At 39.1% G+C, this 72,089-nt stretch overlaps 1 protein-coding gene across 2 annotated transcripts; it reads right to left on the bottom strand.

Annotated features, from left to right (window-relative positions):
• Nucleotides 1-26,967: 26,967 nt before the first annotated feature.
• On the bottom strand, nt 26,968-65,803 carry LOC308487840 (mitochondrial adenyl nucleotide antiporter SLC25A24). 2 transcript variants are annotated; one of them, XM_081026609.1, is made up of 10 exons: nt 65,460-65,803; nt 55,291-55,417; nt 51,870-51,957; nt 45,004-45,115; nt 42,685-42,843; nt 39,960-40,112; nt 38,635-38,742; nt 36,850-37,017; nt 33,524-33,674; nt 26,968-31,182 (listed from the first exon to the last, which is right to left on the bottom strand). In XM_081026609.1, exons 1-10 carry the CDS (start codon nt 65,640-65,642, stop codon nt 30,998-31,000), a joined length of 1,434 nt encoding a protein of 477 aa, XP_080882735.1. In that variant the 5' UTR covers nt 65,643-65,803; the 3' UTR covers nt 26,968-30,997. The 2 variants fall into 2 exon arrangements, with proteins under 2 accessions (XP_080882735.1, XP_080882736.1); XM_081026610.1 differs by having other exon boundaries at nt 65,298-65,793.
• Nucleotides 65,804-72,089: the final 6,286 nt, after the last annotated feature.

The following is a 72,089-nucleotide window of genomic DNA, read 5'->3' as shown; positions in this document are numbered from 1 at the left end:
TGGGTCAACAAATGAGACTCCAAGGAATTGTTTGAGAGCAGTGCAAGGTCAGGGCCTGAAGACCACAAGCCATCATCTGTATGTTGCACTTGGAAGTGTAGTATGTCAGCCAGCGTGAGTCCCAGTTCCCTTGCCTAGTAGTACTACACGCTCCTCCCCTGCTAATCTGGATTCCTCTGCATCCATTTGAATATCAAATTCAGGAAGTTTAAAAAAAAATCAAAAATTTAGACAAAATAAATCAATAGATAAATGATCTGTATTTGATTGTATTCAATGCCTACTACAAACATTTCACCTTAAGGAAATGAGAGCACATTCCTCTAGGAAGAGAATACAAGACTGGAATGAAATCAAAGCTATTTTCAGGGATAGTGAATGGCAGGGTACACTTTCCTTTCATTAGATAGATGAGCAGTGACCCAGAGAGACAGCAGGAAAGATGGGGGAACCAAAATATTTTTATGTTTATGTGTGAATTAATTTTAAGCTACCTCTCTATCTGAAGTTTGTTTCCTTCTTTCTTCCCCACCCTCTGCATGATACATCCACCAATGTAAAACGGGACAGTGGAAAGAAGAATTAATCTTTACTGTACACTGACTAAGTGCCAGAAATTCTAATAAGTGCTTCATTCATTTATTCAAAAATATTTTGGACAGCCAGATGGCTCAATTGGTTAGAGCACGAGCTCTTATCAACAAGGTTGCCGATTCCATTCCCGCATGGTATGGTGGGCTGCACCCCCTGCAATTAATGATTGAAAATGGTGACTGGACTTGGAGCTGAGCTGCGCCCTCCACAACTAGATTGAAGGACAACGACTTGGAGCTGATGGGCCCTGGAGAAACACACTGTCCCCCAACATTCCCCCAATAAAAATTTAAAAAGAAAATTTAAGGCATATTCTCCATAGGCAAAAAAAAAAAAATATAGATGCACAAAGATGTTCACAGCAAAATTTTAAATAATGGGAGGGAAAGTCCAGACAGCCAAAATGTCTAACTGTAAGCATGGGTCTCAATCAAGCAAACATTTATTAAGCATCTACTCTGTAGTAAAAGACAAATAGGATGTGGTCCCTGTTATGGGTTGAATTGTATCCTCCAAAAAGATACGTTGAAGTAAGAAGTCCCAGTACCTCAGAATATGACCTTATTTGGAACTAGGTTTGTTGTAGATGTAATTAATCAAGATGAGGTCGTACTAGAGTAGAGTGGGGTTCCAATCCAAAATGACTGGTGCCCCTATAAGAAGAGGGGAGAGAAGGCCATGTAACTATAGAGGCAAAGATTAGAGTGATACAGCTACAAACCAAAAAACACTTAGGATTGACAGCCACTACCAGAAGCTAAGAAGAAGCAAGGAAGGATTTCCCTACAGATTTCAGAGGGAATATGGCTCTGCTAACACCTTGATTTCAGACTCCTAGCTCCAGAACTGAAAATTTCTGTTGTTTTCCAGCCACCCAATTTGTAGTATTTTATTACTGCAGCCTTAGAAAACTAATAGAGTCCCTATCACCAGAAACCCATAGTAAAAGAAAAACACACAAACAAATATTTACAACATGTAGTAATAAGACCAAAAACTAAAATTATGCAAAACATTCAAGAGTAGTAACAAGTCGTGGTTAACACAACTGAGGATCCAGATTGGGGAGAAATCAGATAAGACTTCACAGATACAGCGATGTTGATTTTGGGCATGAGTGGCAGCTACATGAAGGGCATTGAACAAGATGGGATGGCTAATTAGAGGATATTTTTCCAAGCACAGGCACCAACTTGTGCAAAGTCTGGAAGGTGTGAAATGGCATTGTGGGTCCAAGAATTTCAAATACTTCACTATTGCAAGTGGAATGGGGAGAGAAAACGTTGACCAAAAAAAAACAATTGCAAGAAGCAAACACCCTCTTCTGCAGCACCTTCTACGTCTCTTCAAGGAATCTGGAAGTTATCCATTCCATGATGGGAAGCACTGAAGTTTTGAAGGGAATAAAAAGGTAAGATTAGAAAGGTCCTTTGAGGGGGCAAAGTGAAGAAGGAATTGGGCCAGAATGTGGAGTGTCACAAGCCCAACAGAAATATTAATACAAATTTACAAGCTGACTCTCTTTTTTTGTCCCTCTTGATGCCCTCTCTATCCACCTTCTCCCCCTCACCAACTCCCCATCTTGAGTGGCCCACTGTAGATTAGATTTTTATGTGGAAAGGTGATTGCTAATTTTTCTGTGGCTCCAGGTTAGAATTAAGAATAATTGGTACTGGGCCGGCCCGGTGGCTCAGGTGGTTGGAGCTCCGTGCTCCTAATGCTGAAGGCTGCCGGTTTGATTCCCACATGGGCCAATGCCAGATGGCTCAGTTGGTTGGAGCACAGGCTCTCAACCACAAGGTTGCCAGTTCCACTCCCGCAAGGGATGGTGGGCTATGCCCCCTGCAACTAACAACGGCGACTGGACCTGGAGCTGAGCTGTGCCCTCTATAACTAAGATTGAAAGGACAACAACTTGACTTGGAAAAAGTCCTGGAAGTACACACTGTTCCCCAATAAAGTCCTGTTCCCCTTAAAAAAATGAATAATTGGTGTAAGTGTGAGAGAAGATACAAAAACAAAAATGTCTCATTATAAAGAGCTTTAAAATCATTGCAGGATTTTTCCAAATATGTCTTCAAATCACTTCTGTGAAGACGGGGAAAAGTTCCATGGCCAAATATTTGGGAAATTCTGGGTTAAATGAAATATAAAATTGACTCCTCCTGATTTTTTGCAGAGCTCTTACTATGAGAATTTATATGATGGCTTTTCAAGAAGGGACACCTTTGTAAAATATCTCCCTAATATATTTGATCTCAGAACCTTTTTGTGCAAATTATCACTTCTGCAAATGGAACACACTTTGGGAAATGTTGAGTTGAGTTCAAATTTTCTAATGATGTAGTGATCTCCCCATTTGCTGGCATGTTTCATGAGAGATCAGCCCTCTTGAGGATGATGTAAAAGGAGATTTTTTTCATTGAGTGGGACATTAGATTAAACTACTTCTGAGGTCACTTTCAACTCAACATGTCATTATTCTGTGGCCATTGATGATTTCCTCATGCCTGAAATCTGAATTGTTCTATCTTTAATATTTCATTTTATTATTGATTTTTTAAAGGGGAGGCAGTTTCACCCATTAATTAAATGGTCAGCATAACTGGGAATTGATGCCTGGATTTTTTTCCCCTCAACCTATATAAGGTCATTCACTCCCAGCATCAGACTTCACGATGTTTCAGTCATGAAACCCAATCCTTTTCCCCTTAGAGAGCCGCTCAGCTCCAACACCACACCCAATTGTGTGGCTTCTCTTCAGACATGTAACTATGAGACTCATAATAGCTTAAACTACTCCTGATTTTTTTCCACAGAAAATGAGAATCAAATACTTTACTGTCACAAAAAATAATGTGAGGAGGGCTGGAAAGGGACAAAGACAGTCACCGTCTAAGGGCATGCTGAGAGGACATACCTGCTGCCACCAGAGTAACCAGAGAGGCTGTGTGGAATGGAAACATTCAGAGCCGAGTATCAGGGTCAGGAAACACTGAGGAAGTTTTGGTATAACAAAGGCCAATTAAAACTCAGCTTCGACACAGCAGACCAAGTAAATATTGATAAAGGAACAGGAAAATCTTAACTGAAAATCTTGTCATGAGAAAGGTATGTGCAAAAGTGGTCCCGAAGGAGCTCTTGCATCATGACAATGCATCAGCTCACACAGCACTGTCCGTGAGGGAGTTTTTAAGCCAGTAGACAAATAACTGTATTGGAAAATCTTCCCTACTCACCTGATCTGGCCTCCAATGACTTATTTCTTTACCTGAAGATTAGGGAAATATTGAAAGGAAGACAATCGGAAGGCATTCAGGACATCAAGGGTAATGCAATGAGAGCTCTGATGGCCATTCCGGAAAAAGAGTTCCAAAATTGCTTTGAAGGGTGGACTAGGCACTGGCGTCAGTGCATAGCTTCCTAGGGGGATACTTCGAAGGTGACCGTAGTGATATTCAACACTGAGGTATGTAACACGTTTTTAGGATGAGTTCCTGAACTTAATTATCAGACCTCCTTTTCATGGGATGCGGTTTATGTGGTTGGAATTGCCCTTTGGTGCCATATGGAGAATTTGCTATTTCATATCAACTTTGCTGGAGATGAGCTGAAGAAGGAGAGCAAATAGAGGGACTTGAAAGATATCAGTGGTCAAATATTAATACTGGAGTCAGACTATTACACTAACATATTATTTTTTTGACAAAAAATAACAAAAACAAAAAACTCAGCTTCGAGGCAAATATCTGGTCAAGGCATGGACATCTAAATTCAGAGATCAATACCTTCAAAATGATGAAGTTGGCTGGGAGTGGAGATTGAATTAGTAGTATAGTATCCAATAAATCTATGGGAAAATGGCTCAGGGAAAATATATTGTGTTTACTGGGATTTGCGGGCTGTATTTTTAAAACACAGGAACTGAAAAAAGGATATGATGATTTTTTTTTGTAAATTTGAAAATCAGATGAAACATATCAATCCCTAAGGGTAGGGGAAGTCTGTACCAACAATAACTGAAGAAATACAAAATCTGAATATTTCTATAACCATTAAATTTAATCAATGTGTAAAAGCCTTCCCACAAAGAAAAGTAGATCCAGAGAGCTTCAGAGGCAAACATTTAAGTAAAAAAAAAAAAAAACTCTAAGCTTGATTGGATAAAAAAGATGTGTGTATATACACAATGGAATGCTACTCCGCCATAAGAAAAGACGAAATACTGCCATTTGCAACAACATGGATGGATCTTGAAATTATTATGCTAAGCAAAATAAGTCAGACAGAAAAAGTCACGAACCACATGACTTCACTCATATATGGGATATAAAACTGAAAGCAATAAAGGGACAAGAAAAACAAACAAACAAAAACTCATAGACACAGACAACAGTTTAGTGGTTACCAGAGGGTAAGGGGTGGGTGGTAGAAGAGGGGAAAGAGGGTCAAATATATGGTAATGGGAAGAGAACCGACTCGGTGGTAAGCACACAATGTGACATATAGATGATGTATTATAGAAATGTACACTTGAAACCTATGTAATTTTACTAACCATTGTCACCCCAATAAATTTAATTTAAAAAATAAAATAACTCTAATCGTATATAAACTCTTTCAGATAATATAAAAAGAAGTAACATTCCCCAACTCACATCCTCAGGCTACCATAATTCCATACCCAACCCAGACAAACACAGCAGGAGAAAGGAAATTGATCAGCCAAGTTGGACTCTCATGAACACAAATGTATATATCCTAAGGAAAATACTATAACCTTGAATCCCAAAATGCATAAAATGATAATGTAACATGATCACATTGGTTTTTCTTCTCAGGAATAAAAGTTTGACTTAAAATTAAACATCAATTAATCTAAATGATTATTTCAATAGATATAAAAAAAAGCATTCAGGCCAGCCGGGTGGTTCCGGTGGTTGGAGTGCAGGGCTCCTAATGCTGAGGTCGCGGGTTCCATTCCCACATGGGCCAGTGAGCTGCGCCCTCTATAGCTAAGATTGTGAACAACAGCTCTTCCTGGAGCTGGGCTGCCATGAGGAGGCAGAGGTTGGCATGAGCTGCCGAGTGCTGCGTGGGCCACTGTGTGCTACTGTGAGTGGCCGAATAGGGGTACAGGAAGGGGGGAAGGGACGGTGGAAAAAGTGGGGGGGAAGGAAAAGCGTTCAATAAAATTCAATGTCCACTCATGATTTTAAAAGAACTTTAAGAAACTAGAAATACAAAGTCTCTAACTTATTGAAGTGGATCTAAAAATAACCAATAGCAAACCATATTTAAATGTAGTGCTTTCAGCATTTCACTGTCAGACACTGTTTGGCACAAGAAATGGATACCTAATTACCACTTATTCTATTTAACACTGTACTAGAAATCTTAGCCTGTACAGTAAGATAAGAAAACTATACCCAAAAAAAAAGATTTGAAAGAGATATATATGTCAATATTTGCATATCATATGACTATCTCCATATAAATCCAAAACAGCCACAAATTATTAGAGTTAGTAACAGTTTAGCCGTTGCTGTTTACAAAGTCCATATGACAATGTCAATTGCAATGCTCTACCCCCTCAACAGTCAGAAATCATACTTTTTTTGAAGACACATTTTAAGGTACGTAAAAAAAAAAGAGACATATTTAGTTAGGGAAAGAAAACTAACAAAAAATGTAAAACCTTTTACAGAAAGAAAATAAAACTTTATTGTGAGACCGTGAAAGACCTAAGCAAATGGAGAGATCCACCATATTCTTGGATGGAAAGATTTAACATAATGAAGTCAATTCTCACTGAAATGATCTTTAGATTCACTTACATACTTTTCAGATTTCCAAAAGGAACATAACTAGGAACAAAACAGTTAACACAAATTTCAGGTTAGTTACCTTTGGGTGGGGCTGAGAAGAGAATTAAATGGGGAAGGTGTTCTGAGGTTTTAGTAACATTCTGGTCCTTAAACTGGGTCATAGCCATGCAGGAATCTGTTTTACGATGTTTCATTAAATTGTACATTTGCATTTTATGTGCTTTTGACTGTATGTTTGAAAAGAGATTTTTAAAATACAAATATTGGTAAATAATTTGCCCAAATTGTCCACTAGCCTATAATCGTCTAAAAAAATTCCTGGTAATGTTAACCCACTAGATTTTGTTAAGTACCAAGATGGTCGGCACTAGTGGTCTTGATCTTCATCCCATTTTTCCATTGTCTAGTGCAGTATCTGGGATGGAAAAGTAGCTCCATAAATATTTTTTTAATGAGCGAATTAAAAAGCCTCATGAATTCTCTATAATGGCATGCATCCGTGCCAAAGCCAATTACGCTCATCAGCAGAACTCTGCTCGGTGTTCACGTATCTCTGATCCCTGCTGGTGTTCCTATTATTGCCTGCCCACTGTCTACTGGATTTCCTCTCCGCTAAAATGCTTGACTCACTTCCTCATATATGTTTAATAAAGTTGTCAGCAAAGCCCTTTCTGATCAGACAGCCTGGCTTGTGTTTCACATAAGGTCTTATTAGCATGCCTAATTCTATTTCCAGAAAACACAGTTAATTAAACTACCAAATCTGTGAGTGTGGCCTGGCATTTAGTTTGCATGCCACAAGAAATTCGAGAACCCAACCCCTTTCCTGGGACTTGAGGAGCATAACTGGAGCTTTCTTGGGGGGGAGGGTCCATGAAGAAGAAACTGAGGTGGTAGTCAGAGCACCGTAGAATATTAGGCTCAGACATGAGCAGCAACAGCTCCAGGAGCCCATCTGCTTCAGCCCCTGGCAACACACTCCTGAGCCCACCCTGAGACTTGGGGCTCTGAGCTCAGTCCCCTTGAAAAGCTGCCATTGCACAGATTATTTCTCCCCAGGAGGCTCCTTCATGCTTCCCAGGGGCTCATGATCATAAGTGGCTTTGGGATGGGGTGTGTTCCAATGACCTGGACACAGCAACACCAAGCAACTTGGGGATTTCCCTGCCATTTTGGGAGAAACTAGGGGACTTGGGAAGACAAGGCAAAGCTGACATATATCCAGACTAGCTCACTCTCAGGCAGCCAGAGAGACCACCGGACTCTATCAAAGGCTCCCACTCCTGCAGCTACTCTTCCCCACCCTCCCATTAAAACTGAGTCCCCAAAAAAAAAAAAAAAAAAAAAACTGAGTCCCTGCCATAGACCCAAAACTCCCCAGGAAAGATATTCACATTAAACCCTAAGTGTGATTCTGGGCTAATTACATACAGAACTACAACAAATGCAGTGTAGGAAAATAAACTTAATAGAACTCTAGTTCTTGTATCTCAATTACTTCTCAAGGTGGATTATGCCAGAATCATGAAGTTGAGGCTACTTCCTGCCGATAACAGCATGTCCTTCTCTAAACAGGACCAGGTTTCTCTAACCATAAGCACATTTATGGCCCTGGTAATGGAATTCAGGTGGGATCATTTTGCCTAGCAATCTAAGCAGCTTTCTGGACCCTGAAAATGTGTAACTTGGAGCATATCCTGCAACCTCTCTTAGCCTCCATCTTCTTATCTGTAAAAGGGGGATCACCCATGCTTCATTCTAGGGTTGTCGAGAGGGTCAGTGACGTTACATGTATAAGATGGGTTGCACAGAGTGGGTACCCCATAAACTGTAGCTACCTGTATTAATATTATCATTAGTATTCCATTTCCCTCTCACACTACCTTCTGGCCAGCCAGAGACACACTCTCACTTCTTCCCAGAAGTGCTCAGTGAGATGAAAGCCTTGACTCTGAAGTCAGAATGTCCTATTAAATTCCAATCCTGACTGCCAATTATAGGGGTACAACCTTGAGCAAGTATTTACCTTCTTGAAACCCACTGGACTAATAATACTAACCTCAAAAGATCCTAATCAAATAATTGGTGGAAATCAGTTGGTTCAGTTCTCAGTAAACAATAATTATTATTATTACTTCTTCAATTTCTCAACTCCAATTCCTGGTATCCCAATGCATATTATCTTAATGTATACTAAGAAATAAATTACTGACAGATTTAACCCTAAGAGTAGGTTATTTGTCAACCAAGAAAAGTTTCTAATTAGTGGGAATATTGGAAAGATACTTTTGAACAGGAGGGTCTCCCTATCTCCTTGACCTCTCTCTCCATATCCCCATGTTGTAGAGCTCAGCCTTTAGAACTGCTCCTGACTTTGGAGGGGAGGCCCAGGGCGCCTGCTCTGACTCCTCAGAAACAAAAAGAGTGTTCCTATTCATATTCTTAAAAGAGTAGAGCAGCATGGGGTTATTAAGCAATTATTTCCTTAATGCAATCCTCTCTTCAACTTTTTTTTTTTTTTGGCAGTTGTTCCCTCTTCTCTTAATTTGGCAATTTAACATCTCTAATTAAAGAGACTTCTGTAACCCAGAACCACTGTGAGTGCAGCTTGCCTATCTACCCTGGAGACACATAAGGGTGTTGTCAGGGCTCACTTTGCATCATGCCCCTGTGCCTTGTGGGAAACGGGATGTGGGAGGGCATCTCTGAGGCTATTTAAGGGCGGACTGATCTGGCTGAGCATCAACAGGAGGAAAAGCAGCACTTCCTCTTCATACTAAAATTTCTTAACATTTATAATAAATTGGCGAATTATCTGTTTACTGACTCTTCCACCACACACACACACACACACACACACACACACACACACACACACACGGTGCTGGATTTAGTCACCACATGTCCCACCCCTAGCATCATTCTGTCCACTTAGTATGTGCTTAATAAATGTGTTGAATAAATGAGCAAATTTCAAGTTTCCCATGGAAAGAGATTTTTTTATGTCCTTCTTTTTTGGGAATAAATTCCATTCTTGGGTTAGGATTTTAGGGGTTAATAGTTCAGAACCATTGAGAAAGGGAGAAAAAAGGGAATCAGGAAACTTTATCACTGAAGCATGTGGCCTAGATGTGTAACTACAATGACTTCCTAATTCCCCCAGAGTGAATAGGCTTACTGGCACCCACCCTTCGTCCCCAACTGCACAATCAGAGGCCTCCCTGACTGGGTCAGACCACCTGGTATAGAACAGAAAGCAGATCAAAATAAGCCTCTTCTATGTTCTGGTGGCTCCAAAAGATAGTAAAAATAGGAAGGAAACACTGGCTGAGCCACATGTGTTCAGTTCCTCCCAAGGTCAGTCAAATAAGTCGCCTCCTCCTACCCCCCATTCATAGGAAGGAATGAGCTGAGTGATGGGTTAAGAACAAAACCAGATGCATCATTTCATACTGAAAAGACCCACCTCCATCTGATCAGCAATAAGTCAGTGAGGGTCTGGTGAGCCCCAAACTGAGGTCATTTCACTGAGCTTACAAAGGGACAGCCCAACTCAGTGACCAAGAGAGGGCCCTGCAGACCTGGCCTGGGCTGCCACAGTGCCATCAGAGACAGAAAGACAGAAACACACACACACACACACACACACACACTCACACACACTCACACACAGCTCTATCACAGCTCCTAGGACGTTGCCCAGCCAGCTTTGGAAGTGTTCCCAGATTCCCTTGTGAATGGCGACAGAGCTGCTCACTGGAGCAGGTAAGAAAATGGCCCTATCCTGAAGGTCAAATGACAGCTTAATCTTATCTGGAAATGGGACTCTTGTCAAAGGCCTTTGAAGAGTAGGGAGGGATCAGGGCAGATCTATCAGTCATCACTCAGCCTCCTTTTCTTGTACCTCTCTCTTATGTCCGTCCCTTCCTTCTGGCACCTGGTCTCCCACCCAAAGTTCCCAGTGCTCTCACCCTCATTTCTCTGGCTTCCCAGAGCCCACCCAGCTTGCCCTTCCTGAAATGTCCCAAAATAACAAACTTAAGACTCCATTTTTCCCATCATTATTCCTATCCCCAAAACTCAATCTCACTCAGGAAAGCTAAAGTAGATATTAGGAAGAAAACATCTGTCATGCAGGGTGTCTGGCGGGGTCTCTGGTCCCGCTCCCCACATAAGAACGCAGGACATGGTGATGCCAAACAGGAACACCCCGGAGCCATAGATAGGGGAGTCATACCACTATATTCTTGCTGGCGGCTGAGTTGGAGACACAGGAAGCAGGAGCCACACTGTTCGCAACCCCCCTACACCGCTTGCAGGCTCAGCCACCATCTTCTTGCTAGCCCCCACTTCTCCCTGCTAGCGTAGCCAAGGCAGTTAGTTATATTAGTGGCCAATGGCTCACTGGTTACAGCTGACGGCCAACTAGCCACAGCTGATGGCCATCAAATCACAGTTGATGGCCATTTACTACCTTAGCCAGCACCTTTCCATGTGAGGCCAAGAGCCTGGAAACTGCTTTTTGGGGCTTTGTCCCCACAACATCTCATTGAATTAACTCACACCAAGGCTCTCCTTTTTTGCCCAAAACACAACTTAGTAGAACTTCAGCAGAAGTTGTGTTCCCCCTTTGCTCTACAGGGATAGCCTCTGAATGTAATTGCTGGAACACTACAGTAAATTACAATCCCGTAAGAAAAGAGCCTGGGGCTGAAACTGACTCTGGCGATAGCAGAACAGAAGATGAAAGGAAATCTGGGTCCTCCATGACATACCTGAGCTGAAGATCATAAGATGCCTGGAGCCCACCCTTTTCTTCCTATAGATGTTTTGTTATGTGATATAGTTATTTCTTATTGTTTAAGGGCCAAGATTCAGAGAAAGTGAGTGAGTCAAGCAAACGCAGGATCAGATTCTTTGTTTAAAATTTTGATATTTGGCTTACTGTGGATTTTTTGCATTAATATTGCTTTTTCTACAACATTGCACTAAAATGGTATTAATCTTTATTACTGTGTTTTTTGGTGCTCCATCCCCAAATTTGCACCCAAGGCGAGTCCCTCAGACATCTCACCGTAGTCCTGGCCCTTCTACTTAAAGTTGCAGTTTTGGTTACTTTCAGTCTCAAGGTGAAAAACCAAAAAAACAGTTTCATAAAAGCTGTTAGGAAAATTGGTTATCCACAGAAGATAAATGTTAAAATGAGATTCTCACTTTAAACAGGCCCGAGGAAAAGCCTATGTGCTCACTGCATTATGAGAAGAAGGGAGAGCAAATGCATGGAGGTGAGTTACTGAGCCGGCCACAGCTTTGCCACCAACACAGCTCATTGCTTGGACTCGCAGGACATCTCCAAAAAGGCCATGTGAAACCACTGAGTTTTGGACCTCTGAGGGAGGAATTTAAATGCTAGCTTTCCCCTTCCTCTCTCCTCTTTCTTGGTAGAAGTCCGCCTGCTGGCGCTTTGATGCCCTGACCCTTCCTGTCTGTGTTCCCTACAGGCAGCGAAAGGAGAAGTATGAGCCTCCACAGCTCCCATACAACCAGGGGGTACATTTTTTAAAATAGCTTTTGAAAACGGTTGGCTGAGCTTATGTCATCAAAGCACATTCAACAAATCAGAACTACTATTAGTAAGAGGCAGGTGCATATGCTTTGCTCTCAGGAGACCCAGGTCGGCAGATGTGTACCAAAGTCTGCTTGCTGCTGTACTTCGCTCAAGTTGCTTCATCTCTGAAGCTGTTCCTTCATGTATAAAATAAAGACAATAGTCCCTCTTTCACGTGACTATTGTGAGGAATAAAGAAGACAAAGTATAGTGTTTGGAAAATACTCAATAAATGGAAGCACTTATTGTTATTGTTATTATTAGGATATGTGTGAAAAGCAAAAGAAATGCTCTCTATTCTACTAGAAACATATTTATGAAAATAAAAATGAAAGGGTTATATAGCTGATAAAGAAGGAAAGAATGAAACAAAATTCAGTTCCATTTAATATGCATATAGTGAGCACCTATTTTGCGCTAGACACTAAGATACATAGATGAGTAAGACCTAGTCCCCTGCTCTTAAGAATCTCAGAGTCTAACTGGAGATACTCGATGAAACAAAACCTCTAAATTTAATGAAGAACTGATCTGTGCAACAAGAAGAGTAAGACAACGAAACTGGCAGTTCCTTTACGGTTGGTTGGAGAGATTTGGAATGGGAAGGCTTCGACAGGAAGGTGATGTTAGAGACTTGGGAGTAGGAGGAGTGAGGGGTAAGACTTTAGAGGTGTCAGAGGCGAATATGAGCGGGGCCTTGAATGCCGAGGCAGCAGAGTGGAGGGTGGACATGAAGGGGGCGTGGTGTGGAAGCCAGAGAAATAGGAGGGAACAATTGCTGCTGTTAGAGCAATGGGCATAGTAATGGGGACCCAGAAGAGAGGTTGTTTAGGTGGCAAACTCCAAAGTAATAGATGACACAATGGACATGGGGGAAGAGAAAATGGGAGGAGCTGAGAATGGCTCTCTCTGAACTGTACAGAGTTCGGAAAGCGGAGCCACTGCCCAGGCTGGAGGAGAGAGCTGTGCAGTGGGTCCATTCTTAAGCCCCCCGATTCCTGTGCTGCCAGGTGTGAGGGTGAGTGTTGGGTGGCACTGCCAGATCCTGTAGGGTGACACTTGTGGACAGGATTAGGGATGAGTTAGAGTGGAAAAAGACAACTGCTGGCCTCTACTCTCCATAGAACCCTGAAAAATGGCATCCACCTTCTGACCAGTGATCAAGTGTTTAGAGATGCTCTAGAATGGCCCAATGCCTCATCTAAACTCAGCCCTGTTTGCTCAAGCATTTCCATTTTCCCTTAAACCTGCTACAAGTGCTGCAAAGACAAAAGATGGAAATGTGTTACCTTATGCTTGATATCTGTGTGCTTCATCTTTAATATTTTCAATTAAATCAGGAGGAAATAATTATGCAAACCATAATTTCACCATCTACATAGAAATGATTAGTTTACTATCCTTGAGAGGTTTGTACTAGGGCAACTAAATCTTTAGATAAGGAGCTAATTTAATTTTGGTTCCCCTTTTGCTAAGATTTCATACTCTGGGGTAATATAAACAAAAAAGGGAAAAGCATGTGAGGCCTCTGGGTCAAGAATATTAGCATGCTTTTTAATAAGTAGAAATTTAGCTGTTTTACTTAAGTCTCCAAAGGTCTTTCTCACATATCATCTCATTTGTTCTTAAAGATCATACAAAGCAAAAATCCCCAAAAAACCAAAATACCTAAGTTATACAGAGGCAAATTGCATTTTGGGGAAAGAGTTGTTTTTATATATTTATATTATCAAACTTATAACACTTTGAATCATAGAGTTTTACATCTGAAAGAGACCATTCCACAGAATTTCGCTTCTCATAGAGGTGAAATGAAGGCTCAGGCAGATCAACAGCGTAGTGAAACTCGCGACATTGGTTAGTCACCAGGAGAACCAGAACCCAGGTTTTCAGCCTCCATCCAGCCTTCTGGCCTCCACCCCATGCTCGTTTCCTTAGTAACATCTAATCATTTGTTTAAAATTCAGGTTTTCAATTTAAAACTAAAACATAGACCTAGATTTTAACTATCCCCAATCAAATCCATCTCCCTTATTCTGTTTACCTACTGGTTTTATAACCTCTCCCTTCTGCTCATTTTCTTTTTTTAAGTTCATAAACCTACCACCCTTAAAAGAAAATGAAAAACAAAAACACCACAGCCTCTCTTGGATCCTGCCGCCCCCTCGAGCTAGCTCCTCTCTCTCTTCTCCTCATAGCTCAAGTTCTGAAAGAATGCCTGCCTTCATGTGCTCCTCTTCCCTCCCCCCACCTATTCCTCAGCCCACTGGCCTCTGGAGCCTGCCCTCCAGGGAACTCTGCCAGGCCAACGCCCGAGGACCTGGTCTAACAAGGACAAGCTGTACCTCCCTGCTGCACATGATGGTGTGGCCATTCCTTCCTCTTTGAAACTCTCCCACCCTCAGCTTCTGTAATGCCATCTCTTTGGTGCTTCCTTCCTTCTCAGTCTCCCTAAAGGGCACTCTGCCTTGATGAGTCAGCGGGGCTGTGTGGCAAGAGGCAGAAAAGAGGCACAGCTGTCCCCAAATGTGGCTCCTCCCAACGTCCTGCATCCACCACCCCAACTCAAGAATCTGTCTTTCCTCCCTTTTTTATTCATTCAACAAATATTTGTCGAGCACCAACCATGTGCCAAATAATGTTCTTGGCCCTAGGGATACAGACACGTAGCCTCTGCCTTCAGTCTGTACCCAGCTCCAATTTGCTCCCCTCCAACCCATCCATCTTCTGGAAAAACTTAGCAGGTCTCTCCAAACTCCCTTTATTTACCTTCTCTGTGTGACAACATTCTCCTCATCCTCCAAGACCGAGCGAAAATGTCATCTCCCCTACGACACCTTGTCTACACCCCATCCATTGTTCCCACAGTGCACTGAACAAACTCATGGTATAGCACTTATCACTTTATATGGAAATTGTTTCTTCGTATTAGTCTTTCCAATAGACTGTGAGCTCTGAGAACAAAAGTTATGTATTATTTATTTTTATACACGTCTAATGCCTGATACGTAGTTAGCCAGCATCAGCAAAAACTTGTTGAATCCATTACTCTATTTTCAGTGGTACCATGAATACTTGGCGCTGGTACTTCTCACCAACATTGCGTATGTTCTGGGTTGACTTCATGTTCTTTACAATTGTCTATATCTCTCTACTTCTTTTCATTCTATTTGTGTACTTCAAGCAGGAAAGGCAAAACCTGACCTCTTTTCTTATCCCTCAGGCTCTTCTTTATTAAGATGAAGCCAAAAATATTAAACCACAAAAAGACTGGGTTCAAGCCCTTCCTCCTGGAGATAGAAATAAGGACAGATTTTCTTTCACTGGATTTGATTTATTCCTTCATAATGGAATATAAATTAACTTCACAGAAACAGTATATACAGCCAGAGGTAATTTGATGACTAATGAATGAGATGTTACATAACAAAACAGCTTAATTGGCTATTCTTGATTCAAAAGGCGCAGTCACTGTATTTTACAATGTTTAATTTCCTTTCATTTTTTTCTAATTTTGTCATTGTGTAGTAATTACTACATCTCCCTCTTTGAAAACTGCCTTCCGCTCATCCTATTCCTTGCCCTTGTAAACAAACCACACCCACCCACACTAGGCATCACTGGGATTGAATTAAAAAGTCACCGAATAAGAGAGCGGGTCATCACTCTGCCGGCGGGATGCACCCAGGCCCCCTCCTGCTGGTCCATCCTGTTTCTTCCACTCGGTTTCTAAGGGTTCCCACACTGTCACATTTGGGGTTTGCACTGTGGCCGCCATAGTTTCTTAGTAACATGCATCAAAGATTCAGTTTGAACTTACTGTCCTTCCAGGATGGAACTTCCTTCGTAGGCCTTCTTGCTGGGACAGCCAGCCATCAATGTCCTGCTTCAGACCACAAAGAAGCCCCCCCTGGGAACACAAGATTTAAGGAGCCCCAGCCTGATGAGAGAGGGAGACTGACAGGCGTCAGTGCTGCTCACATGTCATCTTCACACTTTTTAAACTCTCCCCCTCATCAGCTTCCCTCAAACCTTAGCTGCTCCCCCATCCTCTCCCATGTTCCCTTTCCTACTAAACCTACCTCTCCTGTGAGGACTCCCCTTGCCCTCAGCAGGGTGGGTGGTGGGATACGCGTGCTCCTCACTCATCACTTCAGCTTCTATACCATTCCCCCTACATACACCCTTATTAAACCCCGCTCCACCAAGTGTCCTGCCATCGGACCACTCATTCCCTGGAATGTCAACATTCCCCCCCCATCCCCCCCCCGCCATTTCCTGGTCACGCCCTCTCCTTCATTAAAGACTTTAGGTAGCTGGTTCTCCAGAGATTTTCATAACTCCACAGTTTCTCTGTCAGATTCATAACTCAAAATTTCTGTCTGGCCCAATCTCTCTCTTCCCACTTGATTTGCTAATGATTCCCACCACCTTGTTCTTCAAATTCTTTAGGACCTCTGGTCCATCAACCTACACCCTTCTCCAGGCTTCAGTCTTCTCCTTTTGTTTACTCTACTTTGATTCCATAGTCCTAACTTCAAAAAATTCCCTCTCCAGTATTCACAATTTCTTTCCCTCTCTGTGCTTTCATAGCACCTGCCCAGTTAAACCCTGGGCGAATCAAGCCATCCACTGTCTTTGTGCTTCCGTCAGGGATGTTAAACACTGCTGAAGAAAAACAAGTGTGGTGGGGCAGGATTTTCCTTCCTATCAACTTATTTCTTTTCTTCCTCTCCTTCCCCTGGTGACCTCCAGGCCGCGAAAGCCAGTGATCTGTTCACAGTCCTCACCTTACCTGATGTGGCTTCCAACACATCCCACATTTTAGGTTTTCCTCCTACCTCATTGTTGCTTCTCATCACCTCTACTGCTCCCTCCTCATTTCTCTGACCTCGCACTGGAGGGGTGCACCCGCTTCAGGCTTCATCCCTTGTCTTCTCCTTCTTATCTGTACTCACTCCTCAGATGGTCATCCCATTTGGCTTTAAATACTGTCTAGATGCTGAAGACTCCCAAAAGTATATGTCGAGCCTGGACCTCTCCCCAGAATTCCAGAACTGCCTTCTTGAAATTTTGCCTTGTTATCTCATAGGCATCTCAAATTGCATATAGCCCAAACCTAATCCTCTACCTCCCCACTGAGCCCCACCTTTTCTGATATGCATGCAGCCTTTCCATCTCAATAAAAGGCAATTTTGTTATTCTTTCTTGGGTCAAAAACTTAGGAGTCACCCTTAACTCAACAATTTCTTTTAAAGTTCTAATCTGTCAACAAATCGTGTCAGCTCTCCATCCTGGTCTCCTTTACACAGGAGAGTACTGGAGAATATACTTATAGTCCTTTCATTTCAACCATTACTAATATTATTTATATGAGTGGACAGAAGGAAACCAGTTTGAAATGGCTCTCAACCTTGACAGCACACTGGATTCACCTGGCTGGTAGAGAGGGGAGCTTTAAAAAATTCTGGTGCCCTGTTCCACCCTCAGAGATTCTTATTTTATTAGTCTGGGGTATGACGCGTGATTTTTAAAAAGCAGCTCCTGGCCCCCACCCAAGTGGTTCTAATGTACATACAGCCATGTTTTCAAGCCACTGTGTTAGGCTTAAAACAAAAAGAGAGAAAGACCTGGTGAAAAATCATTAGTATTAATCAGTGTTTAAATGTTAAATAGATTTCAGAATTAGCATCACACATTAAAAACAATATCCCCCAAATTAAAATAAACAATAATAATAACTAAAACTGGGAAACTATGTAACTATGCTCTATTCCCTTTGATCCTTATAATTTCAGTCTAGTTTTATAATTTTTTCTTTCTCATTTTTATAAGAATCTTTTTCATTAGTTTTAAAAGCTGATTACTTGGTGAGAAAATTCTACCACTGAAAATTTCTAAGTTTGTTAGCATCTGTTAGCATCTGTGTCTTATTTCAACATCATAACTGTGTTGTTAGCATCTGTGTCTTATTTCTCAAGAAATTCCCCCTATGGACGTCATAACTGTATATTGAACAAATATTTGCACTTATGCAGTAGCATAACAGTGAAATAAAAATTTAGCATTGAAAAAAATACCTGTTTACTGGAGTTAAAGGATACTCCAGCTTAATTCAAAAATATAGATTGAGTTGCCTGATTTTCCTGTCATATTCTTCCTCTGATACTTACTATTCGAGGGGTATACCAAAGCAAGTTCGTCATAATCTGAAACCTAAATTGTATTTAAAAAAAAAACAAAAAAAACATGCCAACTACAGCACCACACAAATCAATGAAAACAACTTCTTGTAAAAAAAATGCCTAAAAGAGAACAGAGCAAACTAAACTGTGTGGTGCATTTTGTTTTACTTTATTTTTACACTTATTTTACTGTCCTTGTACTTCAGTCTTGAATTGTGAGTACACTTCTTAAAATATTTTAAGCAAATTAAAAACTATTCATCACACTATAAAAACAAGTATCTCAAAATATCTTCTTGTGGTCACAATGTTCATATCTGAACATTTAACTATAACTCTGTATATGACCAGCAATTTTTTTAATCATTTTGAATTTGACTCCTAAAATACGGAATTTTTGTATTTTTGAAAAGTTGTCTAAAAAAATAAGAACAAGCCTTTCTCTTCAGTGCTACATATAAAGGACCTTCTTTGTCACCTTCCCTCCTGGAATGGTAACAGGCTGATCCTACCTTCACTCCTCTAACCAAAGTAATGATGGTTTGTGCAGGAAATCTAAATCTGGCTCAAGGCAGCCCAGTGATTTTCCAGATGGAGGCAAAGGGAGAAAGCTCAGAGGCTCTGCACTGCTCTCCCAGGCGCCCGCAGTCCGCAGACTGGGAGAAGTCCGCCACCTGGTGGTCGACGGAGGCAGCGGCCAGTTACTCCTTATCCACAGGGGATGGGCTCCAAGACCCCCAATGAAGCCTGAAACCTCGGATGGTACCCAAGTCTATATATACTAGGTTTTTTCCTATACACATCTACCTATGATAAAGTTTAATTTAAATTAGGCACAGTAAGATATTAAAACGAACTATTATAATATACTGTAACACAAGTTCCGTGAATATGGTCTTTGAAAATATCTTACAAGCCCACAGCTAATCTCATAATTAATGGTGAAAAACTGAAGCCTTTTGCTCTATGTTCAGGAACACGACAAGACTGTCCCCTATCACCTCTGCTTTTCAACATAGTGTTGGAAGTCCTTGCCAGAGCAATCAGGCAAGAGAAAGAAATAAAAGGCATCCAAATTGGGAATGAAGAAGTTAAATTATCACTCTTTGCAGATGACATGATGCTATATATAGAAAACCCTAAAGACTCCACCAAAAAGCTGTTAGAAACAGTCAACGAATACAGTAAAGTTGCTGGCTACAAAATCAACGTACAAAAGTCCATTGCATTCCTATATACTAACAATGAAATCTCAGAGAAAGAAATACAAAAAACAATTCTTTTTGCAATTAAAGCCAAAAGAATAAAATACCTAGAAATAAACTTAACCAAGGATGTGAAGGACCTATATGCTGAAAACTATAAGACATTTTTGAAGGAAATTGAAGAAGATACAAAGAAATGGAAAGACATTCGTGCTCATGGATTGGAAGAATCAACATAGTTAAAATGGCCATATTGCCCAAAGCAATATACAGATTTAATGCAATCCCCATCAAAATCCCAATGGCATTTTTTAAAGAAATAGAACAAAAAATCATCAGATTTGTTTGGAACCACAAAAGACCCCAAATAGCCAAAGCAATCTTAAGGAAAGAACAATACTGGAGGTATCACACTCCTTGACTTTAGCTTGTACTACAGGGCTACAATAATCAAAACAGCATGGTATTGGCAGAAAAACAGACACATAGACCAATGGAAGAGAATTGAGAACCCAGAAATAAAACCACATAAATATGGACAGATCCTTTTTGACAAAGAAGCAAAAAACATACAATGGAGGAAAGACAGCCTCTTCAATAAATGGTGCTGGGAGAATTGAATAGCCACGTGCAAAAGAATGAAACTGGACTGTTATCTGTCACCATGTACCAAAATTAATTCAAAATCGATCAAAGACTTAAGCATAAGACCTGAAACAATAAACTGCATAGAAAAAAACATAGGTACTAAACTTATGGACCTTGGGTTCAAAGAGCATTTTATGAATTTGACTCCAAAGGCAATGGAAGTAAAAGCTAAAATAAACAAATGGGACTATACGAAACTTAAAAGCTTCTGCACAGCAAAAGAAACCATCGACAAAATAAAGAGGCAAACAATTGAATGGGAGAAGATTTTTTCAAACAGTGCCTCCAATAAGAAGCTAATATCCAAAATATACAAGGAACTCATGAAACTCACAACAAAAAAATAAACAACCCAATTGAAAAATGGGCAGAGGACCTGAAGAGACATTTCTCCAAAGAGGACATACAAGTGGCAAATAAACATATGAAAAAATGCTCAACATTACTAATCATCAGAGAAATGCAAATGAAAACCACAATATCACCTCACCCCAGTCAGAATGGCTATCATCAACAAGACAAATAGTAACAAGTGTTGGAGAGGCTGTGGAGAAAAAGGAACCCTCATACACTGTTGGTGGGAATGCAGACTGGTAAAGCCGCTATGGAAGGCAGTGTGGAGGTTCCTCAAAAAATTATGAATAGAATTACCATATGACCCAGCAATCCCTCTCCTGGGTATCTACCCAAAAAATCTGAAAACATTTATCCATAAAGACACGTGTGCTCCAATGTTCTTTGCAGCTTTGTTTACAGTGGCCAAGACATGGAAACAACCAAAATGTCCTTCGATAGATGAATGAAGAAGTTGTGGTATATATACACAATGGAATACTATTCGGCGGTAAGAAAAGATGATATAGGAACATTTGTGACAACATGGATGGATCTTGAGAGTATAATGCTAAGTGAAATAAGTCAGACAGAAAAAGCAGAGAACCATATGATTTCACTGATATGTGGTATATAAACCAAAAACAACAAAAGAACAAGACAAACAAATGAGAAACAAAAACTCATAGATACAGACAATAGTTTAGTGGTTACCAGAGGGTAAGGGGGGTGGGGGGAGGGAGATGAGGGTAAGGGGGATCAAATAAATGGTGATGGAAGGAGAACTGATTCTGGGTGGTGAACACACAATGGGATTTATAGAGGATGTAATACAGAATTGTCCACCTGAAATCTATGTAATTTTACTAACAAATGTCACCCCAATAAATTATAAAAAAAAAGAAAATATCTTATCACATTGTGCCTACCCTTCTTCTTCTTCTGATGATGATGATGGGAGATGAGTGGAGAACTTCCACCTTTTCACTTAAAGGAAGCACTTTACGGCTTCTCTTTGCTATATAGGAATTGCTAAGCATCACTAACTCCCGCACTTTAGGACTGTTATTAAGTAAAGTAAGGGTTACCTGAACCCAAGCACCGCCAGACAATACCACAACAGTCAGTCTGATAACCGCGGTGGCTACCATGTAATTAATGGCCGAGGAGCGTGCACAGCGTGGATTCGCTGGCAACGGGATGATTCTCCTCCCGCCAGAAGGTGCAAGATTTCATCATGCTACTCAGAAAGGCATGCAAATTAAAACTTATGAATGGTTTATTTCTGGAATTTTCCATTTAAAATGCTCAGACTGCAGTTGACTGCAGGTAACTGAACCCGCGGGGGACGACCATAATGGTGCTTTGGTGCCAGGGCCCCATGGGCATCAAGAACCGCGTCTACAAACGGAGTCCTGGGCGGTAGTCCACTGGAGATGTGCTGTGCTATCAAGAGAACACCCAACAGGAAGCAATATTCAAACCCAACACACAAAACAGTCCTTCCCATAAATGAAAACACAGTGGTGCTCTATATAAATTACCTCTATAAAGTAGGCCACATAAAGTACTAAGTATTTTATTTAACAAATCCCATCTCATTTCTTCAGCGATTACCAATGTATTCTGTCTTTTCCTATCTAATGGCAAAAACACAAGGTGGAAGTACACTTATTGCCCATTATAATGATTAAAGTTGTCTTCTTAAAATTTCTGGACAGACAATACTTTTCATCTGTCCAGATCTACCTCAGTGGATGTCCGTCATTCAAAAATGATTGACATGTTCAGGGGAAGTTAAGGGATTGGGAGCTAGAGTGTAAGCCAGGCCATGCTGATGTAGTTGTGCTCTCTCCTTTTGATGTTGTCACATTGTTCCAGCTTGCTTTGTGTTTTAAATAACTGCTTTTAATTTATATTAAAGTAACACATGAACAGGCATCTGTTTGAAGGCATCAGCCCCCTGTTCTATCCTTCCCACCTCCAGTCCTGATCCCTGGGGGTAACTACTTGCAGGTCTGTTAGCCGCTGCTTCTGATATTTTCCTCCATAATCTCTGAGGAAAACGCTTCTGCTGCTGTATCTACATCTGTTGGTGGGGGGCTGCCTTAGCTTGGGTTCTCGCAGAAGCAGACCACGAGACAAGGATACATGGGCAAGATGGGGATGTAAGGTGAGGTGGGGCAGGCAACCAGGAAAGGGCACATCGTCAAATTGACTGCCACTGTGGGCGCTGGGAGCCAGACCCCAGTGCAGAAATGGGAGCCAGTGAAAATGGAGCCAAGGATCACCGGTTCAGGGCTGCTCCTGTCACATGGGCAACCCAGTGAGCTCCAGCAGCAGGAAAATCTGAAGCAGAGAAATACAGAAGCTGGCAATTGAGTACAGAGCCACTGTGTGCAGTCATGGTCAGGGTCAAGTGTCTGGGCATGGCACCTATGACGGCGGTCTTACCTAGACAGGCAAGTCGAGCACACACTGCACCTCCCCTGCCTATCCTCCTAATACCACCATTTTCAGTCCTTCTTTGGAAACCTGTGTAACTTTAAGGGTCTACTATCAGCTTTCTGTTTTGCTCCATCCCCAATAGGCAGTATCTTATCCTCTGGGATGAAGACTTAAGGACCCCCCCACTTCCCTTTAGCCTCTCCTCCTCTCTCCTTCCTCTCAACTTCCGATTGTTTTCTTTCCCACTGACACCATTCTATCTGTGGCCATACTTAAGTCCGGGTGTTCAGCTATAGTTTCATTCTAACAACACCTTGATAGGACTGCACAGTCGTTTTCATTGCTAGTGTTCACTATCGTCACACTTCTTTTGTAGTCAAGCTTTTAAATTTTTCCTGAAGTTTCTGTCGTTGAATATTCTTGTATTTTTTTTTTTGCCTTTATTTTATATTGACCTTTTCCCCAAATTCTTCTACGAATCAGAGATCAGGTGTTCTGTGGAGCCGCCTTTCTCTGCAGTTCCTCTTCATTACTGTCCATCGTACTGCTCCTACCTGGACTCCTCACTGCCTCTGTCATCACCCTGAGAATTCCCGACACTGCTTTCCCAGGTTGGATCCCCTGTCGTCTGTATCCTGTTCCCCTTTTTTTCTTGGTATATTTATTCCCTGCTTTTGCTTGAATATACCCTAAGAAATCATGTGTGGGAAGAAAATTTCCTTGCACTTTGGAAATTTGTCTTATCTTTAGCTTAGTGAACAGTTTGATTGCTTTTAATTCTAGATTGAAAATCACTTTTCTACTGTCTAGGGATACAGATGCAAAAATCTGATGCATTTTGATTCTTATTCCTTTGTGGATGGTCTGTGTTTGCCCCTCCACCATAGAAGCTTGTACGATATTTGCTCTTTCTCCTTGCTGGTCTGGACTTTTTACAATGGTGGGTCTAGATATTATGTGTGCCTTTTTTGTATTTTTGTGCGGGGCAGCAGCTGCCAAAGGTTCTTCCAAAAGCAGAGGCAGGAGAGAAACACCCTTGCTTCTTCCTTCCTCTGCCCTCCAATCTCCTGCTAGTACCTCCTATGGGCCAGCTCCAGCTGGGAGCAGCAGATCTGGAAGCCCTGGGAACACAATCTGGGGAGTCTGGGCCCAGGAATACAGAGCAGGGCAGGGGAAGGGCAAGGAATGGATTTGAGGGCAGGCAAGCCCAGGACCAGCACAATCAAGGGAACAAAATGTCAGAGTATAATCTCATTTTCTTTTAATGGCTTTCAAGTTTATAAAGGAAAATATAGTAGTTGTAGAAATTTTTAAAAACATGTAGGTCTACATTAAAAAGTGAACATCCTTCACATTCGCCTAACACTAAAAAGTGTCTTTGTGCACCCCCCACCCGTCACTATAGGGAGAACACACTGCTCTGTGTGTTTCATTAGAGACCCTTATCTACGTACTTACAAACTCTATAAACACATGACTACGCATTCTCTACATAATACATTCTCATTGTTTCATTCACATCCCCTTTGCTAAATTCTGTTAGGTTGGTTAAGGTCTCATGTCTCCTGTTTTGAGATTAGAAATTATACAGCTATTTCCAGTCTTCTGGTTTTGACTTTTAAATATTTCAGTGACATATCCTATATGAATATCATAACTGTGTCCATTACCCAGTTTAAGATATCACAATATTATTGAAATATCCAGAATGTCCCCTAAATCATAAACCCCTCCACACCCAACAGTAACCACTAATCTGAATGTTGCTTTTCTTAAACCTATATTTTAAACTATGTGTTATTTTTAAATACCACATGGGTAACTAATGGTAGTTTTTTGTTTTTTGTTTGTTTGTTTGTTTGTTTTTTACTTTATATGAAAGGTAATGATCGTAAGTTTTTCTGCAACTTGCATTTTCCACTTGATATTATAGGTTTTGTTGGATTCATACATAGTGCTATGAAATACAAAACATTACTGAGAAAAAAATCTTTATAGTAATAAATGGAAAGATACACCTTCTTCATGGGTCAAAAGACGTAATTTCTCCCCAGATTAGTCTATAGATTCAGTGTAATCTCAATCAAACTTCCAACAGGCTTTACTGTAGATACTGAAAAACTGATTCCAAAATTCACGTGGAAATACAAAGGACCTAGAATAACCAAAACAACTTTTAAAAAGAACAAAGTTGGATGATTTATAGCATTTGATTTTAAGACTGATGAAGCCAAAGTAATGAAGATACTGTGGCATTAACCTAAAATACACAAACAGATCAACAGAACAAAGCAGAGTTCAGCAAGACTTTACAAAGATACAAAGGTGATTCAGTAGACAAAGAATAGTCCTTTCAACCAATGATACAAGAACAATTGAATATCCATATGCAAAATCTTGAACTTCAATCCACACCTTGCCCCACAGACAAAAATTAACTCTAAACAGATCATAGACCGAAATGTAAGGTCTTTAAACTACAAAACTTGTACAAGAAAACATATGAGAAAATGTTTGTGACCTTAGTTTAAGCAAAGGTTTCTTAGATATACCATGATTCATAAAGAACACATGGATAAATTGGGCTGTATGAAAATTTAAAACTGCTCTTCCAAGGCACAGCTAAGAGGATGAAAAGAAAAGCACAAGACTGGGAGAAAATATTTGCAAAGTATATACCTGATAAAAGACTTTCATGCAGAATATATAAAGAATTCTCACTACTCCATAATCAGCAAACAACCCCCACCCAAAATGGTCAAAAGATCTAAAAAGATACTTCATCAAGATGAAACATAATTTGGTAAGTTCTGACATACATAAACACCCATAAACACAGTTTTTGTCAAAACCGGTGGCAAAAAACGGACACGAGAAAATGTTCAGCATCATTAATTTTACCCTGTACCGCCTATCTCCTCTCAAGCCCTGGAAAAGTGTCAACTCTCAATTATATTGTTGACTTTTCAATTTGGAAACTGTTAATTGAAATTGGCCATGAAACTACATTGCCACATACAAATAGTTTACATTTAGAGATTCAGTAGGTGGAATAATGTGTTGTTCATGTGTGTACAGCTGATACTGGTCGGCAGAACAATAACACTCCTAAGACACAGAGAACCAAGGAGCAGGAGACAGTTTGAGAGCCTGGAGCAAGATAACTGAGTGAAATACTAATTTGTATTTATTCTCCCTCCATGTTCCCTTTCGTCTCACTTCAGACTAGGAGTCAAGCCTTTAGCATTTCCTTCCCTCAGGGATTTTTAAAAGTGGAAAATAAGTCACTTTCAATCAAAGGGTCTCCTGTCTTTTGCAAACATCTAAGCTACCTGCAGAGAGGATGCAGGGGTTCCCAGGCAGAAGAGGAGAAGAGTGCTTTTAACAGCAAAGAGAAAAAGGGGCAAACCCAGAGGCTGAGGAGACAAAGGCTGGTGAGTCCCAAAGTTAAGAGAAATTCATATTCAACTCCTCACCCGTCCAGAATGGGAAGACCAGACCCCAGGTTCCAATGCCCTATGTCTTCCCAACTACTCCCATGTCAAGCATGGCACAGCCAGCAAATCCAAGGGACCATGCAGCTGGAACAAAGAGCTCCTTACCAGTCACCGATGGACCATCACCAGGGTCCAGAGGGCGCAAGATCCCAGGTCTTTGGCACAACACCAAGGGGCATAGAAGCTGCCAGCTGGATTTAAGCTGATTTAAAGAAAATTAGGAAATGTCATGTTTTTTGCACATCCCAGTTGGTGCACTAAATTCATGTGGGGACCTCCTGTGGGGTGTGAGTGGTACAAAAATGCAGCCGACACATTGTAAACGCTCGACTTGACACTAATGCATCCTGAGCCCATCGTTGTGACGGTGGTAGAACACGTGTTAAAGAGATGAGTGTAAATGTTGGGAAAACATGGCTGATTTGCAAATCCCAAGGGTCCGTGTAAGTTTAGGTTTGAAAGAGTGCTTCTGAATGTTTTAAAATCCCTGGTCAGACCAGCACTTCTTTCAAGAGTTAACAAAAGGCAAATCACTCCTTTGTTACTATTATCTGGACTTGGTGGAAGTGAATTCAAAGCAGAATAGTATCAACTAATAAATAGACAGATAGATAAACAAATAATGTATAAAATAAAAAACATGTATTATTTCCAATACTATAGAACTTATATAAGTTATAAACAAACAAATCCTGGGCAGACATAAGGTGGGCAGAGAACAACATGAGATCAATAGCCTTGTTAGTTTGTTAAGATTAAAGTTCTTTGTAACTCTGAAGAAAATCTCAATGTGAGATACAGATGATGTCATACAGAATTGTACACCTGAAATGTATGTAACTTTACTAACAATTGTCACCCCAGTAAACTTTAATTAAAAAAAAAAAAAAGAAAATCTCTAGCAAGATTTTAAGGTCTCTAAATTCTCTTTTTTTTAAATTTAAGTTCTCCTTGGAGAGAGGGCATAGAGTAGCGAGCAGTCGTGTCATCTGGGGAAAGGGTCGATTGCTACGTTGGGGTAACAGTAAGGAAAACTATTCTGCATGTGATGGACACGACAGATACCAGAAATTGCAGGCGTTTTCCAATGAAGTTTCTGATAATGAAATTCCCACCCCCAGAGGAGAGAGAGACATCTGAGTCTTGGTTAGGAAACATCACCAAAAAGTGCTGCGATTGAAGTACCTCAGACTGAACTGGCGCGGGAAACACTTGGTTGATAGGCCTCCCTCAGCCGCCCTCTCTGGCTTCAATGCTTACCACCCTCCCTCTTGCTCACCCTGCTCCAGCCACACTGGCTTCTGGATGTTCCCTCTCCCTGCGGCCTTTCCCTGCATTCCCTCTGCCTGCGATGCCCTTCCAGACATCAGCAGAGCCCATTCCCCTACCTCCTGCAGGTCTTTACTCAAATAGCACTTTCTCAGGGAGGCCTCTCTATTGCAACCCAACCCCAGCATGACCTTCTTCACTTATCATGACATTTTATTGAGTGTGTTTATGGTCTGTCTCTCCCTACTAGATAATCTCCAAGAGGAAAGGTACTGTCTTTTGTTCAGTGCTGGGTTCTCAGCTCTTAAAAGTGCCTAGCACACAGTAGGCATTTAGTAAATACATCTACTAAGTAAGAGGCAAGAAATAAATCCAGCAGCATTTTTCTAACAAAGGGTTCCTGAGAGCAGAAAGAGGCTTGGAGGTTACCTTGGAATCTGGGTGGTATTCGAGTTGGAATACAGAAATTTCTTTGCAGTCTTTTTCTGTTTTATATTTTAAAATCAAATTTGGTACTTATCATACTTATTGTACTTATCGTCTGAATTATAACCATTTTTTAATTACTTACTAGTAAATTTACTTAGCTTTTGTTTCCCACGACTTCAAGACAAACTAATATTCCACCAAAATGTGGCAAGGAATCCTGTGACTTTGGATTCTCCTTGGCACTATGCACCCCAAGGGGTATATCCCCAATTAGTAAATGTGGAATATGACATCATCAAAAACATCATCTTATGCCAAAATGTATGATAGCAACAATAACTACTGTGGCTATTCAGGAAAGGCCAAAATATTTATTAAGACTATATGGAGTCAGAAATGAAAAGTATTATTCAAGCCACTGCCAGTGATATAAGCTGTGTGACACAGCCATTTTTTTTCCATAGTTACCCAATTTTCTAAAAATGAGGAAACAAGTCATTTTAAAAACAAATATGTGTGTGTGTGTGTGCATTTTTAATATAAATGGAAAGTATGCAATAATGCCAGAAGTAATCTATCTTCAACTCCGAGCTCTTTTAAAAAGATACAAAGTCATTTTTTTCAAAAGATATAAGATGCACAGATAAATCACATTCATACCTTACAAATGTTAAAAAGCAAACAATTTAAATTCATAATGAACAATGACGATTTTTCAGTAGCTTGACATTTCAGTTGTTCATTCCATAATTTTTGTGGGTAAAAACAGAAAGAGTTAATCATATACCTTACCATTGTCACTTATGTATTACTCAAAAGTACAAACAGCCCTGGAGATAGAGTCCCATCCTTATAATACGCATTATAAAAATACCGAGGCATTTATCAGGCAAAACTAATATAATGAACAAGTTCAAAATTTCTTTTTGGTTCAGAAAACGTAAGAGGTATGTTTTGGTTCAGAAAACATAAGAGGTATGTCAAATAAAGTAAATGTCTATTATGTCACTCGATTTTCATTAAAATGCTGGCAATTTATAACAGACATTACTAGAAATCAAACGAGTTTAGGAACTAAATTAAAAAGCAGTAAGAATAACCTTACCTAATAAATATTTTTCTAAGTCTAATCACATGTATCAGAAAAGATACTTGACTACAAAAATGGCTTTAGTAAAATAAAAACATGGTACTGATCTTATACATTAAGTTATCTACATCATAACATGTTCTTAAAACTTGGGGCAAGAGAGAATACGAATGCGTATGTTTATAATTTGGGCTTTTCATTTAAATACATGTGCCTAATATATAAATTTAAGATATGCTACTATGTACTAAGGTTTGTGCTGCTCAAATTGAGAATTGTAGTTTCAAAGAAATTCAGCAGTGAGGGGAAAATGAGAATGTCATTCGCCCATGATTAACCCAATTCATGTAACAAACAAATTTCAGATTACCAAGAAGGGTCCCAGAAGCCTTCCTGATTAAAACAAAATCTGAGTCAAGTAGGAAACAAAGGACAAAGAAAAGAGAGATGCTCTTTAAAAGTGCATATAAATAAAAAGGTTTTGTTTCCTGGGGCTTTTTGAAGCAATGACAGAATAAACAGACTCTTTCAAATAAATTGCTTCGTGGTGATATTGTAACATTAATACACTGACAGTCAGTGTATTATCTCAGGAACCAAATAACAATGCAAGAAAAATGTTAAAAGGCCCACTGAAATAAGCATTATTTCAACACTCCTCCGTATACGAAAGTGATGTGAATGGACCAGGGTATTCACATGCCTTGAAATTCTGCCACTTACATTCATTCTTATTCAGCTTAAAGAAAGACAAGGATATAAACCCTATACTTATTTGGCTGTTGTAGGTATGTTTTCAGGCAATGATTTTCTATTATGTCTCTACAAGGACATTTTAAGACGTCTATAAAGACATTCAAAATATACAAAACAATTTAAGTTTCAAGGTTTTCTGATCATCTTTTTTTTTTTTTTAAGAAAAAGACAATTAAGTACAAAGGAAGTTAAACTTGAGTCACCCCAAATAAAGATGAATGATTTCTACCACACAAAATGAATGTAGTTCAAACAAGCACACGTTTCAGATTTAGGATTCAAGGCAGAGGTTTGTAGACAGGACTAATAAGAAAAGACAAAATACTGGAATCTGTCAGCTGCTTCTCTTTGTGCACCAGAAATGCTGGGCTGCACCAGGAGCAGAAGGACAGACAAATGGACAGGTTCCTCCTGCACTGCAACTCCCTGTTCCCTGGTGACTGGGGCCTCTGGCTCAGGAGAAAGCCCCAGGGCGAGTGGAATGTGCTTTTGTGGCTGGTGGTTTAAAGGCAGAATTTTCTCTGAAGCTCCTTCCCTCTGCTCTTCACCCCTGCCTCCCCGGCACACCTGCTCCCTCAGCCCTACTCAAGTGCACCCAATGACCCCCTCCGTTGGGGTGACTCCTGATGAAGCACAACTCCCCACAGGGCCCCCAGCAATAGGGGTGGCCATATTTGGGCAGTTCCCAGTCCTGTGGGCTCCCGCTATCTGGGGAACAGATTTTGGGTCTGGAGCTCCCGGAAGAGTGGGTCCTGGGCTTGGATCTTTCCCTAGGGAGCTCTCTTCCCCTTCGATTCGCCTCCTCCTCTCCCACCACTGTAAATATTTCAAGGAAATGAAAAAGGAAAAAAAAGACAAAAGAAAAAGATGGAATACAATTATGTGGCCTTTTCAAAATTATATGAGCTTATCAAAACTATGATTTTTTAACAATTCTGTATATATAAAATTGAGCCCAAATGTTTAAAGTGATCACTGATATGCTGGTCCCTTTTGTGAAAAAAATAATGGCTTACTTTGCCATAGACTTGCAATTCTAGAAGAAAAAGTCACTCTAGAGATTATTGAAATTTTCAATAATCATGCTAAGGTAAAAAATTCAACATGTCATTTCTGGATTACTCCTAAAGTCTCTTTCATATTTTCATAAACCACATAACTGATGCCTACGGCAGGGAGCACTTTCATGAAGTTTGGGGTGATGCCTCTGTAAAGTCCTGGGATTCCTTCTTTGGAAATTATTCGTCGAAAGAGGCCGACCATGTTCAGCTGTGGGGTTCCTTCCACCACGGCTAGAAAACAAAAAGAGAAACCGGGCTAATTTAATATGCAAGCATGTTTCGCTATTATTACTATATACACCTGCGGCCTACACACAGTTATGATTCAGAGTGATATTCTAGAATACAATGAAAAGATAAAATTTATTCCAAAGGGCCCGAGAATGTACCCCTTCATATAATTCTCCTTGTTTAGCACCTAATAGTGAGTGCCCCAGTCATAATCATAATGGTGATAATAGTTATTGATTGATTGATAGATGACTACGTGCTAGATATTGGGTTAATCACCTTATACACAAATGCTTCAACGTAGGTATTATTATACCCACTTTATAAATGAGGAATTGGAGGCTTGGAAAGATGGGAAAACTTGTCCTAATACACTTAGCTAGCAAATGTATGAGAGCTGAGAGCTGGCATTGTTCCGACTCTAAAGCTCATGCACTTTCGACCAACCCACACTGCCCCACACTGCCCCACACTGCCACCACCCTCCTCATTAACCAAGCACTGAAGAGAGAACAGTTCAATCCTGAGAAGTAAGGGGAGTACGGGGGACACTTCGAGGAGCATAGGAATATATAGGGTCCCTGGGCCTTGAAAATAAATGATCTCGATAGGCAAGAAAGGGAGGGGGGGAAAAGCCCAAGTTGCTGGCACAACAAAGAGAAGGGCGAGAACTTGAATGTGCTATGGGGACACCAGTGATGGCTGGATGTGGTTCCTCACAGATGGGAAGGAGCGGCTGGAGGTAGGCAAGGAAGGCATGTGGCAATTGAGATGAAGTGAAAAAATTAAGTGGGGTCAGATGATAATGGGCTTTGATATTCCCACTAAGAACTTTGGAATTTATTCTGAAGACACTGAAGAGCCACAAAGATTTCTGAGCAGGCATTGAAGGATCAGATCTTGACATTAGAAACAAACCCATCACCCAGGCAAGGGACTGAAGTGGAGTTGGCAAACGAAGGGGAAGACTAGTTATGCAATGGTTTGATCAGGCGGCCCAGATTTGAAGTCCAGCTCCACTAGTTACCAAATGTATAACCTTATAGGAGTTACTTAATCTCTTTTGGCCCCAGTTACTCATCTGCAAAATGGAGATACTATTAGTATCAACCCCAAAGATGGTCATGATGGTTAAATGAGAGAATACACATGAAATATTCAGTTTACTACTTTGCCTTTTTCTCTGCAACCATATGGTCTTCTTTCAGCTCCTCAAATGTGCCTGTTTTCTCCTGCCTCGGTGCCCTCACATAGGCTTTATCTCTGGCTGGAATGCTCTTTTCCACTCCACCCGCCTTTGCCCAGGTAACTCCCACTTATCTTTCCAGGATCAGCTTAAATGACAACTGTCTGGTCCCCTTAGGTTAAGTTAGAGACCCACCTCTGTGCCCCCTGAACAAGGGGATGTGGGTGAACGAGGTTACTTGCTCCATGTGTGTCCTCTCCACACGGCAGAGACCACATCTGACTTGTGGGCTGCTATAATCTGACCATCTGGCAGGGTGTCCAGCACCCAACAATGGTTTGGGAACTTATTTTTTAATTAATGATTGACTGCATGGCTGCGGGAGGGGTGGTTGGTACTTGGAAGAGAGGTTGGGGATAGAGCTATAGAGACCCAGGGTGTACTATTCAAAGAAAGGACAGAGGGTAAGATTGGCCAGGGAAAGAAAAAGAAAAAAAGGCACAGAATGTCTACTTTAATATAGCAATAAAAGCCAGCAAATCATAAAAGAATCATCAATGAGATGGCAGAAGAGCCAGGAGGGCACAGTGTCACCAAAGTAAAGGGAGGAGACAGTGTCACAGTGGGGAGGGATCACAGTTCAGAAGTTGTAGGGTCCAATCATAATACACAATTTCACCCACCATTTATCACCAATCTGAAAAATGCCAGTTGCTTTATATATATTGTTGCTAATTCTTACAACACTATGCAGCTTTCATTCCCATTTACAGATATAGACTCTTAAAACATGTGTTCTCAACATGGGCCAAAAAAACGCTTACTCTACGCTTAAAGCTCAGATATATATACACAGTACACGTGCAATGTGATTGTGGTCTTAAAATTTCATGAAGAGGGAGTGATTAGGAAAATATTAGGTTGGTGCAAAAGTTATTGCGGTTTTTGCAATTATTTTTAACCTTTTAAACCACCATAACTTTTGCACCAACCTAATACTTTGTAAAAAGGCTCCTTAGAGAGGCAATAATGAAAAAAAGGTGGAGAGGTACTGTCTTAAAACCACACTCTGCTGTCTCAGAAGAACTTGAAGTTCCAAAAGCATGTTACTGCTGTGGAACTTTTACCAGTGTCATCCTTTCGTGGAAAACTCACCTTGAGCCTGCATGCGTGTTCTCACCAAAGCCAAGGGGTAGCTGGCCAGCTGCCCACAGGTGCTGGATAGGGCGCCACATCCCAGCAACACCACGACTCCGGGGTTTACAGAGTCTTTGGCAAAATTATCCAGCCAGTAGGACTTCAAGAGCTGCCAGAGAAACAGGAAAAAGAAAAATAGTGAACAACTAACTTTACTACCCCTTTCATTCAACTTGAACATTTTCACAGCTAGTCTCATCCTTATGAAAGACAGGCCACCTTTCTGCAAGACGGGGTGACACACTCCTGGAAGCAGGGGTTCTGCAGAGAGGTGGGGAAGCCACTAGGGATTCAGAACACCTGAGGTTTGCCCTTGTTGCTCATTTTCTTCTAAATAAACTTGAAGATCAATAGTACACCAAATGTAGGACCTAAAGAACATTTTCTGTGGTGAGTATTAATAAAAATAATATACTACTAATTGCATCTAATTTTGTACTTTACACGTTATTTCATTTAGCCCTTTTACAAAGCTCTGAAGTAAAGCTATTCTTCTAAATTCAGAAATGAGGAAAATTAGTCGCCGTGGAATTTTTTTTAACAAAGGCACAGAATTAAATGTACTAATCCACCAGACCATGCTTTTTACCCCTCTTATTCTAGGTCCCTATCTTTCCTTTACAAGGCAATAATTGAGAAAAGTTGTATAAAATATGTATGCTAGTCTACTTTTTAAATATAAAATATTTTAAGTATAAAAAAATATATGCCAATATGTGGCCAAAATTATATTTTGTTATGGTAGCCCGAGAATACTAATACACTAACCAAAACAATCTACAAAGTCAATGCAATTCCTAATCAAACCCCAATGATTTTTTCTGAGGAAACAGAAAACCATTCTAAAATTTATATAGAATCTCAAGGGACCCCCAACTAGCTGAAATAATCTTGGAAAAGAAGAATAAATTTTAAGGCCTCACACTGCCTGATTTCAATATGTACTATAAAGCAACAGTAATCAAGACAGTGTGATACTGGCATAAAGACAGATACATAGGTCAATGGAACAAAACAGAAAGCCTAGAAATAAACTCTTGACCATATGTCCAAATGATATTCAACAAGGGTGTCAAGACCACACATGGGGAAAGGACAGTTTCTTCCACAAACAGTGCTGGGGAAGTTGGATGTCAACATGCAAAAGAATCAAGTTGGACCCCTACCTTACACCATATATAAAATCAACTCAAAATAGACTACCTAAACATAAGACCTAATATTATAAAACTACTTGGAAAAAGCATAGGGTAAAAGCTTCGGGACATTGGATTTGGCATTTCTTGGATATGACACCAAAAGTATAAGCAACAAAAACAAAAATAGATAAATGGGCTACATCAACTTCTGTGCAGCCAAGGAAACAATTAACCGAATGAAAAGGCAATCTATAGAATGAAAGAAGATATTTGTAAACCATGTATCTGATAAGGGTTACTATCCAAAGTATTTAAAGAACTCCCATAACTCAACAACAATTTAAAAAAATGATTAAAAATGGGCAAAGGACATGGATAGACATTTCTCCAAAAAAGATATATATATATATATATATATATGTATATATATATATGTATATATATATATATATATATATATATATATATATATGCGCAACAAGCATATGAAAAAATGATCAACGTCACGTATCATCAGAGAAACACAAATCAAAAGAACAATGAAATATTGCCTCATACACCATGGTTTGGCCACTATCCAAAAAAACAACACCCCGACCCGACCCCCCCAAAAAAAACCCAGAAACCAGCAAGTATTAGCAAGGTTGTAGAGAAATTAGAACTCTTGTGTACTGTTAGTGAGAATGAAAAAGGGTACAGCTGCTATGGAAAACAGTTTGACAATTCCTCAAAAAGCTTAATATAGAATCACCACATGCCCCAGGAATTCTACCCCTAACAGAGACTCTAACAGATTTGAAAGCAGAGACTCAAACAGATGCTTGTATACAATTTTCATTATGGCATTATTCACAATAACCAAAAGATAGAAACAACCCAAACGTCCATCAACAGATGAATATACAAAATGTGATATACCATACAATGGAATATTATTTAGCAATAAAAGGAATGAAGTTCTGATATATGCTACCACTTGGATGAACCTTGAAAACATTATGCTAAGTGAAATAAGCCAGAAAAAAAAATCATTGCATGATTCCACTTATATGAAACCACTAGAATAGGTAAATTCACAGAGACAGGAAGTAGATTAGAGGTTACCAGGGGCTGAGGGAGAGAAGAGAGTGGGGAGTTATTTCTTAATAGTTACATACTTCATGTTTGGGGTGACGAAAAAGTTTTGGAAATAGATAGTGGTGATAAATATACATTATACATACTGCACACAACATGTGTAACATGTTAATTACACAATGTGGAATTAATGTCCCTGAATGGTGCCCTTAAAAATGGTTAAAATGGCACATTTTATGTTATATATATTATACTACAATTTTTAAAAATTGATGACTTAACATAGTAAAAGCCATTGAATTTTACACTTTAAATGAGTGAAATGTATGGTATGTGATTTATAGCTTAATAAAGCTGTTTTTAAACAAGTCCTCTAAGAAAGCTCTTAGTACACATTCCACCCCTCCCCTCAGCTATAGGTTGGCTCCCTCATCAATGCACCCAGGTTTTCTTCCATCACAGCACAACTAACCACTGTGCTTTAGCTGTTTGCTTGTCTATTTCTCCCACCAGACCTTCGGGGTTTTTTTTAAGGCAGACCCCTAGTCCTTCTTGCAATCTCTAGATCCAATGTCTAATTCAGTGGCTTGCACACAGGTAGTGTGTGCTCAATAAATGTTTGTCAGATTCATAAATTATTAAATGGTTCAAATGGCAAGGTTGGTTAAAAATTTGTAGTCTGAGTTGTCTTGTCAATACCAGGGGTAAATCTGTGTTACCTATGTCAGTCTCTGGGTTATATCAATGTCAGATTTGAACAAATCAAAGAAAATGTGACATTTTTTGCTTATTTTCTCTCCCCTCAAAAAAAAAAAAAATCCCTAGCACCACCTTCTAAGTTGATATCTAAATGGGAGTCCATTCTCTTCAGTAAGAAAAGTAATTCACAGGGAAATCTAATACAAAATTTACCACAGGTGTATGAAAAGATCAAGTAACACACCTTTGAATCTACTTTTGTCACATACTGTTCCCTGGTATATATGTACTTCTTTATACAAAGCCAAATTTCGACAATAAGAACTATTTGACTACACTTTCAGGTTCAAAAGATTGCTGCAAACTCACCTCATACACAGCGAGATCTATACCTGCATAAGGTATGATGCCTAATAAATTGGGAACATAACCTTTGTAAAAAGCTCCCATGCCTTCATATTTCACAATCTTCTTGGCACAATCCAAGAGTCCAGAGTACTGGCCGGTTTTGCCTACAGCCAATCTGGTTTTCAGAACCTGGTCATGAAGGAATGCAACAAAACATTATTGCTCATATTAACTCTATCATCCTGAAATTCAAAAGAGGTAATTTTAGAGAACAACTACGTGGCACATATTGTCAGTCACATGACAGTTAGTTAAGGGACGTGTTCTCCCTTACGTATTATCTCTTTAGGGGCTAAGACGAGAGCAAGAGGAAGCATTTATTGCAAAGAGGACCTGAATGAAAGCAGTAGCAGAAGAAATTGAGAAAAGATAATTGATTGATGTCCTAATAAAATGTACTGGTGACCAATTAGGTACGTAGGGTGAGGGAAATGGTAGCATAAAAGACGATTCCAGTGTTTCTAGCTCGGAGCACAGGATGGGGGCAGCTGGGAGGTGGAAAGGTGAAGCTATTAACTGCGATGAGCAATGTAAGAGGAAGACGAGATATGGAGTTAAAACTCTTTTTGAGGGGTGTGTGGAGTAATATGAATTATCACATTAAGATGCTTGCAAGGAGAATTACAGTAGTATGCACGCCACAAAGGTGAAAATTAAGAGCATATTTTAACTATGTCATACAAGGTATTGAAAAACCCATTGTCATATCAGTAAAGAGATCCACATCTGTAATATCATTTTTGCTCTAAAGTAGGAGTGGGAAAACTTTTTCTATAAAGACCAGACAGTAAATATTTTAGTCTTTGCAGGTCTAAATTATCAGATCTCTGTTGTATGTTGGTTTGGGTTTGTTTTCTGTTTGTTTTTCTTAACCACCTTTAAAAATTATAAAAACTATTCGTTGCTCAAGGGCTGTACAAAATAGTCCACAGGTCCATGATTTGCCAACCATATTCTAATGGAAGGATATCAAGGTAGGGCGACCATCACCTAGTCAAATCCTAAGGTTCTATAATACAATACAATACAGTACAGTACAGTACAGTACAGTATAATACAATATAATACACTATAATATAATATAATATAATATAATATAATATAATATAATATAATATAATATACTACCGGGTCTTATGTTAATGTTTGCTATCAGAAATTTATGGTATCAGAACTCCAGAGAAGAATGGGTGTTATCATTTTTATCAACACTGTGGTGGCCAGCCTCCAAGATGGCCCCCACTATCCCTGCCTTTTGGTATTCACACCCTATATAGTCCCTTCCCACCAGGAGTGCTCTGTGTGACCAATAGAATACAGCAGAAATGACAAAAGACTGAAGCTTCCATCTTGGGGGCTTACGCTCTCTCCGTCTCTTTCTCTGATCACTGACTTGGGGAAAGCGACGATCGTGCTGTGAGGAAATGCAAGCAGCCTATGGAGAGGCCCGTGTGATAAGGAACTGATGTCTCCCGCCAACAGCCAGGGAAACAGGTGAGCATGGAAACAGATCCATCCCCTGTCGAACCTTGCGGTGACTGTAACCTTGGCTGACACCTTGACTGCAGGCTGTGAGAAACTCTGGGCCAGAAGCACCCAGCTAAGCTACTCCCAGATTCCTGACCCACAGAAACTGAGTTAATAAATGCTTATTTTTTTGAAACTGTTAATTTTGGGATAGTCTGTTACACAGCAACAGATAATACACACACTATTAACACAGTCAGACTTCACAATGGCACTTACCTCCATAGGGTAAATAAATGTCTGTGCAGTTGCTCCAGCCATGGAACCAGAAATAAATCTCTCAGAGGTACCTATTTTTTGTCCTTCCTCAGTAAGCAACTTCTTGTACTGTATAAATAGATTTTTAAATGCACTTTAATACCTGCTATAGATAGAATCGTGTCCCCCTCACAAATTCATAAGTTGAAGCTGTAACCCTCAATAGGATGGTATTTGGACATGGGGCCTTTGGGAAGTAATCAGGGTTAGATGATGTCATGAGGGTGGGGCGCTTATGACAGGATTAGTGTCCTTATAAGAAGAGACACCAGAGAGTTTTCTATCTCGTTCCATATCTCTCGCTTACTCTTTCCACATGTATGCACCAAGGAAAGGGCACGTGAGCACACATCTGCAATCCAGGAAGAGAGCCCTCACCAGAAACCAAACTGCTCAGTGCCTTGTTCTTGGACTCGCCACCTCCAGCACTATGAGAAATAAATTTCTGTTGTTTAAAACATCACTGTATGAAACTTTGTTATGGCAGCCTGAGCTGAATTATGACTATACCAAAATACAAATAAGTTGCTAGAAATCAATTGATTGACAATATGATGTTTCTCAAAATACATACAATATATTAACGTACCTAGCAGAAAAGCAAGGCTTAAATGCTAATACATTTAGTTTACTGGACAGTGGTTTTCAAGTTAAATTTCCATAGAACACAGATATTCCACAGATGGAACCCAGATATTCCACAGATGGAACCCAGTTGCACCTTTGCTAAAATAGAATAATAGCATTCTTTCCCAGATGCACAAAAATACGGGGTTAAGAAAGTGTTCACCAAGACAAACAAATGAGAAACAAAAACTCATAGACACAGACAATAATTTAGTGGTTACCAGAGGGTAAGGGGGTGGTGGGTGGGTGATGAGGGTTAAGGGGATCAAATATATGGTGATGGAAGGAGAACTGACTCTGGGTGGTGAACAACAATGGGATTTATAGACGATGTAATACAGAATTGTATACCTGAAATCTATGTAAATTTACTAACAATTGTCACCCCAATAAATTTAATAAAAATAAATAAATAAATAAATAAATAAATAAATAAATAAATAAATAAATAAATAAATAATAAAAAAAGAAAGTGTTCACAGTTTTGGGGTAGTTGTCCGCTAGTTTTTCTTTTTTTTAAGATGAGTTTGTTTTCACCAATACAAATAAAACTAATAAGTAAGTGACAAGTAAATATTAACAAAACAACTCAGAAAAACAGTTTTTGTGGATAATACATATAATTACACTATCACTAACAATACAGTGATAACAATTACCTGCTCATATGCCCAGAACTTTACAGCTGTCTCAGGAGCAATTTTAATGACATTTGTACCATTTCCTCTCCAAAGAGAGCGGACACCTCCCTCTTTTACCATCTGTCGAAAGCCACCATATATGTTCATTTTGCCTGATTTTGAACCATGGACCTAAAAATAAAAGCAAAATGATATAAAATACTGGTGGCCTGTTATTATTACTACTTCTAAAGTAACCATACAAGCCACTCTCTTTTCTCCAATACGTTTTATTACTACAAGAAGATGTATTTGAAAATAGTATGCAGAAAGTTGAAAAAATATATAATGATGGGAAAAATTATTACCACCATTTTAGATGCCTGATTCTAAATTTAAAACTGAAAAAAAAAATTATATCCTCAATGTAGGAAAGCAGAGAGAACATGATCAAATTTAAAATAATTATGAACAACATTCATAAGAAAACATGTACTAAATTACATATTAGGCTACGGAACACCCTTTGGAATGTGAACAAGTTCAGTTTCAGAAAAATAAAAATATGTACTATGGGTAATATATTACCCCTCCCACCAAGAAGTAATACCGACATGAAATATAAATGGGTCTGAAAACACTTTCGATATTATATATATCAGAGCTATAGACATTGGAATATACAGAGCTTGACACCAAATATAAAACTTGTACCTTCTATGTCTTATCTCAAGGCTTCTCCAGGCAATAAATTCATGACAACATGTATCAACAGCCTAACCCAGTGAGTACTGATAACTACATCGCTTATACTATAGATGTAATAGTTGTATAAATATACTACCTTGTTTCCCCAAAAATAAGACCTAGCAGAACAATCAACTCTAATGCGTCTTTTGGAGCAAAAATTAATATAAGACCCAGTCTTATTTTACTATAATATAAGACCAGGTATGATATAACATAATATAACATCATATAACATAACAATATATAATTAATATAATACAACGCAATATAAGACCGGGTCTTATATTAATTTGTGCTCCAAAAGACGCATTAGAGTGATTGTCCGGTTAGGTCTTATTTTCGGGAAAACACGGTAGACCTTATGATCACTTCCATCTAAAAACTGATTAAATCTAATAAACCAAAAATAATTAAAGAAATCAGCTATTCTTCTGATTGTTTTTGGCTTGCACAAAATGAGTGATTACTATTTAAAAAATGAAAAATATAAAACCAGAGGGGAGGGGCTGAAGACTAAAAAGTCAACCATGTGAGCAGCACATGACTGAGCCACAATAAAAACTCTGCACCCAAACACTCAGGTGAGCATTCTTGGTGGGTGTGCAACACTCTCTGCATATTGTCACACATTAATGCCAAGAAGGTGACACATCATGACCCTATGCGGAGAGGACAACATATCTGCATCTGATACTTCCCCAGGATCAGTTCTATATTCTTCTTTCCTTGGCTTATTTTAATCTATATCTTTTCCCTGTAATAAACCATAACCATGAGTATAAAATCCTCCAGTGAGTTCTGGCAGTCCTTCGAGTTACTGAATCTGAAGGTGGTTTTGGGAACTCCTTGAACATGCAGAAACTAAAGTCCAAAGATACCCACTTTATTTTAAGTGAACTCCACAATAAAATATTACAAAGGAAAAGATGAGCACTTATTCAAGCTCTCTCAAAGTCAATGTACTAAGGCAATTGTTCCTAAGAAAAAACACACACACCAATTCCCTCTCCTTTTTCTTTAAAGCACTATCTTTACCTCTAAGCACATTTTGAGATTAGGTGCATTCTGTATGGATGATGGTTTAAAATACTGTCAGACATAGTTTGGTATATCTGAGGAACCTAAGGACAAATATAAAAAGTGTTGACTATAGGAATAAACTCAACTTAAAAGAAATATATTTTTAAAACAACTACTATATTCCAGTAGGGTATTCCAATGTATCAGGTATCTTGATATACCTATGTTATTTAATTCTGACAAACACCCTTGTTAGACATTCTTATTCACATTCCAGAATGAAAGAAAATGAGACCTCAGGGGTTTCGAGAAGTATGAGAACCATGAGCTTTGGAGCCAAAAATACTCCACTCCTCATCTAATTTGTTGTAAAGGAAAAATTATTTAACTCTCTGAGCCTCAGGTTCCCCACGGATCATAAGAGGATAAAATACCTTCCTCACTGGGTTACTAGGAGGATTACACAGGTTACAATATGACCACCAAATAAGTAATAATTCCTTTTCTTTCCCTCTTTCCAGTCTGACCAGCCTACACTGCTAGTCAATAGCAAAGTTAATCTATAAATCCAGGTCTTTTTCTGCTAACCTCAGCTCTAGAAAAATTTTTAAAATTACATCCTCTTTCCAAGATTCTATATTTCAGAAAACCCCACTTTTGAGGAAAACACATAAAATAGAAGGAAAATATAAATAATTTAAGGAGAATACTACAATATTACCGTAACTGGAGACTTTTTTAGAATTAAACACTTGAATAATCATAGAACACCAGAGAGCAAAAGTTCATCACATACATACCAACAATTCACATTTGGTAGGACATTGAAATATTGACATAAACTGAATTTAGGGTTTACGGCAATAAAATAGAGAATTTTTTTATAGGTATGAAACAGTATTACTGAGAATTTTTAAACTTATTTCAAAGCACCATATTTCTCATGGTTTTAGGATATTTAGGACAGACTTAGTCACAAGATCAGGAAGTTCACCTGCATCATGACTTTCAGACGATCCAAAGGGGCAGTGCTTGTTCGAGAGACAGCTCCAGCAATGCCTCCTGCCAGAAGCTGCCTCCACCACTGTCCGGACTTTTTCTCCTCCTCCGTGAATTCATCAGGAATAGTTAAACTATCTCCTATGTCAATACCCTATTGAAATGGAAAGAAGACCCCGAGGCTCATTCAATTAAAAACAGATCATTCCAGATTGTTTGTTTTGGAGAAGAATCATGTGTTATTTTATAATGAAGACCAACTTCATTCCTTAGAAACTATACTAAACCATTCATTCCATTTGAGCATATAGATGATTATAAATAGCCTGTTCCCACTAAATGAAGTGCAGTATCAGTTCACAAGAAACGAAAATTTACAGTAATTACAAATTTACAAAACCAACAATTACAATTTTCTGTCTTAATAGAGTCAGAGTAACTTTTCTCCTCCCAGTTTAAGTCAAAATGAAAGGGCAGCATTTTATCAGATGTACTGAATCCTTATAACTAGAAAAAGAAATTAGTTTGTCAATTCTTCAAAGATACTCCCCCTTGATCTCAAAATTATATCCATATTATATTATACTTTATACCATAACATATGCTTTATATATGTAAATAGAATTAAATAAAAATTGTGTATGCAAATACCCCTAAATTCATTTCCTAAATATACTGTCTATAAATATTTTTATAAATCTAACTTGTCGTTTAAAGCATGTGATAGATTCTATATAAAATTTAACTCACAGGAGGTATTGCTTAAAATGATCTGCCCTCCAATCTATTCTAAACATTACTATAGATTACAAATGTAGTTTGAGAGAAACAAAGTTCTATAATGATAATATGTTTACAACTTTAGTATCTAAATAATTTTGTTGTAAAAGATTTTATAGGTAAAATTATAAGTGTAGATGAAAAAAAAGAGTTTCTATGGAAAATAACCTCACAGGTGATCTGATCATAAATGCCTAACTGGACAGGTCATGGTGGATAGTCACGCCCCTGGCATGTAATTTCTTTAGTAAAAGTTTTATCTTTGCCTTAAGCAAGCAATGTTCATTATTTCTGTGCATCTAGGTTAATACACCTTAGAAATGCCCGCTTTCAAATCCCTCAAGAGAGCACATAATCTTAACTATCCTGTAATCCCATTCCTCCCACCTTCATGTAATCTCCCTTACATTCCCTCCTTCTTTTCAAACACATAAAAAGAAACTGCAAACTGTTATCATCTGAAGCATTTATCCCAGTCTATTGAAATCTTGCTTCCAGGTGTATCCTCTGTTTGGCTCAAATACATTTTTATTATAATTCCCTACAGGTTTGGGTGTTCTTATGGTGACAGTAGTAACCTCTTTCTTCATTTTCAGTAAAATGGATACTCTTATCAACTATCTCCAAAGATACAGTAAGAATGTGATTATGTAAATACAACTTCACATAAGTATAAAATTTATCTAGGCAACTGACTACTAATATAGTAGTATACTCATAGTTGAAAAGGCATTAATCACCAATAATTCTACAACGCTCTATGTACATTTAGGCATAGTTACTATTAGCAACGTGAACTCTAGGCTTCATACCGTGCATACAAAACTTACTAAAATCCATGAAAAGTCCAGATGCCAAGCCCAGCAGGAAAAAAAAAAAAATTCTTGTTGGTTTCAGAAGCAGATTGTACAATAAACTGTACTTTGTGTATACCACCATCTTAGCAAAATATTAAAGTAATTTAATGAATAAAATGTGCATGTTTTGAAGAATAAAGACAGACAGTTGTGAAATACTGAGCAGACGAATCAAAAGGATTTTTTTTAACTTTCAATAATTACGAGTGCCTTATGCCAGAGATAAACCCAGGCAGTTGACTAACGAAGCATAAGTTTCAAAGGGGATCTTTGGCCACGTCAATCGCCAAGGAAACAGATCCTCAGCAAGCATGAGGTGCTGATAATTTAGGCAATATAGTACCTATAAACAGTAAAAGCCGATGGCTTTCACACTTCCTATGGCAGAATACTTACATGCCAATAAAAGCTGGACAGCTTATCTTCATAAGATTTTTGGAAGGCAGTACCTCTTCTAAGTTTTGAGAACAGCAAAAAAAGGTACTACATCTGCAATATTTATGCAGTCTTGGGGAATTTTAAGATACTCTGCAATAGAAGAACTCACAAGTGAAGGAGCTGTTGGGAGTTGGCTGGGCACCCTGAGCTGTAAATGTTACAAAATATTCTCAGGTGATAACTATAGCTGTGGCTTACAGCTCCAAATAAGTATAAATTAATACATAAAGCATACTTACAGTAGAATGTTTCCAGAAACGGATAATTCCCTCAATGTCTGTAACAGGATTGAATAAGAAGTAGTCTCTCCATTCATGCCAGTCCACTGTCAGAGTCCCATCAGAATCAATGCTGGAAAAAAAAAGAAGCTAATTAAGGAACAAAACAACTGTATAAATAAAGCTAACATTACCGGCTATTTTGCAGAATGACAGTTTCTTTTCCAACTTAATTCTTATTAAGCAAAAAAATTCCAATTCACAATAATAAGTTATTGGAAATGGCAGCAAGCATTGGTGATCTATTAGACAGTTTTAGTCTTTTAGATAAAAATGGACTCCCAAATTAGAGATCTCACTAAAGACTACTTTTGGTAGTCAATGAGCTATCAAACACAAAACCTGGAAGATAAAACACTGGAAGGTAGGAACGAATGGTTTGTGATCCATTTTTTCTTGCACTGGCTCAGGAAGGTATTTCTTAATGTTCTATTGTAACATTTGGAGGTGATTTTGGGATATACTCAAAATACGCTATCAATTTCCTTCTCCAAATTTCTCTAAGCTGAGAAAACTGGCAACGATTGAGAAACAAAAATCAAACTTGGTGATTGGGTCTTTTGAGTCAAGAAGAAACCCTGATACCTCACCTGGAACATTTAACCGTTAATATATTATAACCTTACTTTTTACTTAAATTTTTTATTTAAAATTAATATATTGTAGCCTTAGATATTTTTCACTTAACTTTTTTGTTTTACAAGCTTCTTGGAAACAATGCCATTTGTACCTGTTTTTTTCCTAAGAGTAACTATGTTGTGCCTGTAACTCTATATTTTGACTGCTTTGTTACTCTGTTTACCAGGCACCTACAGTGGCTGGTACAAAAAAAGTGCTCATTTGTTGAATGAATGAATGTGTCTGAAAAACAGTTTTGGTGTTGCCTCCAGACTTTGTATTTATTCTGTAATTTGTGTGAAAATTATTAATAAAGATGGCAAGGGATTTTATAAATTTTGTTCACTATCATGACCAAAGTGTCTAGAACAGGGCCTGGCACAAAGTAAATATTTATTGAATGAATAAATGAATTCTAAATTCTGTAGCTTAAAGCCACAAAACACATAGTACTGACAAACTTCTTTTATAAGATGGTCTTACTGTGGGTTTATAGTGTACTTCTTTTCTAATTACTAATGAGGTTGAGCATCTCTTACCATTATTAACTTGCTATGAATTTCTCCCCCATGTGAAATGCCTGTTCATGCCTTTTGCCCATTTTTCTAAAGGGTTGAGTGTCTTTTTCTTATATACCATGTTTCCCCAAAAACAAGACCTAGCCGGACAATCAGCTCTAATGAGTCTTTTGGAGCAAAAATTAATGTAAGACCTAGTCTTATTTTACTATAATGTAAGACTGGGTATAATATCATATCATATCATATCATATCATATCATATCATATCATATCATACCAGGTCTTATATTAATTTTTGCTTCAAAAGACTCGTTAGAGCTCATTTTCCGGCTAGGTCTTATTTTTGGGGAAACACGGTATGTATAGCTCTCTATACACTTGATTCTAACCTTCAAGTTATAAATTAGCAAATACCTTCTCTTTGTCTTTTCACTTTATTTATGGTGTCCATGAATAGATGCTGTTAATTTTACTATAGCTGAATTTGTCAATCTGTTTATTTATGATTACTGCCTTTTGTGTGTTTTTTTAACGAATTCTTCCCTACATTGACATAAAAACATTTTCTTTTTCCCCCCAAAAGTATTATAGTTTAACTGTCACATTTAGGTTGATTTTTGTGTGTGGTATGAGGTAGGTATCCAATTTCATTTTTGTCTGCATGGATGGATAACCAGGAGCACCATTTGTTCAACAGTCTCTCCTTTTCCCACTGGTTTGTAAAGCTACTTCTGTCTTGTGACAAATCCCAAATATGGATGGGTACGTTTCTGGGTTATGATGTTCCTTTTGTCAATCTGTCAATTTGTGTAGCAATACCACTATCATAATTATAGCTTAATAACAACTCTTGATATCCAATAGGGCAGCTCTTACCTACCTCCCACCACCCCCACCCTGTTCCTTGTGGCTCTTTAAGAATGTCTTGGCATGGAAACATCCGAAATGCCCATCGGTAGACAACTGGATTAAGAAACTGTGGTACAATGGAGTATTACGCAGCCATAAGGAAGAATGAAATCTTACCATTTGCAACAATATGGATGGACCTAGAGAACATTATGTTAAGTGCAATAAGTCAGACAGAGAAAGACAAATATCATATGATCTCACTTATATGTGGAATCTAAAGAAAAGAATAAATGAATGAACTAATCAGAAACAATCTCAGAGACAGAGGAAAAACTGAGGGTTGCTAGATAGGAGGCAGTGTGGGTATAAGAGGGAAGGTGAAGGCATTAGAAAGCACAATCGGTAACCACAAGATTACCATGGGGATACGAAAGTCATTTTGGGGAATGCAATCAATAATGTTCTAAGATTTTGTAGGGTATCTGATGGATACTTGTCTCATTAGGGAGACCACCTCAGGGATGATGTAGATGCCTGATCACTGCACTGTACACCTGAAGCTGAAGCTGAACAATAATGAATGTCAACTACCATTTTATATATATATATATATATATATATATATATATATATATATATATATGTATATATATATATATATATGTATGTATGTATATATATATATATATACACATATACATAGTTACAAGAAGTGGAGTACAGCATTAGGAATAGAGACAGAAGAAATGTAATAGCTGTGTGCGATGTCAGAGGGGTAGTGGATGGGGGGAGGGGAGTTGTCACTGTGTGAGGGATATAAATGATAAATGTCTAACTATTACATTGTTTTGTACACCTGAAACTAATAAAAATAAAAATAAAAATAAAAAAGAATGTCTTGGTTATTCTTGGGCTTTTGCTCTTTAATGGAAGTTTGAGACTCAGCCTAAGAAGGTTTTTAAATGGCACTGAATCATCAATTTGAAGAGAAGGTACATCTTTTCTGTACTGAGTCTTCTGTAATGCCTTCTAATGAAATTTTTGAAGTTGCTCTTACAAAAGTATTGATTGTGGTATATTGTGTTTTTTATGTACAGCTAATTCAGTTTGCTAATCTTTTCTTTAAAATATTTACATTTATGTCATAAATCGTGTTAGCCTGTAATTTCCCTCTTTCGTTAATTGTGTGTCTTTGGTATTATGGTTATAATGGCCTCACAGAATGGATTGGATAGTGTACTTCTACACTCCACAAATACTTGTAGCTCTGTTATTTGATAGTTTGTAAGAACCATCTGGAGCTAAAGTTTCCTTCCTGGAAATACTTTTAATTACTAATGCAATGTCTTTATTTAGGTATTATTGGCTATTTTTTTATTTAGTTTTGGAAAATTACATTTTTTTAGAAATTCTTCTATTTCATGTGTTTTCCAATTTATTGGCAGAAAATTATTCATACTATTTTATTACCTTTTAAAAATTTCTGATGTGTCTACGTGCAATCAAACATCATTTATTTACATCTCTTTTTAGTTCATCAATCTTTCCCGAAATTTGTCTTTTCCAACAAGCATCGTTTCTCTTTGTTGATCTTATTGCTGTATCTTTGCTTTTTTATTTCCACTATCTCTGTTATCTCCTTCTTTCTACCTTCTTTGATGTTATTCTGGTATCTCTCCTTAACACGTTAATTTTCGACCTTAATTCTTTTCTAATACATGCTTTGAGGCTATAAAATTCCCCCTAAGTACCACCTTAGCTATATCTCCCAAGTTCTTTTTTTAATGAACAAATCTTTTTATTGGGGTTAATAAAATTATATAGGTGTCAAGTATACAATTCTATAACACGTCATCTGCATATTGCACTGTTTCTTCACCACCTAAAGTCAAGTCTCCTTCTGACACCCTATATTTGATTCCCTTTATACATTTTTATGTGATGTTTTCATTTTTTTTAAATCAAAGTACTTTTGAATGTTCATGAATGATTTCTTCTTTGATCCGTAAGTCATTGAGAAGTGTGTAATCATTTCAAAAACCACTGGAATTTTTATAACTTATTTCTGTTATTGACTTCTAAATTAATGCATTGTGGTCAAAGAAGGTGGTCTTTGTGATATCAATTCTTTGAAATGTGTTGAGCCTGGGTTTATGGGCTACTGCAAAATCAGTTTTTATATGTTCCATATACACATAAGAAAAAAAATTTTTTCTAATTTTTTCATGCAAAGTTCTATTATGTGCCCATTAAATCAAGCTTCTTATTTATTTCAATCTTTTCTGTCTTGACTAAATCTTTTTCTCTGCTTGACCTATCACATACAGGAAGAGCGTGTTAAAATCTCTCTCTGCTATGATGGATTTGTCAATTTATGCCGGAAATTCTATCAACCAGCTTACAAAATTTTATGTCTTTGTGGTGAATTTTAAGATGTGATGACACTCTATTCTCATTAATGTAAAATTTTAATTTTTACCTTATAATCTTATCTGATATTAATTTAGCTACCCTTGTTTTATTTTTAGTTAGTAGGATTTTCTTTTACTTTTTCTTTCATCTGACAATCTCTGTCTTGTGACAAAATTTGTTTTTACCTTATAATCTTATCTGATATAAATTTAGCTACCATAGCTAAGTGAAAAAAAGCCAGACACAGAAAGCCACATAGTAAATGATTTCATTCATATGAAATGTCCAGAATAGACAAATCCATAGAGACAGAAAGTAAATCAGTGGTTGCCGGGGCTTGCACGGGACAAGTAGGGAATGCTGATAAATCGAGGGTAACCTTCAGGGATGATGAAAATGTTCTAAAATTAGATAGTGGCAATGATTGCACAACTCTGTGAGCATACTAAAAATGACTGAATTGCATGCTTTATAACAGTGAATTTTATGGTATGAGAATTATATGTCAGTAAAGTTGTCATAAAATATTTACATATACAATTATATAGCTGGTGGTTTTTTTTAACTACTTTTTTTTTTTTTTACAGGACTTTTTTTTTTTTTTATTGGGGAACAGTGTGTACTTTTCCAGGATTTTTTTCCAAGTCAAGTTATTGTCCTTTCAATCTTAGTTGTGGAGAGTACCATTCAGCTTCAAGTTGTTGTCCTTTCAGTCTTAGTTGTGGAGGGCGCAGCTCAGCTCCAGGTCCAGTTGCCATTGCTAGTTGCAGGGGGCGGAGCCCAGCATCCCTTGAGGGGAGTTGAGGAGTCAAACCGGCAACCTTGTGGTTAAGAGCCTGCACTCCAACCAACTAAGCCATCTGGGAGCTCAGCTGCAGCTCAGCTCAAGGTGCCGTGTTCAATTTTAGTTGCAGGGGGTGCTGCCCACCATCCCTTGCGGGACTCGAGGAATCGAACTGGCAACCTTATGGTTGAGAGCCTGTGCTCCAACCAACTGAACCATCTGGGAGCTCAGCAGCAGCACGGCTCAAGGTGCGTGTTCAATTTTAGTTGCAGGGGACGCTGCCCACCATCCCTTGCGGGACTGAGGAATCGAACTGGCAACCTTGTGATTGAGAGGATGCTCTCCAACCATCTGAGCCATTCGGGAGCTCAGCTAAGGTGCTGTGGTCAATCTTAGTTGCAGGGGGCACTGCCCACCATACCTTGTGGGTCTCAAGGAATTGAACTGGCAACCTTGTGGTTGAGAGCCCAGTAGTCCATGTGGGAATCGAACCGGCAGCCTTCAGGGTTAGGAGCATGGAGCTCTAACCGCCTGAGCCACTGGACCGGCCCTATATAGATGTTTTTAAATACCCATCCTTCTGCATTCCATGGTCTATTCTGGAGCTTGGGCTTGGAATTTCCATTAGTCTTAAAGCTATGAAAAGGAATACAGGAATATAATTTCTGGCCTAAAGAACAGCAACAACAAAAAACCTTTCACTTTCCTTGAAGAATGGGACTTTGGAAGCAAAATGTTACATGCTCCATATCCCACTGTCCAAATGCTGTTTATCTCCTTTTCATTTCCTCGGGAAAGACTTTCTCACCCAATGTTAATATGTTGAGCTCTAAGTCTCAAGGCCCTCCTATTGAGCAGCTGCTTATAAATTCTGGATAGATAGAAAGGAGAAAAATGCCCCTGGTGCATATATAAAAGGAGATAAATTCAACAATAAAGCCATTCAGAAGAAACTTTTTAGATAATGTTGAAAACTGAAAACATTTACAAGAATCTGTTTTCTGTTGTCATAATAAAATAAAATTAAAAATTAGTCCCTATGGTGTGTTTGTAACAAAAAGAGTCTTCAAGGACACTTAGACTTCAGAGATTATTGTTCTATCCTGTGAAATAAAACATTAAGTCTGTAAAGGCCTGACCTATGAAATAGTTAACTGTTCAGATTGGCACCTCTGTTTTCTGAAAGTTTAAATCTGTGGTGTTTCTTCATCAGTCAGCTAGAACTTTGAAATTTCCCTCTTATCCAGCCACATGTAAGTTAAATAATACGATGACTCCACCAGACTCCTTGTCTTGAAACAATGAGTTCTACTGTCACATCAGACACCAAATGGGAAAAATGGCAGTGCTAAAACTCTTAGACTTCTCTATAGATTTAACACCGCACTGCCATTCCAACGCCCCTTCAGGCCCTGCAAGAAAGAGTCCTATTTGAGCTGACATTTCCCATTCCTACACTTTGGATGTATGTGCTCATACAGAATAAAAAGGGAGAAAAAGGGAAGAAAAATATTGAATATACACAGCAAGGAATGGTGAGGTGCAAGGAGTGGTTTTAAGCCACACAAACATAGCTCTCTAATGCAGGATATGAAAATGAAAGTCAAAAAGTAACCCACTGTCAACAGCTGAAAAGCTTACCTTTGAAGAATCAACATTGCTTGTTGTTCAGAAATAGTTAAACCTAGTATCTTGAGAGACTGGACAATTTCAGAAGCCTCAATTTTTCCTTTAAAAAATAAAAAGAACATAAACTCAGACTCAGAACTGATAAAAACCTTAGAAATCATGAATCTCAAATTCCTAATTTTATAAGGGAAAGCCTTGAACTGATTAAGTAAAATTATGAATTTAGGTGAGAATTATATTTGCTTCAATACATATTGCAACACCAACTCAAAATTTGACAAATACATTAAACAAGTACACACAGTATTTCATTCAGAAATCATAACTGCTTTGTAGCTAAATAGTGATATTCCCCCTAAAGAAGAAGAGACTGAAAGATTAAGTGGCTTTACCAAGGAACATTAAGAAGCAGCAGAACTGAAATCCAAATCAAGATACCCTGATTGTGAGGTAAATTCAATTAAGCTAGGATCTATTAATTTTAAAAGTATGCATTTTCACATTTTCATAAATGACTAGGCATTTATTATGCATAAAGATGTATTACACTGGGTTAAAAGGAAGTAGAAAATAACTAAATGAAGCCAAAGAGTGTGGACTATTCTTCTGAGAAATTTAGCAATAAAAATAAAGAGAACAAAGATAAGAAGATAGTGGGAAAGGGAAAATTATTATTGGAGAAATCAGAGCATGTTTGTATACTGAAGGAGAAGAATCAGAAGAGAAAAAAGGGAAACTATAAGCAATAAATGCGAGTAATATCGTATTCCCTCAAGCAGCTCATGGACTCATGAGGATCCTAAGACTAACAGCATGTGACAGGAAGAAACAAAACAGCATAACAGAGGATTTGATGCCAAACCAGTATTAATGGCAATGTTCTCTAGGAAAAGAGCAAGACAAAAATTACTGTTTGTGGTGAAAGGAAAGGCTTCATTTAAGGCAAGGACTTTGAAGAAATGCCAGGGTTTGAAGAGCATCCTGGGGAGAGCAAAGGAGCAGCCTGAGAATCTGAACAATGTAAGGACCATTAGAGAAATCCATCTGCTTGCAATGAAATTCCTTAAATACCACTCTGAATATTCTCCTTTATAATTGCACTCTTAATAAGATACCCTTGATTCTCACTATTCACGGTCATTACATGAACAATGAATTAGCAAATTCTGAATCACTGGTTCCTATGGGAAATACAGGGTTAGGTTCCTCTGAGACTCTGGTCACAACATTTTTGTCAACCAAACAATACAAAATCTTGTTTTATGTGTGTTTTTATTTTTTATTTAAAGACACCTTATTAAATATGTATTATTGACTCTTTAACACTGACCTCACAGTCAACAGCACTATAACTGATGCCTGAATGAAGCTTACTAACATAGACATTTTCTTCCTAGGGCACATCATGGCCTTCTTACATTTAGGAATTCTAGACTGAACTATGCTTGGGAGCCATTTTAAACAACAAAATCACCAACAAAAACACAAAAATGCAAACAAAGAATGTCACTAAGTAGACTAAAAAAGAACACTTGTTTAAAGTAGGAGAGCTAAAACAAAGAGCAGAGCACACCTTGTTCTACCTCAGCTAGAAATTGCACGTCAAGCAACAAAACGTTTCACTGCTCTGCGCATGTCCACGAAGGACTGTGAAAGCGCTATGAGGATTAACTGTGGGGTTAAATTTCAGCAAGCAGGCAAGTTCTCAAATACAGAATCCTGGGAGGGGGCTTGGGAAAATGGGTAAAAAAGGGAAAGGGATTAAGAAGTACTCAGTAGTCATGGGGATGTATGGTATAGCATAAGGAATATAGTCAATAATATTGTAATAACCATGTATGGTGTCAGGTGGGTACTAGACTTATGGGGATCACTTTGTAAGTTACATATATGTCTCATCACTATGTTGTACACCTGAAACTAATATAATATTGTCTGTCAACTAATTGAAAAATTATTTTATAATTTTTAAGCAAAAAGAAACGGAATCCACAAATAATGAGGATAGACTGCACATGCTTTGCTTTAAGGAAGTCTGATAAACAAATCATGAATCTGTAATGATAAATTTTTTTAAAAATATAGAAACAAGATAAATTATGAGGAAATTGTATTTACTACAAATGTAGCATAAAATTTCATCTTTAATTATTTCCTCTAGTTCATTCAGAATTTCCTGAAATGGACACCGATATGTGCACAACCTATATACTGGGATGACTGACCTCTCCTTACCTGGCAGATGGTCATGAGGTAGCGCCATCTTCCGCTACCGCCTGTCCTAACATTATACAGATAGTTCTATCTCGGCAGCTGAACTGTACAGGGTCCGGGATGGGAGGAAAGTTTACGGGGAAGAGGTAAAGTTGCAAGAAAAGGGTTTTGCTAGAAGACTGGATGAAGGCCAGACTTAGGGGTATATAATGTAAGGTTATGGGAGATAGCAAGTGTTCCAATAGCACTACTTTCTACCGTAAATTCAGCTCTTACTGGCTGAGAGTCACAGACTTGAACAGTCTTCAAAACCATTCAAAGGATTTAGTTGCTAGTTTGTTTGAAGGAACCTGCCTTGACTCGAACTGAATGTTCAGTATAAACCAGGGGCCAGTAAACTATAACCCGCTGACCAAATGAGGCCTGTTGCTTGCTTTTGTAAATAAAGTCTCATTGGAACACAGCCATGGCCATTCATTACATATTGTCTATGGATGTTTCTGTAAGTCTATGAATGAAATGGTCCTGACTACTCATACATAGGGAAGGGCTGGAGACTGCATTCTAATTTTTTAAAATAAATCCCCTCTTCCTATGAAAGGTTGCCTCTAGTGATAAGGGTTTCATGACTTTTCTCTTTCTCCTACTGTGCCCCTTGCTTTTTGCTCTACACAGCTGGGACTGTAACTTCAAGCTATTAATCAAATAGAGAAACCATAAATCCAGTCAGAACATACATATTTAAATGTCTATCTGCTATTTTTTCCTAATTTTCAGGATCAGAGAGTATCTGCTCTAAATTAATTCTTTTAAAAACTATCAAATGAAAGATAATATGAAAATTTTTTAAATATTAGAATGTACAATACTTATGCCTATATGCAAAACAAAAATAAATCCTTCTTGCCCAAAGAGCAAGGAAAAATAATTATTTTTAGCCCAGAGCTTTAAGTCAAATCAGCATAATGTTCCATAGTTAACATTTTATACAAACAGCCTTAAAACTCATTGTTTTTTAATTTAGTGGACAAAATTATCTATAAATTTTCTTCACTAAAAACATGAATTTTATATAAAATTACCTTACTAAGAAAAACAAGTATTGCACTAGTAATAATTATCATTTAAAAAAAGACAGACTAAATTACTTTGTTTTAGATTCTTAAAAGTATGAGAAGTGCTTCTTCATATCTGGTGATGAACAGAAAAAAAGACTCACCATCATTATTTTTGTCCAAACTCTTAAATGCCAACTTCATTTTTTTCTCATGGTCTTTAAGATACTTTATAAATTCTTCAAAATCCAGCTTCCCATCTTTGTTGATATCACCAGTAGTAAAAATTTTCTACAGAAAGAGAGAGAGAGAGAGAAATTTTAATATGGGCTAAACTGCTAAATTATTTGTACCTATATTTCAAGTAGATTGCTGTTTTCCTACAAGACATGTGTTTTATAAATACCAAGATAGAGGAAAACCACTTGACGCAGCATGTGATTTAAATATCTAAATAGTAGGTTCCCTTCTATTTTCAAAATTAAATAATCTTTTCCTAAAGATGTTTACAAAAAGCTGTCATATCAAACTGTCTATCTTTATTAATAGAAATAATTATCTTTGAGAAAGAAATAAAAATTATGGCATTTGTTATTAAATGTAAGCCTTATCCCACTGCTACCCAAAATATTAACCTTCTGCCGACTAGGACACTCACAGTCACCCACTCAAAGCTTATAAATTCTGTTGATTTGATGGCCATGCTCTTCTGGGGAAATAATGCCTCATTGTGGCAGGATGGTGTAATGGTCAGACCTTTAAGCTCTGGACTCAGAGAATAAAAGGTCTGAAACTCATGAGATGCAACAAAAGCTTAGAGGAAAATTTATGGGTGTAATGCACAATTAGAAAAGAAGAAAGGCTGGAAATCAATGAAGCATTCTTAAGATTTGCCTCAATCTTAAGTAATTAGAAAAAAAATTTTTAAGTAGAAGGAAAGAAATAAAGAGTAAAAAGTAATCCAAAAGAAAACAAATATACCAATGAAAGGATAAACAATATCAAAAGATAGCTCTTTGAAAAAAAGACAATAAAATTGATAAACCCCTGAAATTGGCAAAGAACCAACATCAGAAAGTAACAATGAAAATTACTGGACATTATAGACTCTAAAGATATAAAGATATTATGAACAACATATCAAAAAGTATAAAAATTGAGATAAAATAGACAAATGCCTAGAAAAAGAGAACTTATTGAAAATTGACACATCAATAGAAAATATGAGTAGTCCTATAAGTGTCAAAGAAATTTAATCTATACTTTAAAAACATTCCCATGAAAGAAAATTATAAGCAATATCATTAGTGAAATAGATTAAAAAATCCTAAATAAAATGTTAGCAAATCAAATCTAAAAATATATAAAATGGGTAATACTATATTAAAAATGGACAATAGTATATATAAAATAATATATAACAATATATAAAAGATAACAGCATATAAAATGGGAGCTATAACTATATTGATAGAAATAGCTAGATATCTAGATATACATATAGATGTAGATAAAGATATATATCTTGTATTCCAGTAATACCAGTTTAGGTTAACACTAAAAAAAAAAAAAAATCTTGTAATTTACAACATTAACAGAATAAAAAAGTCATATGAGCATCTTAATAAATACAGAAAAATTTGTGATGGATTCAACACCATTCATAATTAAAAACTCCCAACAAACTAGGAATAAAGTGTTTCCTTGGTCTAATACAGTATATATACATACAAAGAATTCTAGCATTTTTTGTTAGAAGAGTGTGAGTAGGATTCTCTTGTCTGCAACGTAAATAGCCTTGATTCAAATACTTTCAATTAGTACTTAGTTTCAAAAGCAAATACATTTGTCTTGTCACTGAAAAATAATTATTTCTATTTCATTCCTTTTACAAATTAAATTGATGATGATTTTCATCTGGAAATTATTTCCTGATTACTCAACACATATCCTGAGATTTGCATCATCCAAGAGAAAATATCACAGCATTCTGGGGTGCCATTTATGTACTGAGTTTCATCTAAAAACTGTATATTGTGGTCAATAGAAATGTTAGTGAACAGCCATGATTTTGGAAATTCCAAGTTAAAGGACACCTCCCGAGTGGTGAGGGAGCGTCTTCCACCTAGGTTCCCATCTAGGCTATAGTAACAGGTGAGTACATTACACAAGATGACCCTCAAAACAAGGTTGCTGCCAACATCTTGAGAGCAATTTGAAGTTGGAAGTCTTATTATCAGGGAGAAAACTGAGAAAAATGTTTGAGAAAAGTATGAGCTGTGTTGAGTTACTCTTAATACAGGAAGGTTGGTAATCGACCTGAAGACTAGAGTGAGGCCCAGGTCAAGCTTAGGAACGTATAAATTTGGCTTCACTCCTCTCTACCCAAAGCGTCTCCCAGGCTCCCAGCCCCATCATCTCTCTGACTAGCCCCACAGAGGCCCACTTGCGCTTCCTCCTGGAAGGAAAAAATCCCCATATCTTCCAGGCCTTCCTGAATCTCAAGGATGTCCAGGGTCCCGTCTTCATTACGGTCCAGGGACCAAAAGAGTTCTTCGTAGAGGGTGTCCATTAGGGAAGCCTCTGACCGTAGGGGTGGTTCCCAGAGGTGGAAGCAAGAGGGAGGTGGAGGGGACTCTCTACGTAGCCCAAGTCCAGTCGGCAGAGACCTAAGACAGCAGTGCCCTCTGAAGCAACAAAGACAAAGCCCCTTCGCGAGGTAAAGCGCAGGAAGGAGATTGCTCGAAGGAGATTGCTCTTCGCAATGGCTCAAGGGCAGAGGTGCGAGGTGCTCCTGGAGCCTCGGTGAGGGCTACACTGGAGGCCTGGCCCTGGAAGGGATGACTGTTCCAGCTGTGCTCCCAGGTCAGCTGATCAGACACCCTGGTCCCTGCCCTACTCCAGGAGGAGGCGAAAGGGGACGACTCACACCCTTTCCCCAAAAATTTCCAGAAGGACCTCTGCACAGGACTGTCTGTAAACGTAGAGCTTTTTAGAGGAACCTGGGTAGGAGTGTTGGGACTGTGGGGACATAATGACCAGTGGTGAGGTCCAACTTTTATTTTTTTTCAGTTGTTTGGTCACACCTTTCAAAGAATTCTTCTAAGGACGAAGCACTTAAGAATTGTCATAGTGAAGATTGGGAATTGAAAACCTAATAAAAAAACTGCCCACTTGGGCCTTTCCTTCTGTGATCCTCCCCCGCCCCAAACCCCTCCTCATCCCCAGCTCCTTATCTTCATCCCGCACTGCGGGAGCTGCAGGGCAAGGCTGCTCTAACCACCTGGGCCCAGCTCTAACCTTACAGATGTTAGCAGCACATTTGAAAGGATAATCTCAAAGTGAGAAGTCAGGAGAAGTCCCAGAGAAAGTGAGGAGATACGCAGAAACAATGTCTGTGGCTTCTTCTTAATCCCCACTCTCCAGAACCACAGAGAGCTCTGGCTTCCCTACACATATATACCTATGGTCCCTCATCCTGCTCCCCTGGGAATGTGGAGGTGCAGCTTCACAGTAAAACCTCCACTTTGTATGTAACTCATTTTCCTTAATATAGAGGACTCTTTAAAAAGTTGAATACTGGGCCGGCCCAGTGGCTCAGGTGGTTGGAGCGCCAGACTCCTAACGCCGCCGAGGTCACCAGTTCGATTCCCACATGGGCCAGTGAGCTGCACCCTCTACAGCTAAGATTGTGAACAACAGCTCTCCCTGGAGCCGGGCGGAGTGAGCAGCTGGCAGCCAGTGTAAGCTGCCATGAGCAGCCGACAGATGACCAGCGACCAACTGCCTCAGCCAGGGGGAAGAGGGGGGAGCGCAAGGCTCATACATAACACTAGCATGGGCCAAGGAGCTGTGTCCTACACAACTAGACTGAGAAACAGCGGCTTGAACCGGAGTGGAGAGGGAGGGAGGCGGAAAAAGGGCGGGGAGGGAGTTGAATATTAAAATTCATATAAAGCAACAAGAACTCTCATTGCTGGTGGGAATGCAAAATGGTATAGAGACTTTGGAAGACAGTTTGGCAGGTTCTTACATAACTAAACACATTCTTACCATACAATCCACCAATCACACTCCTTAGTATCTACCCAAAGGAGTTAAAACTTATGTAACTTATGTCCATACAATACCTGCACACATGTTTATAACAGCTTTACTCATAACTGCCAAAACTTGGAAGCAAGCAAGATGTCCTTCAGTAGGAGAAAAGATAAACTGTGCTACATCCAGACAATGGAATATTATTCAGTGCTAAAAAGAAATGCGCTACCAAGCCATGAAAACACACAGAGGAACCATAAATGCATATTACTAAGTGAAAGAAGCCAATCTGAAAAGGCTACAAACTGTATGATTCTAGCTTTGTGACATCCTGGAAAAGGCAGAACTATGGAGACAATAAAAAGATCAGTGGTTGCCAAGCGGTCTGGGGAACGGGTGGAAGGATGAATAGACAGAGCACAGAGAATTTTTTAGGGCAGTGAAAATACTCTGTATACTACTATAAAGACTGACATATGTCCTTATACATTAGTCCACAGAATGTACAACACCAAGGCTGAACCCTAAGGTAAACCTATGGACTTCGGGTGACAACGACGTGACACTGTAGGTTCATCAATTGTAACAAATGTGCCAGTCTGGTGCCAGATATTAACATTAGGAGAGGCTTCACATCTATGGGGTTAAGGAGGACTATGGGAAATCTCTATACCTTCCTCTTCATTTTGCTGTGAACCTAAACCTGCTGCCTCCAAAAATAAATTCCTTTTTAAAAATTCATAAAGAAAATTTAATCAAGCGCTCGTCTGTTACTTCTTGCTCTTTTCACTCATCACGTCAAGCTGACAAAATAAAGAGGGCCATCACATGTCCCTGAAATACCCATGGGTTTTGCCTTTAGGAAGAGTTTGCACCACGGTTTCGCCTAGAAACACTACTGGAGGCTTCACTATAAATAAACAGCTACCCCAGAGCTGTGGAGCAGTGGCAAATGTCTAACGCTGTTTCACAAGAGGTGCTGTGGCCCAATCAAGAACGAAATATCCCAAAAAAGAGGACTGAGCAGTCCACAGGGAAAGCCCTATGCACTGTAGCAAAAGCAGGTCATCACAAAGTCACAGAAGACAGACATCCGGGCAGGACACAAGAGTCCACCGGACAAAGCAGAAAAGACAGAAGGTACCGCCAGGGTAATAAGGAACAGACTGACAGCATTTTCCAGAACTAATAGATAGCAGGGAGCAAAACCTAGCTGACAGTCTCATCTAATAAAACTATTTGTGTTGACTAGATCTTTCCACTTTTTGAAATTATCTGTTTATTATTTACTTTTCAATTATCCCTTAGCCATCCATCCAACACACACAGGCCTCCTACAGGGAAAGTTTTGAGAACACAGTTGTGGGACCCTGTCTGTCTCGGTCACCACTATATTCCCACTGCATTTCGACAGAGTCTAGCATTATTCAAAAACATGAACTGAATGAATGAAGTATTTGTGCTAAGTTACTGGGTAGCTCTTACTATTCCTAGTCTGCATTGGAGATTTCCAGGCATTAAATAGCTTACTCAAGGTCACAAGTGCAGCAAATGGTGAAAACATTTGAACCCTGGCCTAAGTGATTCCACAACGCATCATAATAACTCTTACACACACTGCACCGTTTAACATAGAAAACACCATGGTCCACATTTCAGAGTGAAGCTTCAACCTTTTTCAACAAATCCTTGTGTGGTTTTCATAAATCTTTCAAACATAGATATCTCAGTGCAGTCTATCTGACCCTTAAAAAGATAAGATTTTTGAACACAGAGTGGTCAAAAGGAGTTAAGCAGTACGCTTACAAGAACATTGTCTTGTGGAAAGTCATTTATTTCTAAATGTCTTCACTGGAATATTGACCAAGGAAACAATGTTGACTAGGCGAGGGGAAAAAAAGAAATGTGAGCTGAGGCCTTAAACAATGGGTAGTAACTTACCAGGCAGAAAAGGGGAAGAGAGAGCAATGCCAAGCACAGAGAAGGAAAAGAAAGAGGTAAGTGTACATGGCTATGGCCCAGTCAGGGATATATAACGTCAGGAGTCTGGAAAGACTGAAGAGTCGACAGCTACTAAAATGAAAAGGGCATTTTATGCCTTACTAAGGAATTCTTCCTTCTCCCCCATTGTTCAGAAATAGCCTCAAAGAAGGGATAACATCAGATTTTTGAATATATAAGGTCAGACAATTAAGTTCGTGAACTTATCTGGTCACCTTCGAAATACTCCCCTTGGGAAGCTATGTACCGACACAAGCGCCTAGTCCACCCTTCAAAGCAATTTTGGAACTCTTTTTCTGGAATGGTCATCAGAGCTGTCATTGTATTATCCTTGATGTCCTGAATGTCATTAAATATCTACCTTTCAATATTTCCTTTATCTTCAGGTAAAGAAAGAAGTCATTGGGGGCCAGGTCAGGTGAGTAGGGAGCTTGTTCCAATATAGTTATTTGTTTATTGACTAAAAACTCCCTCACAGACAGTGCCGTGTGAGCTGGTACATTGTCGTGATGCAAGAGCCATGAATTGTGGGCGAAAAGTTCAGGTTGTTTTTGTCTAACTTTTTAATGCAGCCTTTTCAGCACTTCCAAATAGCAAATTTGGTTAACTATTTGTCCAGTTGGTACAAATTCATGATGAATAATACCTCTGTCAAAAAAGGTTAGCAACATTGTTGCAACAAGTTCGTAAACTTAATTGTCAGACCTCCTAAGTCAGGAGAAAACACAAAAGATACAGATGTTATACAGTTCAGAACATCTGACATAAATGTAGTTGGAATTCCACTGTTTTTCTTATACCATAATTTCCCTGTCACGATGCCTTAAAAATGCACTTCTATGACTTCCATATTTATTTCCTTAGGTAATAAAGTTTCTGACAACTGAGATTCTAACGTAGTCAATCCTCCTTTGTAATGGAGAAATTATCTCATGGAGAAAAACCCTGAAAAGAAATTCAACTCAAAGTAATAAACATTGCTAAGCTACTGTTTTTGTGTGTGATCCTATTCCATCTGTAGTTGTGAATATGAAATTTAAAGACAGCGAATCAAAAAAATCAAAGAATGTGAGAGTTAGAAGAGCCCTTAAATCATGTCACCCAGTCCAACTACTCCTCTGACGCTGCCCAATCATTCAGTATATACTCGATACCCATGGGGACAGAGGGCCCTCAAGGAGCTGGCCGGGTAGTACATCTGTTATCACAGTTTAAAAGTTTTTGTACATAAACTTGCATATCCAGTTACATGTGATCTTGAGAAAAGCTTTGTCCAGACGTCAAGGAAGATATTTGCATTTTAAGAATAATGAAAGTAAATGACTTGACCAAGAGTATATGGTCAGTTTGCACCAAGTGTGGAACTTTGAACTCTAAACTGCTTCCTCCCTTCTTGCTCTTGGTAAATCCTCTCAGCTGTAAGAGTCCAATGATACTAAATCTCTCCTAAGAAAGGTCCAGTAAGAGTCTGAGCCTATGGAAATATGGCAAACAACTTAGCTTTAAAACTTCTTATAATTTCCCAGGCTAACTGAACACATTTATTAATCAGCTAGCCCTGAACTTGGGTACAAGACTACCTTCACATGCTATAAAACCTTGTCCCCCTTTCTCCTCCACACAGTAATAAAAGAGCTGCCATTAACATGATGGCAAGATTTGAGAAGGCAGAAAAAAATATCTGTAAAATCCTATTGGACAAGATCCTCTTTTTTTATTGCCTTAATTCTAAATTCAGATTTTTTTTTTCCTTTTGGTCCTATACTGTCCCACAGTCTTCCAAGCCTAAATTGAAATAAAATAACATATTGATTACTCAGCTAAAATTGCTGACTCTTCACCACATCAGTTTATTTCCCTCATGGTTTCCATTTCAGTAAATTAAAATTTAGATTATTTCCTCTACCCTTTAATGTCTCTAAAATTTTTTTCCTCAGAGTACCTCAAATGACATCCAAACATCGGGACTGTCTTTTACAATGCTCTAATGTGGCCTCTGATGAAAAACAACCAAGAAGGGGACGGGGTGGGGGGGGGGTAGAAGGAAGAGAAAGAAGAGATAGAAAATACTCTAAAAAGCCAACAGGATTACTGGATGGTTATGGGGAAATGAGTAATGGCTGCTCTATCCTTGTTCCTCATACCACATTCCACTCTCATTCCATATTCGGACATTCCTGAGTTCTAGGAGAACTTAATGTGAATTTTCTCTCTTCTTTTTGCTTAGATGAGTAAGACAGGATCCTCATCCTCAAGATGCATGGTCTTAGTGAAGGGCACAGTCAACAAATAAAAACAATACCGTTTGAAAATTATAACAGCAGTGACATGTGAGACAAAGGGCCTACACCTAGTAGGGCGTGATCAGCTCCTCTGTAGAAGGGGGTCCAACAAGGCTCATACCAGAAGAGGTGAGATTATCAAAAAAAAAAAAAATTTTTTTTTAAACTCCCTTTTTTCTCCTAATCATAGAAATGTAATATGCGTTCAGTTTTTAAAAAACTGAAAATAATCAAATATATGGTGATGGAAGGAGAACTGACTCTGGGTGGTGAACACACAATGGGATTTATAGACGATGTAATACAGAATTGTACACCTGAAATCTATGTAAATTTACTAACAATTGTCACCCCAATAAATTTAATAAAAAAAAAAACAACTGAAAATACAAAATTGTAAAGAAAAAATTTAATTCCTACCATCCAGAAATAACCATTCTTAACCTTTTATTGAAGAATGTATCAGTCAAAAAAGACTGCTAGGAACAGTTAATACCTGGCATGGGCACATTATGTTTGTGTGTATGTATGTATGTAGGCATAAGATATATTTTACGTATATGTATAAAATACATATAGTGATAAACATTTGCCATCCTGTTCTGTGTTTGCATACACACAGTTTTATACAATTTCTTTTATAATTTGTTCTTATATAAATTTGGGGAAACATTTTTTATTCCTGATTTGGAGTTCTCTCTTAATCTTACCAAAAGTTATTTTATTCATATTTTCAAAGAACTAACCAAAAATAGCATATATTTAGAAATTTAAAGCACACATTTAAATTTCATGGGTTGGAGATAAAATCATATTGGAAACTAGAAAACTTGGAACTAAACAAAAGTGCAAACTTGTGGGATGCAGTTAAAGTAGTGATTAAAGGGTTACTAAAGTTCAAATTAATGAATCAAGCGTTCAACTGAAGAAATTAGAAAAAGTAAAAGAGTAAAACTGAAGGAAATAACCAGAAATTGAGAGAATTAAAAAAAAAGGACCAAAACTTGGTTCTTTCAAAGTATAACTAGACAAACCTTTGGCAACAAAGACAACAAAGGAAGAGGGGGAAAGATAGCTATCTGGAATAACAGAACATAACTACAGATAAAGTCAGAACTTTTTAAAAATCATAAGTGAATATTATGAATCTTGGTCAAAAATGGGCAGTTTCCTAAAAATCGTAACTTACTAACTCGGACTCAAGAAGAAACAGTAAACTGAAGGGGCCTGTCACTACAAAAGACATTGAATGAGTAGCTTAAAATACGTAACTATAAAACAGTTGTTGGCTCTTAAGTGAATCACTTTCCCTGTTGAGACAGGGCATGCCAAAGTGTCCTATGTTTCAGTGGAGTTGGAGGAGTTCCAAATACGTGCGCCCTGCTCAGGGGGCTGAACTTCAGTGTCATAAGGGAAATGACTCAGAGAAGTTGAAATTGCTCACAGATGGGTCAACCCTTCAGGTCAACTCATGGACTTAGGGCATGAGGAAGGTCTTAATTGAGGGAATGTCGCCTCTCTTCCCCAGAGAGGTGGGGGGAACGTAAGACTGGTTTTCAAACAGATCTGAAACAGTAGACAAAACTGGTGTAACACAGCGGCTTCGAAGAGATACAAAGTGTGAGCCTTTTTACAGAGTTTGGGGCCCACTGAAATCTGAGAGCTAAAAAGTTCAAGTTTGATTAAACGTTTGCAAAGGCGCAAAGAAAAAAAAGCAGGTTAAGGAGCTGGGATACGTTCAGACCAAAAGTATCGTGGTACAGTGGGCCAGAGTGTTCACTGCACTAATTTTATCTGGAAAAATACTCGTAGCCTTTCAGATCCTGACGCGCGTCTGCTGAGGATACCTGGCCGCGCGCCCCATTCCGGAGCGTCTGAGCCCATTCGCGAGCTGAAGTCCTAGTTCCTCCTCCTTCCTGGTAGAGCCGCGGGCCACCGCCCTCGGTGCGGACAGCGCGCTGTCCCCGCAGCCCTTCTGGCCCTCAGGCCGCGGCCCGGCAGCCACCCACCTCCTCGGCGTCCCGGCCCAGGGGGATGCCCAGGTTCCTGAGCCCCTCCTGCAGCTCGCCGATGTCGATCACGCCGTCCCGGTTGCGATCCAGCTGCTGGAAGAGGGTCTCGTAGCGCGTCGGCCGCTCAGCGTCCTGGCAGGCCGCCGCGGGCAGCACGAAGCCCCGCAGCCAGCGCAGCATGGTCCTGGTAGCGCGGGCGGCCCAGCCGAGGGGAGTCACCCGGGCCGCGCGACGGCCAACGGCCTGGTGTGTGCAGGACGCAGGAGCCGAGACCCCACCCAAGCCCCGGCCGGCGCGCTGGGAGGGGCCGCGCCCGCTGCTGCTCGGGGAGGAGCTCGCCCCGAGCCAGCCTCCGCCAGAGGCGCGGAGGGACGGGCCTCGCGCTGCCGAGGGCGGGCAGGAAGTGGAAGGGCTGCGGGTGGGTCTCCGGAACGGTTGGGGGGCCTGGGCGGAGAATGCTGCTGGATCCCAGCTGTCAGGGATGCGGGTAGGGGAGCACGCCCCCAGAAGTCGTGGGTTTCAGCTTCAATTATTAAGAGAGGGAGCGGGGGCAGTTTGGAGGTCTGGTTACTTAACTTCAAGACCCCGTTTTCTTTCTGGGTTGGAGCCTGGGCGCATTGCCCAGAGGTAGTTCTCTCAGCCTGGAAATTAGGCCAGGTCGGGCTTTGTCTAGCAGATCTTTATCTAGCTCAGATCTCTGACTTTTCCCTGTGACTCCAGAGGCACTACACATCTCTGGGCTTGTTTTCCATTCACAAAAATGAGGAACTTGGGTGATTGCACACCTGGGATAGGAATTCTGCTAGAAGAAACACGGGAATTAAATCTGAAGGCAATTAATTTTATTTTAAGGAACACCTAAAAGTAACACTGTTATATGTGAATTATATCTCAAATTGGGAAAAACCAAAAAGGGGGAACTCAAGGGTCTTTTGCAGAAAACGTAGCATCTATCCAGGTGGGCAGTGGTAAAAAGAGGGACTGCTTTGCTCTACAGGTTAGTATGATCTGCCTTTGATAAATCATAGGTAGCATCTGCCAACAGCACTTGTCAGAAAAACCTCAGGCCCTTCCTCTCAAGATAGGTGCAGTAACAAGGCTTGGGGTTTGCTGCCCAGGTAAGACAGAACTTTTTACTGCACAAAATGGGACAAGGGAAGTGTGGGGACAGAGCCCCAGAGAGCAGTTTCCAGGCTCTCGGCCTTACATGGAAAGGTGCTGGCTCAGGTAGCAAATGGCCATCAACTGTGATTGGCTGGCCGTCAGCTGTGGCTAGTTGGCCATCAGCTGTAACCAGTGAGCCATTGGCCACTAATATAACTGCCGTGGCTACACTAACGGAAAATGGGGGCTAGCAAGAAGATGGTGGCTGGCTGGCAAGCACCAATTGCAGAAAGGTGGATGCCGCCAGCAAGAATATAGTGGTATGGCTCCCCTACCTACGGCTCCATGGGTGTTCCTTTTTGGCCTCACCATGTCCTGCGTTCTTATGTGCGGAGCAGGAGCTGTGACCTCATAGGCCGCCCCGCATGACAGGAAGAAACATTGGATTTCAGAGAAAATAGAGTCCTAATCCTTCAGCTATGCAAACTGGGAGATGTGGCCTTTCTAAGTAGCCTCTCAGCAGTAAAATGAGAGTATGAATATTTGCCTCATAACAATAAGGTTGTATATTGTATGTGAAAGGTCTTCATGCTATCAAGTGCCAATCAAATGAGATAGATCATTAATTGTAGTAATTCTCTATTCATCCACAGTTGCTTAACAGAAACTATCATTGTATTCCTATTATCTGCAGGAGATACAACTCTGTACTTGTAAATAAAACTCTTCCCCACATATTTTGAATCACTAAACAAAGACCAGTTATTCTAACAAAATCCAGGAACTCAGATCCTGAATATGCCTCCCCTCAAACCTTTTTATATATTTAAATGTATGTGAATCTAGAGTTTGTAAATTGAGGCCTGCCTGGTAAAATCGTCTTGAAACCAAATTATTTGCTTATGTTACTTCCAATTTCTTGTCTTGTTATGAATTACCCTCTTCTGGGCCGGCCCGGTGGCTCAGGTGGTTGGAGCTCCGTGCTCCTAACTCCGAAGTCTGCCAGTTCGATTCCCACATGGTCCAGTGGGCTCTCAACCACAAGGTTGCCGGTTTGACTCCCACAAGGGATGGCGGGCTGCATCCCCTGCAACTAGCAACGGCCACTGGACCTGGAGCTGAGCTGCGCCCTCCACAACTAAGAATGAAAGGACAACAACTTGAAGCTGAACGGCACCCTCCACAACTAAGATTGGACAAAAACCTGACTTGGAAAAAAGTCCTGGAAGTACACACTGTTCCCCAATAAAGTCCTGTTCCCCTTCCCCAATTAAAAAAAAAAAAAGAATTACCCTCTTCGCTTGGAAAGGCCTTCAAATTTCATCAAATATTCTATCTGTCCTTAAAAATGCCTTTTAACCCATACTGTGGATATTCTGTACTTGAAGAGAGGCTACTTGAAATAGTCTCCCAGACTAAATGTTTTTCTCTCTCTTTCTCTTTCTCTCTCTCTATTTATTTATTTTGTAGTAATTAGAGGAATTACCTCTCAAAATTTTGGCTGAGAAAACTTCACACAAAAACTTGTACAGGAATGTTTATGGCGGTTTTATTTATCGTTGCCAAAACCCAGTAACCAGCAAAATATTCTTATATGGATAAAAGGATAAGCAACATGTGTTGCATTCATACAATGGAATACTACTCAGCAATAAAAATGAATTACTGATACATGCAATGCTACATTATATGACATTCGGAAAGAGTGAAACTATAGGGATGAAAAAATAGATCAGTGGGTGCCAGGGGCTCCTCCCTCCCTCCCTCCCTCCCTCCCTCCCTTCCAGAATCACCAGTTAAAAGCCATGAGGCAGGTTTGAGGAAAGCTTCCCAGAATGGGTCAAAACTCAAAGAAAGAAGGTGGCTGAGCAGGGCAGCAGCCTAATGGAAGATTGGTTACATACAAGAGGATTGAGAAAATAAACAAATATATTGAGGATAATGATATCTAAGCTACTTGCTGACAGAGAAATGAGTTACAAATATGCAAAGGGGAAAGCTAGAATGAACCCTGTAGCGTTGAATTTGAGTTAGTGGTATCTGTGTGAATTCATGGTTTTAAGTATTTTTAGATATAGAAATATAAAGGTGTCTCTGTCCTCACAGAGCATACAATTCAGTGAGGGGAGAAAGAAAATAATCATACCTCCAGGGTTCTGTAGCTATAGAAGAAATTTGGATCAACTAAATAATAAAACTAAAAGTCTACAGAGCAATAAAAAATGGTTCCTCCTACATTCATTTTAAGAGTTACATTGTGCAGAAAAAAACTTCAAATGCACACACTTCTGGTTTTAAAGGGTTTGTCATTCATTTTAAAAACATCTTGCTGTCTTTTCTTTCTTTCCTGCCTTTTGCTACATATACTTAAAAACTGAATGTCTTTTGCATTAAAGTGTGTTTGCTCGTATCTTTGTAATATCTTCAAATTCGTGATCACTTGTTTCTTTGTAAAAATGTCACTGTACTAGTATCTGCGTACTAAGTTTCAAATAGTTTTGAGTGCAATTCAGTTTGCAGAAAGTTCATCTCTTTAAGGTACATTTTCAAAGTTTTTTCCCTTCTGAAGGAAAAGCAGCCACTAGTTGGGAAAATGGCCACAATGTAATGTTTCTAATAACTCAGGAGAGGGTGCTGTAACTTAAAGATGAAGAACAGCTTTGGGATAAACAGTAAAAGCTGGGAAGGGACAGCAGGCAGGAGGGGATCAGAGGAAGATAAGTGGGTCTTTATTTTTCAGTCATCCATAGAATTATGGATCCCTAAAATACACTAACAAAAGATACATAACTAAAATATTATCTAAAAACTGGGTGTAATACAACACACATTTTTTTGTTTTAAAAAAGTATTCTGCCTATATTCAATCACTGTCCACTCCAATAAAACTAAATCCACAGAAGAGATGTAATATCTTTCTCTTTAAAAATTATTTTATGGGGCCAGCCCCGGTGGCTCAGGTGGTTGGATGCTCCTAATGCAGAGGTCACCAGTTCGATTCTCACATGGGCCAGTGAGCTGCACCCTCTACAGCTAAGATTGTGAACAACAGCTCTCCCTGGAGCTCTCCATGGGCTGCTGGGTGCTGCCGCCGGCTGCTGTGCTACTGTGTGCTGCCAGTAGCGGCCGGTGGCCAGCATGAGTGGCCAGCAGCCAGCATGAGTGGCCTACCAGCAACCTACCAGCGACCAACTGCCTCAGCCAGGAGGGAGCGCAAAGCTCATAACACCAGCATGGGCTAGGGAGCTGTGTCCTACACAACTAGACTGAGAAACAACAAGTTGAACCAGAAGGGGGCGGGGGGCTGAAAAAGGGGGGGAAATATTTTCATATATTGCAAAAACCAAAATTATTTTATCTATTACAAGAACAATCTATCACAGCAGCATCCTCCCATTCTCCCATCCGTAACAAAAGCAAAGGTTCACCTGGAGTCAGAAACTTTATGATCCCTGGGAATGATTTCTCAGTGACTCAGTCAGCTACTTAAGCCCTGAAGTACATAATATAACTTTAAGCTGCAAAAAAAAGGGGGTGTGGGATGGTTAAAGTTCATTTTGTAAGCCCTGAAGCCTTCTTCTGTTAAAATACATCACTTTTTAAAAGTGGTTATGTGGGGGATCAAATATATGGTGATGGAAGGAGAACTGACTCTGGGTGGTGAACACACAGTGGGATTTAGAGATGATGTAATACAGAATTGTACACCTGAAATCTATGTAATTTCACTAATAATTGTCACCCCAATAAATTAAAAAAAAGTTATGTATTTCTTCTTCGTTATTGTGGTTGATTTTAATTAACCCTCCGTTTTCATGTCTATACAACTTCAAGTGTATTTTAGATGTTGAATCTGTGTAAGGCATTGTAGTACGTGTGTGTATAGTCAGTTTACAGTTATATTAAATCCTAATTTTTATATTTCCTATTTTTCAAAACAAAAACTTTTTAAAAGAAACCTAAGTAGGCTATAAAGAGATAGTATTTGAAGAGTCCAACTGCCAGAAATCCAATCTGAGTTAATTTATGCACAAAGAGGTGAAACAGCCTCAGGTGAAACAAGGTTTCACTCAGGTGAAACAGCCTCAAGACTCCCTATCTTGTGTCTGCTTCTGTCTGTGCTCCTGCTTCCATCTTCTCCCATAATGCAGGTTAGTTTTTTTCAGGTGGTAGAAAACATGGCTGTAACAGCTATCCGTTTTATATTTACTACTTCAGGTACCAGAGAGAGCCTTTCTTAATGCTCTTTCTGGTATTAAGTTCTCTAAATTCTCATAAGCGGCTCCTTAACTTAGGTTAGGTGCTCACTGCTGCAAAAATCAACAATTTGCCTGGGCCCAAGATTATGTCAAAGCATTGCGGTTCCCAATGAATCCAAATTAAAGAAAAGGGGAGAGGACATTTTCTGGAAGAGGATATCAGTGCACAGATAGATTTTCCTTATTGAATTTAATTGACTTGGGTTTCAGTATATCAGATTATATGTAATTTGTCAAATGTTCAAAAGTCAGTTCCACTTAAAAACAAACCAGAAAAAAACAAAAGAAATTCATTCCCTTCTCTTGAGGCTTTTCTCTCTGATTACAGAGCAACTACCTTTGCTAAGAAAAACATTCTGGGGCAGGCCCGGTGGCTCAGGAGGTTGGAGCTCTGTGCTCCTAATGCGGAAGACTGCAGGTTCGATTCCCACATGGGCCAGTGGGCTCTCAACCACAAGATTCGTGTTCGACTCCTCGACTCCTCAACTCCTCAACTCCCTCAAGGGATGGTGGGCAGCGCCCCCTGCAACTAAGATTGGACATGGCACCTGGAGCTGAGCTGCCGCTGAGCTCCCAGATGGCTCAGTTGGTTGGAGCACAGGCTCTCAACCATAAGGTTGCCGGTTCGACTCCTCGACTTCCCTCAAGGGATGATGGGCTGCGCCCCCTGCAACTAACAACAGCAACTGGACCTGGAGCTGAACTGCGCCCTCCACAACTACGATTGAAAGGACAACTTGACTTGGCAAAAATCCTGGAAGTATACACTGTTCCTCAATAAAGTCCTGTTCCCCTTCCCCAATAAAAAAAAAAAAAGGAAAACATTCTGCCAGTGCTGACATCACTGTATATTCTAACAGAATAATACCACTTTTCCTTACAGCTTGGTGTTTACTCTGGACAGCAAAGAAAGTCAACTACACTAATTGCTTATTTAAAAAAAAAAAAAATCACACCAATGCAGTTTTCTCGTCTTTCCAGTAATAGATCTGAGAATCCCATCCCAAGTATATTACTTTCAACTATGCAGGAGTTAACAAGAAACACAACTTGCTTCCCACCTCCCTCTGACATTTATTATTAGTATCACCATCATCAATATTATCATTTAATTAATATCATTATTACAATTATGAACTGGGCAGCAAATTAAATTATCTATCGAAAATCTTTTTCACAAACCACATGGCAAGTGCAACAATGTCTTTAGCTATTCCTAAACAAATGAGTGCACCCCACCTTACCTTCAATTTTTCTAAGCGAA

This window comes from Rhinolophus hipposideros (genome assembly GCF_964194185.1).
Source record: "Rhinolophus hipposideros genome assembly, chromosome: 19".
In the NCBI taxonomy this organism is placed as follows: Eukaryota; Metazoa; Chordata; class Mammalia; order Chiroptera; family Rhinolophidae; genus Rhinolophus; species Rhinolophus hipposideros.
Note: the sequence above shows the minus strand (reverse complement) of the source record. Positions and strands in the feature narration are given on the sequence as shown.

Coding starts and splice junctions, on each gene's coding strand:
- LOC308487840 (XM_081026609.1), bottom strand. CDS start 65,642: ATGCTGCGCTGGCTGCGGGGCTTCGTGCTGCCCGCGGCGGCCTGCCAG. Junction 42,844..45,003: donor GTTTCTGGAAACATTCTACT/GTAAGTATGCTT, acceptor CCATTTCAATAG/GGTATTGACATAGGAGATAG. Junction 31,183..33,523: donor AACACGCATGCAGGCTCAAG/GTGAGTTTTCCA, acceptor TTTGTTTTCTAG/CCGTGGTGGAAGGAACCCCA.